General features: G+C 34.2%; 3 protein-coding genes, 1 long non-coding RNA gene and 3 pseudogenes across 5 annotated transcripts; 2 read left to right on the forward strand and 5 right to left on the reverse strand.

Moving 5' to 3' along the window:
* Positions 1–5864: 5864 nt before the first annotated feature.
* Positions 5865–6372, reverse strand: LOC120149936. The gene is made up of 3 exons (XR_005518496.1): positions 6235–6372; positions 6022–6147; positions 5865–5934 (listed from the first exon to the last, which is right to left on the reverse strand). It is a non-coding gene; the product is annotated as an uncharacterized LOC120149936 (long non-coding RNA).
* A 1230-nt stretch (positions 6373–7602) lies between these two features.
* LOC120149903 (temperature-induced lipocalin-1-like) lies at positions 7603–8440 on the forward strand. The gene is made up of 2 exons (XM_039162609.1): positions 7603–8015; positions 8104–8440. Exons 1-2 carry the CDS (start codon positions 7656–7658, stop codon positions 8284–8286), a joined length of 543 nt encoding a protein of 180 aa, XP_039018540.1. The 5' UTR covers positions 7603–7655; the 3' UTR covers positions 8287–8440.
* A 1248-nt stretch (positions 8441–9688) lies between these two features.
* Positions 9689–12278, reverse strand: LOC120149995 (annotated as a pseudogene).
* A 3111-nt stretch (positions 12279–15389) lies between these two features.
* Positions 15390–19965, forward strand: LOC120149996 (glycerophosphodiester phosphodiesterase GDPDL6-like). Its single transcript, XM_039162697.1, has 9 exons — positions 15390–15522; positions 16778–17071; positions 17153–17262; positions 17332–17833; positions 17972–18010; positions 18093–18380; positions 18473–18615; positions 18703–19165; positions 19736–19965. The coding sequence occupies exons 1-9, from the start codon at positions 15390–15392 to the stop codon at positions 19957–19959; spliced, it is 2196 nt and encodes a 731-aa protein (XP_039018628.1). The 3' UTR covers positions 19960–19965.
* Positions 19966–21193: 1228 nt separating this feature from the next.
* Positions 21194–29952, reverse strand: LOC120149909 (FIP1[V]-like protein). 2 transcript variants are annotated; one of them, XM_039162614.1, is made up of 9 exons: positions 28998–29950; positions 27397–27632; positions 27019–27145; positions 26868–26936; positions 26583–26720; positions 26047–26148; positions 25626–25945; positions 23125–24772; positions 21194–22068 (listed from the first exon to the last, which is right to left on the reverse strand). In XM_039162614.1, exons 1-9 carry the CDS (start codon positions 29832–29834, stop codon positions 21520–21522), a joined length of 4026 nt encoding a protein of 1341 aa, XP_039018545.1. In that variant the 5' UTR covers positions 29835–29950; the 3' UTR covers positions 21194–21519. The 2 variants fall into 2 exon arrangements, with proteins under 2 accessions (XP_039018545.1, XP_039018547.1); XM_039162616.1 differs by lacking the exon at positions 21194–22068 and adding an exon at positions 22188–22792 and having other exon boundaries at positions 28998–29952.
* Positions 29953–30872: 920 nt separating this feature from the next.
* On the reverse strand, positions 30873–32008 carry LOC120149997 (annotated as a pseudogene).
* Positions 32009–37143: 5135 nt separating this feature from the next.
* LOC120149998 lies at positions 37144–38262 on the reverse strand (annotated as a pseudogene).
* Between the last annotated feature and the right edge of the window lie 33827 nt (positions 38263–72089).

The following is a 72089-nucleotide window of genomic DNA, read 5'->3' on the forward strand; positions in this document are numbered from 1 at the left end:
TTACTTCACCAAGTGGGTAGAAGCAGCTTCTTATGCAAATGTTACACAGTCTACAATATGCAAATTTTTAAAGAAGGAGATCATTTGTAGATATGGTTTTCCAGAGAGGATTATCTCCGATAATGCATTGAATTTAAACAATAAGATAATGGACTCGGTCTGTAAACAGTTCAAAATAAAGCATCATAATTCCACCACTTATCGCCCAAAGATGAATGGGGCAGTAGAGGCGACTAATAAGAACATCAAAAGGCTCATAGAGAAGATGACTGAGACCTATAAGGATTGTCATGAGAAGTTGTCATTTGCTTTGTTTGCCTATCGAACTTCTGTACGGACGTCAACTGGGGCAACTCCATTTTCTCTGGTATATGGGATGGAAGCTGTTTTACCTATTGAAGTGGAAATTCCCTCACTTCGGATTTTGTCAGAGGTAAAGCTAAATGAGGTAGAATGGGTACATGCTAGGTATAACCAATTGAATCTGATTGAAGAAAAGAGATTGAAAGCTATTTGTCATGGTCAGATGTACCAAAAACGTATGATACAGGCACATGGTAAGAAATTTCACCTTTGAGAATTCCATGAGGGAGATTTGGTCCTTAAAAGAATTTTACCTGTTCAAAAGGATTTCCGAGGAAAGTGGATACCTAGCTGGGAAGGACCGTATGTTGTCAAGAAAGCCTTTTCTGGGGGAGCTCTAGTCTTAACCGAAATGGACGGATCGGAATTACCCTATCCAGTGAATTTCGACACTGTTAAGAGATATTTCGCTTGAAGAAAAATGAAAAATGATGGAATAAATGAAAAGAAAAAATGAAGAAAATGAAAAATGAAAAAAAAGAAAAAATGAAGAAAATAAATGAGAAAATGAAAAGAAAATGAAAAAAATGAAAAAAAATGAAAAAAGAAAAGAAGAAATATAAAAAGAAGAAAGAGAAAAAAATAAAAAAAAAATGAAAAAAAAGGAGAAAAATAAAAGGGGGTTCAAGATGAAAACCCAGAAAAGGCGCCTTGAAACCAAAGGAGGTCTCAAGTTGAAAACTCACAAAGAGCGACTTGAGTTTTGTTTAAATTCAGAATTCGTGCATAGTGGAGGTTCTGAATTGATTTTGAAAGTGGAAAGAGCTCCTGATATGGATAGTAATAATGATAGTTGGTGATCAGGGATGAGACTAAAGATTAATGAGTCTCGATTGAAATAACCAGGAGAGAAATTGAATGCACATGAGATTCAATATTAGTTTAGGGCATCCAATGAAGGAGATTTGAGAGTTTATAAGTAGCTTTCACACTCTTAAGTATCATCACAACTTTGGAGATCCTTTTGACAGAAGCTACACTCAAGACCTTCTAACGGCGTGCCAGTTCAAAAGCATTTGCATTATTGATATTTGAAGACGCATACTCTTTTGTTCTTTTACTGCTTCTAGTTAAAAGTTTGCCATGTAGTTACCTAAAAGTTCTCTGCATTTATATAAATAAAGAGATGTCTTTTCTTGTTCGTTTCCCTTTTGTAAGCATCTTATTTTGAAAAGTTAAAACATATAGTTTAACTTGAAGTACATGAGATCATTTTGTATTATTGTGCAAAAGGTTTTGGAAAATACAGGTATTCTGAAGTTGACAATGGTTTAAACATGTAAGCTTGTGTGGCTACGGGAAACTAAAACCTTGGAGTTCATAGAAAATCTCAGCCATTAAAAGATGACCCAATGAGATTGTCATTTATCAAGAAGTTGCTCATGGGTACTGCGGGTTTCAAGGAAGAAAGGAGTTAAGGTCCTGTTAAGTCGAGAGATATGGAATTGAGATTATTAGCTGAGGTGAACTGGTCAAACGTTCTGTACCCAAGAAAAAACCGAGTTTCATCGAGATCAAAGGAGATGGTGTTCATTCGAAGAAGAAAACGCATTAAATTGCATAATTGTATCCATTTAGACATGAATAGGATCATGGCATTCATAATTGCATGATGACTTAAATATCTACAGGTCCCAGGGATAGTTGAAGATTGAAGATGTGAAAGCATCAATATGAGGATAACTAGTTTTGAAATCTTGAAAAGAATGATGTTTAGACGACAACTGAGCCAAAGTAGATTCACATATCTAATGGCTTCCAGACAAGCTTTCACGATGAAGATGGATTTTCAGAAATTTTCTCAAATTCTAAATTTTTGAGTATAATATTTTTCAAACATACATTAATGTTTGGTAATGTTTGATTTTCAGGTTTGGCCTTCGAAACAAGTCAAACTTAAGCCTTCACGGAAGAGTAGTGAAGCAAGTCAATCTTAAGCCTTCACGGAAGAGTAGTGAAACAAGTCAATCTTAAGCCTTCACGGAAGAGTAGTGAAGCAAACTTATTTTATGAAGATCGAGTCCTATACTCTCTGAAGGAATAGGGAGAGAACACGTTTGTTGAAGATCGAGTTCTATACTCTCTGAAGGAATAGAGAGCAGACACGTTTTATGAAGATTGTTCGAGTTCTATACTCCCTGAACTAATAGGGAGCGAACCCGTTTGTTGAAGATTGTTCGAGTCCTATACTCTCTGAAGGAATAGGGAGCTGACACGTTTGTTGAAGATCGAGTCTTATACTCTCTGAAGGAATAGGGAGCGAACCCGTTTATTGAAGATTATTCGAGTCTTATACTCCCTGAACGAATAGGGAGCAGACACGTTTGTTGAAGATTGTTTGAGTCTTATACTCCCTGAATGAATAGGGAGCAGACACATTTGCCAAAGATTGTTCGAGTCTTATACTCCTTAAAAGAATAGGGAGCAGACCCGTTATTTGAAGATTTTTCAAGTCTCGCTTATCCTGAAGTAGCAGAGAAGCAGATTAATCTTTTGAAGTTCTAATGGTCGGACAAACTTGATCATCTATTCTTCTTTGCTCTATTTTCGTTGCACGACAATGAGCAAAGAGGGGCAGCTGTAGATGCTCGGTTTTGTCCGGGGCTAGGTCGGAGCAGACCCAAAGCAGAGCAGCCCAAATCAATCCAAACAACATGTTATACTAGCATCCAGTCCACGTGAATTCCTGCAAAACAAAAACGATTATCCAGCGGGAAGGAGAGAAGCAGTGTGTGATCGTGGGTGGGATACTAAACTGTAAGTTGGATTTTAATTTGTAATTAACTACTAGATAAGGAGAGGGGTCAGTTTTTTAGGGGATTAACTACTGGAAATTGGGGGATGATTTGGACAGAAGGGATATCAACTACTGGAGAGAACAGAAAAAAGAAAAGGGGGGGGAGAGAACAGAGACCATATTATTTTGTTTTTATGTACACACCAGAACAAAGAGGAAAGAAACAGTATAAATAACATTTCCATATTAAAAGATCAAGCAGTGTAACAGAGACTGGATCCTAGTTTTTCAGGAAAGCAATAGCAAGCGAGGAAAAATTCTTTTGGTATCTTCTATCTTTATTTCAATTTTCAGTAATTTCTATGAAGGTTTTTATTTTCAAACAAGTGAAAATACAGGAAAGTAGTTAGTTACATTACCTTGCTCGATCTTTGCTCTCTATTTGCATTGTAGTTATCATATAGTGTTTAGTTGGGGTGTTAGTGAGAGTTAGGTTTCCTTAAGTAGCCACCATTCGTAAGTTAGAGGTGAGGTCATAAGAAAAATAAGTAAAATAGTGTAAAGGGAAAGTGGTAGTGTTACCTTAGTCGTTGGGGTCGCATCGCCGGAGAAGGGAAACGCCAAAGAGAGTGAGGCCGAGAGGTTGAGACCTGTTTTGAATATGTTTTTAAAATTTTAACGTGATTAAGACCCAAGATTGAAGGCTAGCAAGGCGAGAGATGGGAGTCGAGGGAGAATAGAAATTATAGGGGGATTTGTTTTTTTTTTGTTTGGTCTGATCGATGACCATTATCAAATGAGTGAAGCAGTAGGAGATTTGGGAGGCAACCATTGATATTCATAACTGTTGATATGAGGGGAGAAGGGTTGTGCGGCCAAAGAGTAAATTAAAGTTTAGTCTAGGTTTTTTTTTTAGTTTAGGTTATATATTAAAGAATTTGGGTTAATTACTTTCTGGCCATCAAATTTTCTTGGTAAAATCAGGTTTCCAGTCCCTAAATTTTAAGACTATTTTACACTTTAGTCACCTTTAGGACTGCTTTTAAATTTAATCCTTTGTGTTTGTCTTGATTTAGTTATTTTCTAGTTTTTAGTTTTAGTTATAATTTTGTTAGATTATTTAGGTGTAGATTCCTCATTTATGCGCATGTTTCATTTTAATCCATGCTTTAGTTTTAATTTGTATGTCAAATTTTATATTCATTTAAATTTAGTCATTACATTTATGTATATATACACTTTTTAAAATTTATAGTTTAGCATGTTATGATTTTGTTTTTATATTTGAGTCACATTTTGTACATTAGGTGTTAATATGCGTAATTTATGATTTTAAATTAAAATATACGTACATAATTTTTTGTATGTCACGTTGTATGATATTTTTAATTTAGTTTAATTAATTTTGGCATGACATCCACTTTTTGCATAATTTGCATGATAGCCTCACGTGCATAACTCGACTTATTACATAATCGGACTAAGGGTAATACCCTTTTAATTTAAAATTGTTTTAAGTGGGCAGTCATAACTGATTTGAGGTCCACTTTTAATGATTTTAAAATAAAAGTGTATCCCATTAGCGACGCCTAAAAATTGATCCATCACTCTAAAATTTGGGAACGAAAAAAAAAATGTTCGTTTATTTAAATTTATCGAGAAAAGGTTGTTATAACTTTTAAGATCTGATCTCAATATTTGTAAATAATCGAACATTCTTTATCTTTCTAAAACGATTTGGTAATTTTAATTTAATTATTTTCAGTGCTTTTGAATGTTTTTAAATTTACATCTTTGTTTTATGGGATCAAAAATCAAATTAAGTTCAAATTTGTAAAGTTCAATGCAAGGACGTTAATTAATCGACTAGGTACCGATTTAGGGCGTTGTGGGGTGCTAATCCTTCCCCACACGTAATCGACTCCCGAACTCGGATTTTGGTAACGCAGACCTTAATTTGTTGTTTTAATTAAAATTAATTTTTATTTAAAATAGCAAGCATTTTTGGGTGCCCAATCACACCCTAATCAAAGATTGGTGGCGACTCTTCGAACCGTATTTTTCGATCGTAAAGGAAATTCAAAATTTTTCGAAACGAGAGGTCTTTTAAATCACATCTGTTTTTAAATTAAAAAGAGACAATTAAAAATTAATGTGGTTTTCAAAATCTCACCTTTATAGAAAAAAATCGTTTCGACAATACCCTTCTCTGTGACAAGTGCAATGATCCTGGAAGATATGTTCTTCAGCACGATGTAGAATAATACTACGGAATCTCTTCAACACATTCCAAATTCTCTGCATCGACAAGGGACATCAATACGTTCAAATCTTTTCGAAAATGGTACGTCGGAATGTAGGAGGAGAAAACAACCGAAAAGAACTCGCATCGCCGAGGGGAAACTCTGTATTTCATTTGGCAAACTCTTTGTAATTGAATCCAGATGGAGGGAACATGCTCTCCTTAGAGCAAGTAATCGGCATAACCATCTCTGTACACGATGTTTTGAATATGGTAATCAGGCAGCTAAACTTATACATTATTCCGATCAACATTCACCGAGTAGACGCGGATAGCTTAGTGGACTCGAAGAATTAGATTCAGCAAGCTCTATGGACTATTCTACAATAGGTCCAGTCCCATTCATAGGTAATCGGAATATTTTTGTATCATATATCGAAAAAAAGTATGTATCTGCCAGTCCCAACCATGAAGGCCATGACTATCAACTGCAAATTTCCGAACGAGAATGGTCGTACTATAAGCTCGCAGCCGCAAAACCACGACGAAGCTTCGTTGCCCCTGATGAAAATTCATCGATTATCTCGCACATCTACACGTACAATAAACGTATAATGCCGAATCGAAGAAATGAACAGAGAGATATTTGAACCTGTTAAAACTTATTTACAAGCCTCACCTGCTGTCCACAGGATAAGCAGGCAATGGCTTCATGAAATTCGCTTCGGCCGGATAATTGACCATGGCCGTATAAACAAAAACAGTCCATAGCCAATCCTGGGCAGAAGCCGTTGAACGAAGGCTCCTGAACTTCGAAGAAGGAAATATAATTCGTTATCAGGAAGTAAAAGAAGTGCAATGCAGAACACGATTCTGTTCCTTCATGACTCACTCGCCAGTTCGAAAAGCTTTGCTTAGTTCGGCCGAGGCTTGTTTCTGAGTCAACATCGCCTTGAGTTCTGCCCAGCTCCCCTTGATCACTTCATAGCAGTTCAAGCTCACATCCTAAATGCCAATGTTGGTTTAGTTATAGAAAAAACTTTGAATGAACAGGAAGAAATGCCTAAATGCCTCGAGTTCTCCTCGAGCTATGCGCAACTCCCCTTGATCACTTGATATTGTTAGGAATTTGTAAGCGGAAACGAACAATACGAGATCAACATGTGCTTAAAGCTCCTTATGAGAACTGTGAAATCAGCCATGGCTTGCTGTGAATTCAAGTACCCCAAGGTCTTTGTTGATTGGTACGAATAGGGATGAACATTCGATCAAGTCGAATCGAGTCCGATCAAAAACTGATAGGCAGCCTGGGGGACAAATGCTGGCAATGAACTGGCTGGTTCTGATAGCCAATATTAACATTTTATTTTACAGTAATATTATTTCCTTCCGCATTAAACTTTTTTGGTGTAGGAACAACATAGATTTTCACTCACGGCATCCACTGCAAGTTCACATGCTAATGTTGACCCAAATTTTCTTGTCTAAACTTGGATCCAATTCATGTTTAAAGGGGTATTCCAGTTAGGGAAGAGTAATTGACTCGACCTTAACGAGTTTGGATATGACTCGATTAGATCAATTTTTTTTTTTTGAAACTTAGGTTTCAAGTTTTACAATAATATATCTTTCTACATTTTTTCAATTAAACCCTTATTTACGTAATAAAAATGAATAATATATATATATATATATATATATATATATATATATATATATATATTTGTGTTGAGTCAAATGCAGATTTTCACCTACAAAATTGAATTGAGTTTTGGGTGGAACATTCCTAAATCCGGGTCAAGTGTAAGCGGAAGATTTTACTTTTTCTAATAGAGTTTATATGGGCCAATAACCCAATCTAATCCCACCCAAGACCATCCTAATTCTGATACTAACTTTGGGTTTCTTAGTAAGCTTAATCAGGCCCTAACCATACAAGTAAAGCATTTGTCTCTTTGCTTTGGTGAAGAGAAACCATTTGTCCCTTCGCTTAGTTGAAGTGAAAGCTGAAATTGCCTAATTGGACTGTTGTACTTGTTACCATTTCTGTGTCACTCCATTATTGTCCCCTCTTACTTGTTAAGTTTGTTTACTTGCAATGCAATCTCACCATCTCAAAACTTCACATGACCCCATCACCACAACGGCCCAGAATCCTCCATCTGTATGTGGTAGTTGCAGGCCGTTCATACCCTAAACATGTATGGCCCTCAGCCCTCCACGATTCACTCAACATTTCACATTTCCAGACACTCCCCCCCATATTAAAACACTAGCAAAAAACACTCCTCCCAGAATCTAAAACCAAGAACAATGGAAGTAGTAAAGAATTTAGACATCCCAAAATTCATGGGAAGGTGGTACGAAATAGCTTCCTTCCCAAACTTTTTCCAGCCCAAGAATGGGGAGAACACAAGGGCTACCTACACACTGAACGAAGATGGCACTGTACATGTGCTCAACGAGTCATATAAAGATGGCAAGAAAGTGTCCATTGAAGGCTCTGCTTACAAGGCTGATCCCAAGAGTGATGAAGCCAAGCTGAAAGTGAAGTTCTATGTCCCTCCTTTCTTGCCCATCATCCCTGTCACTGGTGATTACTGGGTTTTGTACATTGATGATGATTATCAGTATGTTCTTGTTGGTGGAGGACCTACCAAGAAGTTCCTTTGGGTGTGTTTTTGAAACCCTTTCAAACCCTGAATCTCTCTTTGTGGTTTGTATAATTGGTTGGTCATTTAAACCCTGATTTTTTTTGCAGATATTATGCAGGAAGACACACATGGATGATGAAACCTACAACTTTCTGGTGCAGAAGGCTAAGGATTTGGGGTATGAAGTGAGCAAACTGCATAAGACCCCACAGACCGATTCACCGCCGGAAACGGAGGATGTCCCTAAAGACAAAGGCGTCTGGTGGATCAAATCCCTGCTTGGAAAGTAGGAATCTGAATGAATGGAATCATGGTGTGTGCATGTCAGATATACAAATAAATATTGCATCAGAATTCAGTCTTGGTAGTCTTAAAGTCTATATATGTGTTTTGTCTGTTTTGTAAAGTTGTTGCATGAATGTAAGCATTTGTGGTGTTCATCCCTGAAACCTGATCTTTTATCTGTTTGATGATGATGATGTAAGGATAAAGAAGCTTGTTCAGTTCAATTAATTTGTTTCCAATGGCGGAGGATGGCAGGTGAAGTGGACCATTGTTTAGTTCATGAATCTTGTTATCCTCTATCTGATGTGACTGCAACCTTATCTACAACACCGGCAATTCAATTTGGACCACAGAGAGCTTCTACTTTCCTTAAAACAATCTTTGGATTTTATGGCAAGTACAAGTTTAAAGTTTTAAAGGAAACGTCTCTAATTAGTAATTATCCCGGAAGTTGATATACTACAAAGTAAAAAATAAAACAAAATTCCACATACCTAATATAACCACATTATTACTACTCTTTTAATAACGACTTCATTAATTTAATTCCTCCGTTAAATGTTGGGATGTAGAAGTACATAGATAAGTTGAGATGAGTATGGATTAGGTTGAGTTTTTGACCCATTTAAATTCGATTAAATATTTTATTATTTTATTTACTATTTGATTTGAGTTTGAGAAAGTTTTATTTTTCTTAAAATATTATTTGATTTTTGAGATAAATTCACACCATTCTTAAATCCATTAAATATGTGGAGAGTAATACAAGTATTTTTCACTATAAATCTAACATCAACCTTTAAAAAATTCAACCCAATTTAAATTTGATTTAAAAAAACCAATTCTATAAAATCAGATTAAAATTCGTCGAGTTTATATATTAAATGCTCATTCATATGTATAACAATTTTATTAAAATGTCAAATATTACTTTAAAATATTCATATTTTAAAATCATCCGTACAAATGAAAAACTTAGTTTAGAGTTAATAATGTAAATGAAAAAATTAATAACATTTTAAACCTTGAATGTTAAATTAATAAAATATAAATCTTAATTTTTTAATATAATCATAGATATTAGTTATTACTGTAAAGATTCATTATAAGAAATTAAGAACAATCCTCCTAATTTAATTCACTTCATTCATAATCTTAAGATTCATATCCTAAACATTATTCAAGGAACTTAGAGCATCATTTCAACTAAATCAACCGATAAATATATTTTATTTGATATTTTTTACTAGTACATGAATTAAATCAATCCATTTAATAATAATTGAATTAATTCGAATCAATCTTGAGGATTAGATTGAACCAATCCCTATACTAAACAGACCAAATCGTTTAACCATACAAATAAATAACAGTTACCATCAACTCCAATTGCTAGAACACTTGAATGCCATCACAGCATAGCTGTGCTTCTCTACAAGTTTTACAGTATACTACAACATTGATTGCTACTCTTAGCCCGACTGTAGAACATCTGTTTCAATAACCAAAAGAAGATTGAAATTAGCAACAACATATGGTTGTTCCAAAACAACAATAAGGTTTGACTCCCAACCCGTGTACTGACTCCGGATATATTTCGATTATTAGTCCACACTTGTACTTTGTAACCATTAATTCTGATCATATACTCTATTTCGATATAATTGTAACTCCATAAGAACAATAATATGCAAAGTGGATAATGCAATATAGGATTATATTGTCTTGCACATTTACCTGAGATGCCGCACTCAGATCTGAACTCTTCTCAACTAAACTGTCCAGCTTCTCACCTCGTGCAAGCACGCTATCAATGGTCTTATGCTGCATCATATATAATCATGGACGGACGTAAGATTTTATGTTAAGAGGACAAATTTATAAAATTCTAATGCACAACGAACTTCTAAAATTTTAGGGAGAACCAAAAAAAATTTTCAATTAAAAATACAAAGAAAATATCTAAAATATATAGGAACGTGAAATATTTAAGGATACGACTGCCCTCACCTGCTCCTTCCTCTGTACATCCCTGGATATCATTTCAATAATTGAGAGAAGAAGAACTAATCAGTCAAATCCAAGCTAACACGAGCATACCGACTATTTATGAACAAATCTTTCTTCTGAAATGATATAATTCATCACAACATTACAAAAAAATAAAAGATCCAAATATGGATAACATATAGATCATTGGAGCTGAGGATAGAATAGTACGATAGCTCAAAGCTAAAAGGAAACACAAAATCATCATTTTCCCACAAAAATAGAAATACTTACAAGGATGATTTTAGTCTCATCCAACTCCCTCTGAATTTTCAATAATTATCAGCCTCTGCAGGGTCCTGAAAACGATAGAAGAGTTATGTAAGGTTTTTGAAATATAACTCTTATAAAGCTCCAATAAATGCTTACAAAAGAAAATGTGAGATTAATTTGAAAGGTATAATTATACATCCCATATTAAAACACAAGAAATTAATGAACGAGAAAGAAAACGGATACCTGAAACTTGGTCAAGGCCTCATCCAAATAGGGCCAGGTTTGAGTGCGGTCAGCTTCTGCAGTTCTCCATGATTCCCCAAAACTTTTCTGATATTCATCCAGCACCTGCCAAACATTACCTTTTGAAATTTTCCAAAGATCCCACAGAAGATCCAACCTCACAAACATATTTCAGAACACCATATACTAAACATGATGAATTTGACCCGCAGACTCTAGACGTCATCTTAAACTCTTAATGTATTATACACAGACACAACCACAGACACATCCACCTCCACCTATCGTCGTAGCCATCTAGTTATTGCTATAAGATGCAAAGAGAAGGGATTGAACCGGAAAATGAGACTTAGCTATAGCTAAGCTTGCAAGTAAGCTGAGAAACATGAATGAGATGAGCTCTGAGACAGGAAATGAAGAAGAGAAACTTAAAGCTAGGAACATGGAAGCTGAAAGCAGAGGGCTGGTGGGCCAAGTACCAACAAGAGGGCTGAAAGCAGTGGTTACCGAATAAGGTGATATTATGCCAATATTTAGGACAACTTTAAATAACTGTTGCTCCGATACATTGTAGCTCATTCTACAAGAACTGGGTCTATAAAGATATATTCGTGTAAACTCGATCGTAATTATCAATGATTATCATCATTTCTCTAATTCCTCTCTTCTCTATTTTGCATTTCCATTCATTTCCTGCTATAATCAGTCTCAGGCTATGAGAACCTGTATAATAGAAGTAAGAATACTCGATACATCCAATGCAGAACACCAATATTGCAGCCAATAAGATTTGATGATATTGAATTGTAAGGCAAATCATGACACAGAGAAGATTAGAGTTACACTTAGTTATATTACCTGGTTGAGAAGCGAAAAAGCACTTCGAACAGGATAGTGACTATCCATAAATCCAATTGCACAAAGTCCATTTCTGTTGTAAGAATGTACCATGTACTCTGCATTAAAATCACCAAACATAAATAAATAAATCATCGTAATTTCTCATAGTCTGGTCATAATCAACCAAGTGATCTTCTCAAACCAAAAATAGAAACGAAATCGACAAATAAAATAAAAATCAGTTATAAATAGAAGGTGAGAAATCTTTATTGATCGTGAAAAAAAGGCGACAGAATCATGATATTGATTTTACTAATAAAATCGGCAATGTAATAAAAGAAACAAAAGAAGATCCAGAGACGGTATCATTGATCTAATTGCCAAAGATATTAATAATCAAGGAAACACATACTATCCTATAATGACAGAAGAATTAAGAAAGGTTCGCAGCGGAGGGACCTTCGTGCTGGACGGACTGGCGCTGATCAGGAGGCGTTCGTTTGCCGACGGTTCGAGAGACGAAGACGATGAACTCCCTGACGCTTGGCCTTTGGAAGAAACCGAAATGGCTCACGTCGGATGCATTGGCTAGTATTATGGGATCGGATCCTTCCGGATGGCACTTCAACACCAATAACGAAGTGATCATCTTTCCACTTCTCTTTCAATTTTCCCTAACACAAAAAAAGGTTAACAGAAGCAATTTCGTATGTTTCTCTGAAAAAAATGCTAAAAGGAAATAAAAAAAAAAACACAATTAATATTAGCAATACTTAATAAAATATAGGGTAAAGTATAGTAATGGTCACTGAACATTTCTGAAGCTTGCATTTAGGTCCCCAAACTTTTAAAACTTGCAATACAGTCCTCAAACATTTAATCCGTTTGTAATATGGTCCCGCGCCTATGAAAATTAGGGTAAATCATATAAATGGTCATTGAACTTTTTAGGCACTTGAATTTAGGTCCCCCAACTTTTAAAACTTACAAAACATTCCTCAATTTCATTATAAATCCCAAATTTCAAAGTAATTCAATTTCATTCTAAACCCTAAATTCCAAAATAATTCAATTACATTCTAAACCCTAAATTCTAAAATACTTCAATTTAAGGAGAAATATAATAGATTATCTTTAAGAACGTGATAGCGTTTTTATTTTTTTACTTTTGTGAAGAAAAAAAATACACTCCCTCCTCGTAAATGTAAATTTAGTGATCTTCAATAATTTAAATATAAAAAATGATTATGGAAGAAATTGAATAAAAAAAAATACAATCTCTCGATGAAAAAAATTAAGAATCAAAATCCCCAATTGACATCCTTATAATTTTTATTTATTTCAATTATAATTTAATTTTTTAATAGTTTGATGTGATTATAAGATAGTATTTATTCAAAAAAATTAATTTATTAACAATATAGATATACCCTACAAACACAATTGTTTGAATTTAAAACTTTTAAAGAAAATAACATTTTTTTACCTATATTAGAAAATTAAAAAATAGATCATGCTAGAACTAAAAGAATACGTGACCATGAAATAGAAAGTTTACGTATGTTACGAAAACATGGCACAAACCCCATCTCTTTTGAGTTGATTGTTATCATCAACTTAGGGTATATTATATTAAATTATTGATTTTTTTTATTTTATTTTTGAAGTAGTCAACTTCAGTGTTTATTTTTTATTGTGTTTTTTTATGATTTTATTAAATAATTTTTCTACAAAAATATTCGATGTAATAAGTAAATAAATATTTAATTATCATGGTAATATTTATATTTTAATTATAATAGAAATAGTATAAAAATAAAAAATATTTATACATCATTACTATAATTAACATAACTTGTATATAAAATTTTGACTCTGTTATTTATGTAGTCTTAATATTTATGTGAAAGATATAAAATATATTAACACGTATGATTAGATATAAAAACATACACAAATAATCAGAAATATATTATTTTTAAATAAATGAATTATTATCATATATTCTTACTATTGAAAAATTTTCATGTCTTTAAATTAATAATAAAAAATTATCATATGTTTTTAAATATAAAAAGTAAATTAATTAATAATTTAGTGACATTGGCATCGTTTATAAAAAGACAGAAATTGAAGTATTTTAGAATTTGGGTTTTAGAATGTAATTGAATTATTTTGGAATTTAGGGTTTAGAATAAAATTGAATTACTTTGGAATTTGTGGTTTAGAATGAAATTGAGAATTGTTTTGTAATTTTTAAAAGTTGGGGGACCTAAATTTAAGTGCCCGAAAAGTTTAGTGACCATTTATATAATTTACCCTAATATTCATAGGTGCAGGGACCATATTGCAAACGGATTAAATGTTTGGGGACTGTATTGCAAGTTTTAAAAGTTGAGGGACCTAAATGCAAGTTTCGGAAATGTTCAGTGACTATTACTATACTTTACCCTAAAATATAAATAAGTTAAATATTAAAAAAATGTAATATTTCTCCACTTTAGTTTTTGTCTATAGGCGCCCATGATTTATATAAAAATTGAATTTTATAGTATTTAATAGTAAAATTTTATAACTAATTTGATGTGATACTTTTTAAAATATATAATTAATTATTAAATTCTAAGATAAATTTTTATAGTTATAATTAAATTAGGATATTGTCGATTTAGAGACATCATATTTTTACTTTTTAAAAAGAATTTAAAAATTAAAATGATTTTTCAAAACATTAAATATAAGGGCAAAATATACAAATGATCCATTGACTATAGAATGTTATTTTATTAAATCCCTCGAGTATTAAAAATTACAACATTGTCCTCCAATTACATGGTGTTATTTTGTTGAGTCCATCTACTATTAAAAGTTATAAAATAGTCATCCGACTATTAATATGATCCAGATTCGTCCTTTTTCGTTAGAAAATTGATGGTTGTCTGAGCTAGGCATTGATCTGCTGACTGACCACAAAATACATCTCAAATAGTTACGAGATCAAATTTTATTATATCCCAGTCAATGGAGTAATGTCCAGCTTAGATAACTCTCAATTTTTAATGAAAAATTATGAGTTTTGAACATATGAATAGTCAGATGATCTTTTGTAACTTTTAATAGTCGGGAGATTCAACAAAACAACACCCTAAAACTACATGATCATTTTGTAACTTTTAATAGTTGAGAGGCTCAACAAAGTAATACCTTATAGTCATGGACCATTTATATAATTTACACTAAATATAAAATATCAGTTTTTTTCCTTTTCTTTTTCTTGGTCAAAGAAGGCAGTGGGAGTTTTAAAAAACGGTAAAGAAACACAACATTAAGCCACTTAAATATTATTGCATTATCTTAACGCAGGTTTTTCCTGGAACTCTACGGGACAGGTAACTCTTCTTTTCACATCATGTTTATGTTGTTTTGAATGTTTAGATTTATGGATTTATTTCTATATATTTTTTTATGATAGTTACGGTTTTTATGAGGATAGACGTATGATTTTAATTTAAGGAATAAATTTTTAAATTTTTAGCAAATGTGAATTTATAAAATTTTAGGATTGAAAATAAATTATCAATTGAAAATATAAAAAATATAAAAAATATATTAATTTAAAATTTTTAAGGGTGACTGTTTCATCTGTCCTTTTCGATCCATGTTGTATATGTTTTTCTTGATTCAAGTTTTATTCAAAACACTTGTTCGGAATCAAATCCTTGGATGCAAAAGTTTGATATCGGCTATTGATGGAGTGATGATGGAAATTGCAGGAGGCAAAATGAGAAGGTTTTTGGTTTTGTTTGCCCAATTGGTCCGTTCATCTTTAGCCGGAGAACAACTTCAACACTATGAGCCTCAGCCTCCGATCAAGCAATGGCTAACCTTAAGTGGTAACATAAACTTCACTTTCTCATTTCTATAGGGTTTTGTTCAATTCTTTCAAGGCTTAATTGATAATTAAGTGTTAGAATTATCTTTATTTATACATCTGTCAGAGTGTTTAATATCTCATTTTATAAACATGTTAAATAAGAGTTGTCATTGGTCGGCTTCGATTAGGTTTTAGATCCACCAGAACTTGATTCAAGTATAATATGCTTTCACTTGTCACCTGATTTGATTCGGATTTAGAGAAGTTCCACCAATCCAAAATCCGACTCAAATTTTAAAATAAAAGCCTATTATCGTCTCAATCTAATATAAATATATATATAATTCTAATTTTTATTAGGTAAAATAAAGACTTAATTAAAATATATATATATATAAAGAGAGATATTATAAAAATTATCTCTGAATGTATTAAAGTTAATTATATTATATTATTTTTGGTTCGAATTAAATATTTTTAGTCTTAAATCCAAACTTAAATTTTCAAGAGAGAGAGAAAAAAAAGCTGATCTTATATAGGTAACTTAAACGAAGATCGAAAAAACTCTGAAGGCGGTAAAGAGTAACTTTTGGTTGTTTCCATTTACTTTTTTGGGTAAAGTAAACAAATGGTCATTTGACTATAGAGTGCTACCTTATTGCGTCACTTAACTATTAAAAATTACAAAATAATTTCTGACTATTCATATGTTTCAAACTCATTATTTTCCATTAAAAAAATTAACCGTCATTTGAGTTGGATGTTAACATGCAGATTGAGATATGTTAAAATCTGATCCCAAAATTTCAAATGACTATACTGTTCATAAAATAAGATTTTATCATATCTCAGTCAGCAGGTTAACATCCAACTTAGTTAATTTCTTAACAAAAAAGGACGAGTTTGAAACATATGAATAGTTGGGTGAACATTTTATAACTTTTAATAGTCTAGGGACTCAACAAAACAATGCCCTATAGTCGGGGGACTATTTTATAACTTTTAATAATCAAGGGACTCAACAAAGCATATTCCTATAGTCTAGGGACCATTTATGTACTTCACCCTTATTTTACATGGAAAATTGAAAGAAAGAAAATGTGAGAAAATGAAACATAATAAAATAAAAGAAAATGGAACGTTATGTGTCCCCTATAAATAAGAATCATGAAATTTTAGCTATTTTGATTTAAAAAATCAAATATTTAATATAAAAAATATAATTCTATGACATTTTTTTTAATTAAATCTTTGTTAATCTGCTTGAGCTCTAGGTGAAGCACCACTAGTAATAGCTGGAGGTGGATTCTCAGGGCTTTTCCCTGAATCTAGCAGATATGCAAACGACGCCGTCACTCAATCAAAAACCAGGGCTGCTTTATCCTGCAATCTTCAGCTGACAAAAGACGGCATCGGCATATGTTCATCTGATATCAGGCTCGACAATTCCACAAACATAATAAAAGTTTTCCCAAACCATTCCAACACGTACAACGTTAATGGAAACCAACTCAGTGGTTGGTTTGCTCTGGATTTCACTTCTGATGTAATATTAAAACATGTATCATGTAAGTCTCCCATTTCGATTCCCTGATTTTCACATCAAGCTTCAGCTTTGTCATGTTTTTTTTCTTCTTTTTATCCGGCAGTGGTGCAGAGTGTATCGACTCGGACGAATGTGTTCGATGGTCGACTTCAGGTTTCTACTGTCGAGGATGCTGTCGGAGTTGAACCTACAGTGTTTTGGTTGAATGTTCAGGTTTCGTATTGGTTTTAGTTTATGTAGACATAATATAAGCTCATCGACTAACATGGTTTCTGTATGCAGTATGATGTGTTCTACGCAGAACATAATCTCAGTGTATTGATGTATCTCGAAAAGGCTAAAGGACTTATGGACATAGATTTCGTTTCGTCTCCCGAGCTCGGTTTCTTGAAGAGAATGAATGGAAAGGTTACAAAAGCCAGAACTAAGCTCATTTTCGAGTTCCTTGATCCCGACGTAGTTGAACCGACAACCGGGCAAAAGTACGGATCAATCTTAAACGATCTTTTGGGCATCAAGCCGTTTGTATCCGGAATTCTCGTCCCAAAAGAGTACATATGGCCTGTTGATGCAAACAAGTACTTGGGACATCCTACAACACTTGTGGCTGATGCTCACAAGCTTGGCCTAGAAGTATATGCTTCTGGTTTTGCCAATGATATGCCAGGAAGTTACAATTATAGCTATGATCCTACAACCGAGTACTTACAGTTCATTGATAATCCTGAGTTTTCCGTCGATGGACTGCTTACGGATTTCTCCCCTACAGCATCGACCGCCATTGGTATGCTTATTAACCCCTGCATTGCTGTGTCATTTTTTGATTATCATCACATTTCCTATAAATATACCATGAATATATGCCTACATTCTCGGTGTATTCGAGGTTTCGAGTAACTGTTCCGAATGGTCTTTTTTGCAGCATGCTTTGCAAGTGATGAAACCACGAAACCGAAGAAAGGTGACTGCTAAGTTTACCATATAGTACACAGACACACACACACGAATATGTAATGTTTACCTGCAATTTTGTGCCTTTACAGGGAAGGCATTGATTATAACTCACAATGGAGCTAGTGGGCTGTATCCTGGTTGCACCGATCTTGCTTACGAGCAAGCGGTGAACGATGGAGCCGACATAATAGATTGCTCGGTCCAAATGTCGAAAGACGGAGTAGCTTTCTGTTTAGATTCAGCTGATCTAACGGGGCATACTAGTGCGAGTGTGATGCCGGCCTTCATGTCTCGGTCTTCCTCGGTTCCTGAAGTTCAAAAGGACATGGGGATTTTTTCATTCGATCTTACATGGGGCGAGATCCGGACCCTGAAGCGTAAACTTCTCGATCTCGAACACATTTGCTACATACAGTCCTACAAATTATGTCTGTACAATCTTTCATGACTATCACTTATCTTTGTTCAGCTCAAATGGAAAGCCCTTTTCAACAAACAGCAGGTCTACAGAGGAACCCTGAAGCTAAAAACAAGGGTAAATTCATGACACTGGTTGAGTTCTTGGATTTTGCCAAGGCAAATGCAGTTTCTGGAATTATGATCAACATACAAGTAAGAGTTCCTGTTTTTATTTTATGTTTCGAACTTTGAACTTCGTATCATTCTGATAAAATCCCAACACTGATGATGTCTCTCCAGAATGCTGCTTACCTAGCATCGAAAAAGGGTCTCGACATGGTACGTTTGATCACCGAGGCCTTGAGTAATGCGACCTTTGACGAACAACGAACACAGAAAGTTTTGATCCAATCGGACGACAGCTCAGTGCTCTCCATGTTTCGAGGTTTCCTGGCTTACGAAAGATTGTTACATATCACGAAACCGATAGGCGATGTTCCGGAATCGACTGTAAATGAAATCAAGAAGTTAGCTGATGGACTTGTTGTCGCGAGAGCTTCTCTGATTTCGATCGAAAATGGCTTTACCGTGGCGCGAACAAAAGTTATCGACGAAGTGCATGCTTCAAAGATCTCAGTTTATGTCTATGTTTTGAGAAACGAATTTGTAGCACTTCCTTTTGATTTCTTTGCAGATCCAACGAGGGAGCTTGCTACTTATGTTGCAGCACTGGAAGTTGATGGGGTCATCACAGAGTTCCCTGGAACAGCCAGCAGATATATATGAGTTAGTGCTTCTACTAGTGAAGTTAAAGCATAATTAATAATTCCTAAAAAAAGGCGTAATTAATTAAAAAGAAAAAAAAGTTAAGGCATAATGACAGAAAATACCCCTAATATTTAATTAGTTATTTTAATCTTTATTTATTTTGGAGTACTTTAGACCATAATATTTCATTTTATAATAAAAAGGTTGTCTAAATAAGGGTCTTTTGTTATAAAATGAAATATAGGGGCTCCAATGCTCTAAAAAAAATATAGGTTAAAGTGACTATTTGTTAAACATCAAAGACATTTTTAGCTTAAAATAAAATATTGAGGGTCAAGATGTTTAAAAAAATAACGAAAAGAGACTAAAATAACTATTCAAATATTATTTTGGACACATGTGACTTATGACGTTAATATTTTAGACTTGTGATATAAGCATTGACCGTTACTTTCATTCAACTTGTCATATAAGATTGAAGTGACTATTTTACTATAAAACTTGGTTTGATGCTGTTCAGGGAGCCCATGCGTGGATCTCAAAGGGGAAATTGCAGTGTTAGCAGCTGAACCAGGTGCACTGCTAAAGCAAGCTGCTTCCAGGGCATCGGCACCAGCGAATCCTCCAAACCCGTCGCTTGAGGTTGCTGATGTTGTTGACCCTCCACTACCGGCAGTCATATCAGCTTCACAGGGTTCCTCGAGTGGCATGGCAATTACTGCCAACTTTTGTCTTTGCCTAGCAGTAATTATGGCTTCCGATTTCTTGTCCTTTTTCATTAAATTATAATTTCAACCACAAAATTCTGGTAGCAAATGGATACAGAATTCAAACAATTTTTTTACATGGCCCCTTTGTTGGACTACATTCTTCCCTGCTGAAGATATCAGGAACGAATAAGGGCTCCATGCATCCCCTTATCGGAGACGACGACCTCTTCCATCCGACCATTTAAAATTACATAGTAAGACGTTGAGTTCATCTAAAAATTCGAGCTATGAAATATCAATCAACTCGATCATAAATCTTACTTGTATTCAATATAATCCTGATCTACCCACAATTCTTGTCCTTGGACAATACAATACGCCATATACCGTCATAATATTGTGGGTGATTAACAAATTCACTTTAAACCTCATCAATACGCATATGTAACACCGATTGAAATATTTAAATTATATATGGATTTTGATATTATATATAAAAAATTTAATCTAATTTTTATAAATTGTTAAAGCCGTTATTGATCTAGTATGATTTTATGTTTATATATTATATATGCAAATAATTATATTTATTTAATAAAAAAATAAATAGATTATTTACTTTTTAAAGTATATATAACTAAATTAAAGTTTTTTTTACCATAATTAAGTCAAAATTAAAATTTCATGGGTACAGTTATACAAAATCAATACTCATATATAAATATTTGGCCGAAATTGGTATATTTATATTGATTCCGGTTAAACTCAATTGAACAAGATCCAAAAATTGTGATGGTTGACAAACATGTCACATCTGTATAGCTGCATACAACCATAACTATATCCAATCAATGATATTTTATCAATTTTCTTATGCTCATTTTGTCCCTCAAACTTTTAATTTTCTAATTTTAATTCTCAAATGCAAAAAATAAAAATTTGATAATAAAAAGAAATGATTTTTTTGAATAATCTGAAATATAATTATAAAGTAATGTCTATTCAAAATCTTTTGTTATTAATAACACGTACACACCTTATAGAAGCAATTGCTTAAATTCAAGACCTCTCATTTTCTATTATTGAGATCACTCAATTGATTCAAACTAAAATAACTAAACTAATAAAATTGAGAAGCGGAACAAGAGGTTTAAACTTTCAACACCTTTTCCATTGGTAACGATAATTAAATCCAATAAATCATAAATTTAAAATTTACCATCTACAATCGCTTTCTCCAAATATCCATGGTGGGCATAGATGCCACCTTTTTTTTCCAGCAAAGGCAAGACCATCTACCTTGATGGTTAGCACAAAGAAGTGAAAGCTGTAAGGCAAGAAAACAAGTTCCTGCTCTGATGCCCTTAACTTCTACACAGGCTCGAAAGGACAGTGTCACCAAATCTGAGCAATACATCTGAGTCAATATGTGCCAACTATTTATGACAGGTTCAATGTTACATTCTCTAAGTATATACACAGTATCGAGAGAAGAAATAAAAAGTACATGGTGGTGGCACTGTTACGATGTCATTTGCGATACCAACGTTATAATGGTACATGTCCATCCTGGGAACCCTTATGGCACGACCTTTGGGGTCTTACAATTTAAGACCTTGTAATGCAGCAAACTGTGGGATTACTTGCTGATCCACCTTCGTTTTCGGGCTGGCCTCTCAGGTTTCACCTCAGACTCTGCAGGAGTTTCCTTCTTGGCTGAAGGCAGTGGCTCGCTCTCCATCTTCTTTATCGCCACGGCATCTTTTTCCTTGGGCATTGGAAGTTTGAACCTCTCGCTTCGCTTCTTCAGCTTCTCAACAGTGTCAAGATGCCGATCATCTGATGGCCTTGCATCAACATCCTTGGTCTCTGGCTCACCAATATTTTTATTGTCAGACAAAGAGTGATGGTTCTCGGAAGGCTCAATTGACGTACCAGGTTCATCTGGAGTTTTGTTAGAATCTGAAGCTTCCACATTATTGATCTTCTCGATCTGCTTGATCTTTGAGGAAGCCGATGACTTGCTGTTGATAATGTAATCCCTCTCCTTATGGCTTGTCCAACGTTCCACTTTGGAGCGCCCCCGTTTTGACTCTTTCTGCTCATCATCCGAATAAGCATCTTCTCTATGTTTTCTGGAAGGGTTATAATGAACTGGATCCTCATTCTTCTCATCACTTTTCAAGCCCTAACCAAGGCAAAAAGGTAACAGTAATAAAGACAAAAAACAATTATACTGGTTATAATATAAGAACAATGTCAATAGATGAGTCAAAGCAGCATGACGATTCCATCATTTAATCAAGGAAGGAAGCCATAGTAACTTAAGAAATAGCAATTTATGATGCATATGAGAAATCTAAAAACCAAAGTACTAATCATAGGTGTTAAGTTCAAATCCAACTTTGCTTCATGTTCAATCTAGATCATGTTACCTGAAATTAAGCTTATCGTTTTCTTTCCAAAATGAAACCTTTACATGTTAAAATAAGAGTAACTTAGTTTACAAAGTTAAAGAAGATTTACCGAGGAATCCCCCTTCCCTCAATCCAAACAAAGTCTTCATGCAAAAAAATACAATATTATATTCATAGCCAAACAGCAGGACCACAGAAGTCAATTTGCAAGCTTCAACATCAAAGATGAGGACAGCAAAATACCATGCTAAAGAAAAGTTGATAATCAATGAGAAGAAAAATTAACGTCCAAGGTGCAACAAGCTTTGTAAATAGCAGCAAATTATACACGTTGCTTGCTGAAACTGCTACCCCGATTGCATGATCAGAGAAATTCGGACGGAATGGGGTGTTCTTGTTGGGGCAATATAGAAAGGAAAAAATTCCACAATTTGAAAAGGGGGAAGGGGGACACTGCTCCATAAATGGTACCTACCTTAACGACAAATCATATTCCTGGTAAAAAGATTCATGAATTGAGTGGTTTAAAATTACTCTCGATCTAAAGGTAAAATGTCAGGGCCACGAAACTTATGCAGGTAAAAAACACAGTTCTCCAAACTGTAAACAGAGATATGTGTGCATGTGTGTATTTATTGAATGATTTTTAAAGACAACGCGGTCAAGTGATTAAAACCAGAATCTCTAGTTTTGAAGGAACTGCATCAACGTCAATAGAAGATTACTTTATATAAGTAAAGCATATGTATGGCTCTCAAGAAAATTGCTGTGTTATTTTTCTCCTTATAACTAAAGAAACATTATGTCCTAGAGTCTACGAAACATACCGTTTCATCGTAGTGACCACTTAAATCTTCTTGATTTCTCTTAGCAGAACCCAAACTGATTGGATCTTCACCTTCAGATTCTCTATTCTTCCTAGTATTTTCTTTATGTTTCTTCTCATGGCCCCTTTGGCTATCCGAAGCATCGACAGCATGCTCACTCCGGGTGCTTGTCCTTTCCTGCCTGGATTTTCTGTCATCATTGCTAAATTGGTGTCCCCGTGCATACGAACCTTCGCGCCCTCTATGGCGTGAGAAACTTTCATCACCATTCTGATCCCTTCTTTTCACCTGTTCACAGTGGCGTATTGTCTCTTTGAGTTGGTATTCCTTTTCAGAAACTTTATGTTCATCCTTTGTCCTAGAGTGGCCAATCCATGCTTTGTCTTCTGAACTACGTCCAATCCTTGCAGTACTTCGTCCTTCTTCTCTCTCCCGTTTTGATAAACTTTCGTCATGGGATTGCTTTGGTCTATGCAATTCATCTCTCTCCCGCTGCTTCTCAACCCTCTCTCTGTGCAACCAAACCTCATCTTTGTCCCGAGCGGATTGATGATCAAAATTGTCTCGAATTCTTTGTTGCTCAGCTCTCTTACGTGGGTCTAAAATTTCATCCCTTTCTCGCTTTCTGCGACTGCTGCTGGATTCTCTGTTGCCATGCAAGATCACCTCTTTGTCTGCATTATCCCTCCTCAGATACTCCTCATCTTTCCTTCTTTTGCTGTCATAATCATCTGCTGTTTCATATCTACTCTTCTCACTATCATCTCTTTCCCTATATCTAGCGCTGTCATCCTTACCAAGATGAGCTTTATAAATGCCATTATCCAACTGTTTTCTAGAAGGTTGATGATAATCTTCTTTGTCACTCCTCTCACTTTCACGAACCTTAGCCCTGTTCCTAGAACCCATTTCATTGTCACGCTCTCTCTTCCTTGAGTCCTCAGTTCTACCTTTTCTTCCATGAAAATCATATTCTCTCTGTTGCCGAGCAACATCAAGAATATCACTCTCCCTTCGCCTATCAAAACCCTCCATTTTGATGTGCAAATCATGTGATGAGCCAGCATCGAAGTCTCTAAGAGGATAAGAACCTTCTCTTGATTTCCCTACAATTTGGCTTCTTTCAATCTCACGTCTTGCATCAGAATCTTTACGCAGTAAATTCTGATCATGTTCATCAAGACGCTTTTTGGCAATTGAAGTTCGAGAAGAACGCACACCTTGAACAACTTCATCATCGGCACCGTCTCGCATCTTCTGATAATCTCTACAGCTGCCAGATCTTGCTTCACTGTTTTCACTAATTCTTGCAGCCATAGAATCCTCACCACATTCACATTCTTGAAGCTCCCGTTGATGTACTTGAGCACTTATTTTTTCATTAAGTGGATTCTCATCATTATGGGTGTCATTTATTAGCACATCTTTTCCTCTATCAGGGCTTCTATCGGCCAACTCAAGCTCATCATCAACATCACCCTTGCGCTCCACACTTATCTCCCTGGCATCTCTAACCAGGAGAGGAGATTTGTGATCCATGCTGTCAACAGATTCTTCCTCACCAGAATAGGTATCACTGAACTTATCCTGTTTACCTCTAATAGGTGTCGTGTGAGGGGATCTCTTGCGTGCCCTTCCCTGTCTATGCCTGCATGAAGAAGAGGGTCAGTGGCACTTAATCATGCATTTGTAGTATTACCACCTAAATAACAAACTAAAACTTCAAGCTAATGAAAACCATAAAAGTAATCAAAGACAATGAAGAAATCCTAGCTCAAAATTACAAGCAGCCTTTTACACTGGGTTTTCTCTCACTTCCAAAGAATGAAATGGATTATGAAAGCATGGAATTCATCTATTTAATCAACTCATCAGCAAACAAAAAAGTGTTAATGATAACAGCAACGTGAATTTATTCCCATGACAGCACAACATTCTAGAAAGTTACAAATCTGCTTAAAGAAAACAAACTGCCACCGCTAAAAATAAGTCAAAAGGTGTAAGTATGTCTATTAATTACCTGAACATACAAGTACCATAGGGCAATTTTTATCGCTCAATGATAATAAGGAACTACAACCAACTCCATTAGTTTTCAATATGGCCATCTTGATCCATATTTTTTTCACTTCAGATAAATAGCTACCACACCATCATTTTTTCCGACTCTCAACATCCATCAAGTTCATTCATAGCTTCTCAGGGCACACAAAAGCAGGTTTAGTAGTATTTAACAATTAACATAGCAATTAATGCATCCATTTCACTATAAAGAATTATCAGTTTATCCCAACTACATCTTGTTATATTTTTCCACATGAAAGATGTAAATAGAGAAGTAAACAAATTAGAAGTTAGAAAAAAACCAGAAGCAATCAAATGTAGGGCTGCCAATGCTTCACCATGCTACATATAGCATCGTAGAATCACAGAACATAGATGGTATGAGATGATACTACTAAGCAAAAAGAAATGAAAGTAGATTAATTGAAGATTAATACCTCTCATCACTAGGGCTGCCAAAGTTCCCATTATGATACATAGGACTGTGACTCCTAGATCCAGAACCATAAGGAAGCGATGCTTCTGCAGAGATGGGCAAAATCCCATCATCTTCAGGCACACTACTCCGAACAGGCTTCCTCTTTCGACTACTATAAGCATTTGGAAAACCATTAACATATTCAGTTTCTTCATGCGCAATATTGGTTTCAGATGCAAGATCTCCCCTAATATCCTCCCTTGGCAGATCATTTTCTGTTCGGTCCTCAACAGCATTGCCTGTGTAGGAATCATCGTCTAGAGTATCCTGACAAACAATCTGTTTACACAAATAAGAGTTAAAACAATTTGCATAGGCAGAAGATAGATACTAAATAAGACTTGGGCTAAGTGCAATTGTAACAAGGTTTCACTGGTAACCTCAATAATTGCATCTGAATCACGCATGCGAGGTGGTCGAGTATCAATGGAGGGGAGACGTTCCCCAGAACCTCCCTCAACCTGTATTGCTCTCCCAGTTGGCTGGTACAATAAGTAAAAAAAAAGTAAGTTATTAAACAGATAATACATGGAATAGTTCATCGCACTCTAAGTAAGATAGTTACAATGCACAACAACGGAAGAGAAGCTACAGGCACATATCATAAGAGCCAAGAGTACAAGCACTGGAAGATTTACATGTTAATTAGGGTGAGCACTAGAATTTGAATTTCCTTCGGTTAGTTATTCATTTTACTGATCGTGCCCACCCTGAGATATTATTGTGCACACCCACATACAAAAATTTTGTGTTATTAATATATGTGTTACCACCCTCAAAAATATTTCTACATCCGCCACCGAGTACGAGATAAGTATTTATAGAGAAAATTGAAGTATGGTTGAAGAATCTACATCTAAAATATGACTTTTATAATTATAATGCATGTACCATAAATCCAGTAACTGAAGCTTACTAGAGGAGGTCGCATGCGAGCAGTTCCTTTTGTCAAATCATTTTGTCCACCATTTGACTTTGCAAAATTAGCGGCATCAGCGGGAATCTCTTGCCCAGTTGCTGCTGCCAATTCTGGAGGCAAATCTGGATCATAGTCCTAGAAGAAACCATAACAATTATTTTATATCCTTAATAGCAATTGCAGAACAGCAGAAAACATGGCATCAATACAAACACTTAACCATTCAAGATTCATTTGAAGGGAAACATTGTTTCAGATATGCATAAGAAAGCACCTAATTACCTGCTCTGTTCGCCCACTTTCATAAACGCGAATTTTGCTTCGCATTGTTGTCTCCAAGCGACGTTGTTCCTACAAGATTTTTCACATTCAACCTTCCAAGATCTTAGTTCACACAAGAATGAAATAAGGAATCAATTAAGTTAATAATTACCAGTTGTTTGCAATAATCTTTCCAGCTCTCCTCATTCAGACCAAAGTTGAAGAAATCCGAAAGATCAACACCGGGATATTTCCACGGCTTTTCCTCAAAACTATCAATGTCTACTTCAAATATCGTCCTGGATTCACATAGGGATAAATTAAAATTAGTCAGGCAAAAAAACAAAGAAATTAAGTGTTTGCACATGATATTTGAAAAATGAAACACAACAAATTATGACAGAAGCCAAAGTCATCTTGCAATAAGCAATTTGTCTCCATATTCAGCTGCTATGAGCGAAAATTAAATGAATTTAGTATACCATGCACAAAAGTCAAACTATCAACTAATGATAAACAATTACATAATTATAGAAAAGTGGGCAATTACTTGTGTGAAGGAAGCGTGAAATCCAATCCACCACCAAAACCTCGCCCCACATTGTTACCCCAACCAGGCATTCCAAAACTAGGATGGAGACCTTTTTGCATGGGAAGACCAGTTTTCAGTCCAGGTGGTCTCCAATCACCTCTACCCCGACCAACCATAGCACCCATGACTGGACGAACCTGCGCTGGAGCACCTGCAGTGGCTCCAGGCATTGGTGCTGCACCAGGTCTTACATACTACATGAAGCAGACAATAGATCATGTCATTTATCAGAAACCAATGTTAAAAAAACAGCATAACCTCGTAAAAAAGGAATGGGATGTTTGTTCAACAATGACGCTTTTTTTTCGTTCAGCTATAAAAATTACAATATACAACATATGATCAGAACCTTGACATAGATGCAATAAACTTTCCATGTGATAACATGATCAAGACTAAGGCCAACAATAGCATCATATAACCAAATGTCAATTTTAATAAAAGAGTGCTAAATCAAAATCGCTTTCTAGCAAGGACAAAGACAATATACAAATCATAAAACAAGGACACATACAAGTGCAACCAAAATGTCCACTATACAATAAGAATCTCAATCCGGAAATAACTCAACCTCTATGACCAATGACAAAAGGTTAAGTAAACCAATTAACTGCTATCTGAAAATGGTTAGGAAAAAGCATGAGCTTTCATCAAAGGTTCACAGTTGATCTTGCTTACGTTTCAAGAAATAGAAAAATCGCACCATTAACTACAGTGTTTCTATAGTTACATCTCTTTTACCAATAGGTTGTTTACACCTTTTCTTCGCACAAAAGTCCAGATTTCCTTTTGAGCAAAAATTACTTGACAAAAAATAACAAATAGTTCTGAACATACTTGTTCATTTTCAACAGATATTACCAATAATTATTGGTGTATGGGACACATAAAATATCAACAGATATATCTTCACATATTATGCCTACAAATGCATTAACTGTAGCTGTAATCTTGTACCACATCTGCAAAGGTTTTCTTATTGAAACCATTACTAATGTGCCCCAGAACATTCAAAAAGCAAAACTTATGACGAAACCATTTTTCTTTTAAGTTGTCGATTCAAGTTTAGGATCGGGGATTGCTGAATCAAATCACTCTTTCTTACAATTAATGTTGCATTAGTCAACAATTCTGAGGAAAGTTTGATTCTTGAAACAAGTGGGATTTGGAGCCAAGCAATATTCAAGCTAATATTGATAAATGTACTTCCGAGCCTACCACAACCCTTAGTCATAGGCTCGCCAAAAGTCTTGAGGGTTTATTTCAAGGATAAACATAGTGATTTCTGACTGCAACTTATGATCTTCAATATTTAAACATAAAGTCAAAGCAGAAAAATCAAAATATAATTTCCACTCGGCCACAATTTTTCTTTTAAAAAAATACTTTTATTTATCATTGCGTTCAGTACAGAGTTTGCAAATCAATTACCAAAGTAAATTCCTAAACATTTATCAAAAGATCGGGGTATAAGACAAACAAAAACCCCCAACTTTTGTCTAAACATTTCCATATTGCTTAGTTCAACAACAACGGAATCAACATGATAACACACTAACCTTAAACTGAGAATGAAATGGATGGAACCCATGGTTGCTGTACCCAATTTTTGTCGCAACCACGCTCCCTCCGCTGCTGCCAGCAGTGCCAACCTGCCCTACTTCTCCCCCTTCTTTCCCTTCTCCATCCGCCGCCTGCCCTCCTCCTTCACCCCAATCCTGTTCCTCTATCCCTTGGTTTGCATCTCCATCGGTCACTATCACAAGCGGATCCCCATCTTCATCATCGTCTTCATCTTCCCCCATCATTCCTCCTCTCTCCATAGCCATAGGTCCGTGGTTGTTGTCATTCAACACTATCTGTAGATCATCTTCACTGTCACTATCCCAATCATCCCCTTCTCCTTCCCCTCCGGCTTCCACTTGACCGCCGCCTTCAATTCCATTATCTTTGCCATCATCATTCCTCCCCGAATCTCCCTGGCGAACCGATTCGGTTAAACCCGGAATTATCGGGTCATCCGAGCCGGAACCATCAATCGCGTTACTACTCCCCTCTTCAATATCAAACACAACATCATTTCCATCAGCAGGTTCTTGTTTAGAATCCAAAACCATCGGTTCGGGAGCTGAATCATCACGGTTAGGGATCGAACACAGAGATGCTGCTGGCGCAGCGGGAGGATGAAACTTAATGGGCACTAGGGTTTGAGAATCGGGGATTGAAACTGGTGCTCCGAGGAAGGTATTGGCTCCATCTTGGGATGGAAGATTGGAATCAATCGGACGGTGGAGATGGGGAGTGGTAGGAGAGTGAGACGGTGGGGGAGCAGCGGATGAAGAGAAAGGCATGAGAACGTCAGTGTAAAGATCTCCGAACTCATCGTCATCTTCCATTGGAATTCCTTGAAAGAAGAAAGAACAAGAAAGAAGAGGAGAAGGGCGAGACGGGAAACGCAAAGGGAACGAAAGGGAGAGATAGTTAGGGGAAAGGGTTTTGATTTTCTGTGATCTATTGTTTACACATTCTTATTAGTTTCAGAGTACGGGTGAAGAAACAAATAGTAATCAGGATTTTTTGTGAGCTTTTTATTTATATTATTGACTTATTATATTTTAATTATTAAATTATCAGCATGAATTAAACAATTTTAATAGTAGATGAATTATTATTTTTTTACATCATGGATTCGAATATTAAGATTTATAAATACTTGTATTTTACATATATATTAACATTTTAAAAGAAAAACACACACATATATATATGTTAATAATTTTGTATATAAGTGTACTTTACATGGAGATTTATGCATTTTATTTAAATATTTATCTTGTCGTATCAAATTTTTGTTATTAAATTCATGAAAATTAACAATTTAATAAATAATGTAATAAATTAATAACGTAAATGATTAAAATATAATTTTTTAAAATCAACGATAAAAGGTGAACAAAATCGCAACATATGTGACCGAATTTTACCCTAAATTTTTAAAGGCATAATACTAAAAAAATATTCTTAATGCTCGACTGAATAATCACTTTAATCAAATGCTTCAACTCCAACTCTTTATTTTGAAAAAAAAATAATAATCTCCTTTTATAAATAGAAAGTGTTAGTTAACAAACAAACTATCAACGTCAATCCCATGTAACGCACCGGCATGAATGGTAAGCAAACAATCTGAATAAGCTTGGTGTCGGGTACCAATTCTCTCCACTTCTAAACATCTTTGCGAGCTAGTCCAACCAGTGGCAGATCTATGCTCAAGTGAGGATGGACACGTACTCATCTTTAAATTTGAATTTCTTCAGGTAATTATCTACTTTATAGATTGTGTCCATATTAAAATTTTATTTGTGTCAACTTCATAAAAAAAAATTATTGTTAATATATGTGACCTCCCTCAAAACACCTTTAGATCCGCCACTGGTCCAACCCATCATGAAGATTGCAAACCTGATATGATGTAGAGTTGGAAAGTAATTGTTGATCTTAGTAAAGAAGTCTGATTATGTAGCAGGAAGATCCTCGCTAGTCTAAATTGCCTTGAAAAGTCACCCAATGCACATTATAACTCAAAACAATGCCAGATGACCTTAACAGTTCACTCAAGTCATGAGCACTAACACCCTTTTCTTTGTTCTTCTGAAAATCAACGCCACTCCGAGACAAAAGCTTCAATGGAATCATTAGCGTAAGCATCATCGTTGGGATCGGAAACCGACTTGCCAAACGATGAATTTATCAGTTCCACAAGTAGGCACAATCCCCTTTGGCATCAGAGAAAGTAAGACCCAACCGAATCAATTTCAGAAGATCAACATCTGCTTTCCACCAAAACTACTCTTAAATTGCCTATTGGACAAAAAACAATGCCCGAGAACTCGGTCTCCATGGCAATGAACCGGTAAGCTTTATGTCTCGAATTAAATCGATTTTAGAAGCCAAATTCTCACCCCAAACTTCCCTTATGTGAACTGATTAACTTCTCAGCTCAATCGACGTATTTCTACACCATACGAGAAAGCAAAAAGGTTTAATTTCTTGGACAACTATGGGAAAAAAACCCAAATCCCCAGAATCTGCAATATCAAGATAAAACACCAATAAGTACCCATTTCTCACAATCAACAAAAAAGAGAAGCCATTTCTTGATTCCTCCATTGAATTTTTGTTATGAATGGGGTAAAAAAAGAAGAAATAATCGAAGGAATGGGGTTTTTAGAAGCTGAAAGACAAGATTACAGAAAACGTTCTCATTCATTCATTTCCTAACCCTCTTTCTGTTTACATTGCCTTTATTTACATACAATCATAATAGATTCTGTTATGCCAGCTGGACTTCTCTCTAACCAATTCTGTTATCATAACAGGAATTGGGCTACTGCTGGGCTTCCTTTGCTCCACCTGTATCTGCTGGACCAGTCTGCTGAATCTGCTGGGTAATTACTTTAATTCCCCCCGTGCTCCTCACGTGCCCTACTCTCAGGTAATTACTTCCCAATTCTATCTCAATCCCTAACCCTTGATTATTCATTTCCCCCAATTCTCCTTCGATACTCATCTCTCGTCCTCATTCTTCTCCTTCTCGTCTTCCCTCTCCCACCGTGACAATACCCACCCCATCAGATGATCCTTGTCCCCAAGGATCAAACGACGGAAACTGCCATCGCAACACTGAATAGTCTTCCCAAGTGTCGTGCATCTCGTCCAGGTTAGTCCACCGAACCAACAACTATGTAATCGGTTTATTGTGTCGATTAACAATTCTTCTGCCTAATATTTTGTTGGGTTCTATCCAAAACTGACCCTCATCATCAATCGTAGGAGGATCTGTGGAAGTTGCTGCATCAGGCCCAACATGCTTCTTCAATAAACTGACATGAAAGACTGGGTGCAACCGCGAAGAATCTGGTAAGTCAAGTTTGTAGGCTACTTCCCCAATTTTTTCAATAATCTTGTAAGAGCCATAAAACCTTGCTGCTAATTTCAAAATTTTCCTCAGGGCGATAGAAGTCTGTCGATACGGCTGCAGTTTCAGGTAAACGAAATCCCCAATCTGAAATACTCTTTCTGATCTATTTTTATCATCTTTCTGTTTCATTCTATTACTTGCTTGCTGTAATTGAATTTTCACCAATTATCGAATGTCTTCCCTGCTTCTCATTAACTCTGCCACTGCATGTACTTGAGTGTTTGTATACCAAACCATGGTAGGGGGCTTGTAGCCATATAGAGCCTGAAAAGGTGTTAGTTTTAAGGAAGTATGGTAGGTAGAATTGTACCATCACTCAGCATGTGGCAACCATTTAGCCCATTGCTTTGGTTGGTAAAAACAAAGCCCTCGGAGGTACTGTTCTAAGCACTGATTTACCCTTTCTGTTTGTCCATCCGTTTTAGGATGATAAACAGTGCTAAAGAGGGTCTTAGTCCCTAAGAGCTTCATTAGTTCTCTCCAAAAGAAGCTGGTGAAGGTCTTGTCTCTGTCTGAAATGGCCATTTTAGGCTGGCCATGAAGCTTATATATGTGGTCCAAATACAATTTAGCCACCTCAGCTGCTGAGTAAGGGTGTGATAGAGCTAAAAAGTGACTATATTTAGTAAACTTGTCAACCACCACAAGAATACAATTCTTCCTTAAAGATGTAGGCAAGCCTTCAACAAAATCCATAGTGATAACTTCCCAAGCTTGTTGAGGAATAGGTAATGGATGTAGCAGTCCTGGTTTAGCAACATATTCCACCTTAGTTTGTTGGCAGACGGCACAAATTTTAACATAATTGACCACCATAGCTTTAAGTCTATGCCAATAGAAGTAAGATTTAATTCTCTGATAAGTTGCTTGACTTCCAGAATGACCCCCATGAGGTGAGTCATGTAATGTCTGAAGAATTTGTAGTCTAAGAGATCCAACCTCCCAATAAAACTCTATCCTTATATAAAGGATTCCCTTTGAATATCTCCACTTATTATCAGCAGTAGAATGAACAACCAATTAGTGATCCACTCAGTAGCCAATCTTCTTTATAACTAGCCTCCACCTCCTGCACCCAACTTGGAATAATTAGAGTTGTGCCCATGGCCAAACACTGTCCCTGATCCTCCCATTGTCTAGATAATGCATCGGCCACCACATTTGATTTCCCTTTTCTGTACTGTATAGTATAATCCAACCCCAAAAGCTTGGTCAATCCTCTCTTTTGAATTGTAGTGGTAAACTTCTGCTCCAAAAGATACTTTAGAGGTTCATGGTCAGTCTTAATGATAAAAGGATTACCCTCTAAGTAATGTCTCCATTTAGATATTGCTAATAGAATAACTAAAATATTCTTTTTCATAAATAGAGAGAGTAGCATTTCTAGGACTAAGGGCCTTACTCAAAAATGCTATAGGTCTGCCATTTTGAGATAAAACATCACCTATACCTCCTGAGCTTGCATCTGTCTCTAAGTAAAAATTCTGAGTAAAATCTGGAAGAGCCAAAACAGGAGCAGTGGACATGGCTCTTTTAAGATTTTCAAAATCAGTCAAAGCTGCAGTAGTCCACTTAAAATTGTATGCTTTAAGCATTTGTGTCAGTGGCCTGCTTATAGCACCATAATCTTTAATAAATCTTCTATAATAGCATGTTAATCCCAAAAATCCCCTCAAAGACTTCAAAGATTTAGGGAGAGGCCAATTATTCATTGCTTCCACCTTACTGGGATCAGTAGCAACCCCTGCTGCTGAAATAATATGTCCCAAGTATTCTACTTGGGTTTGTCCAAAAAAACATTTAGAGAACTTTGCAAACAATTGATTAGCTTGTAACACCTCTAAAACTTGTTGTAAATGAGCAATATGAGCTGCCATAGAACTGCTGTAAACTAAGATGTCATCAAAAAACACCAACACAAATTTTCTAAGGAATGAACTAAATATTTCATTCATTAATGCCTGAAAAGTAGCTGGGGCATTAGTAAGGCCAAAAGGCATCATCTTAAATTCATAGTGGCCTTGATGAGTTCTGAATGCAGTTTTGTGAATATCTGCATCCTTAATTCTGATTTGCCAATACCCTGATCTGAGGTCAATCTTTGAAAAATAAACAGCACCATGTAATTCATCTAATAAGTCCTCCACAACAGGAATAGGAAATTTATCCTTAATAGTCATGCTGTTTAGTTGCCTGTAATCCACACAGAACCTCCAAGAGCCATCTTTCTTCTTAATTAGGAGGCATGGAGAAGCAAATGGACTTTTACTAGGCTGAATAATAGAAGAAGATAACATAGTAGAAATCTGTCTTTCCACCTCAGCCTTCTGGTTGTGTGGAAATCTGTAGGGCCTGAGATTGACAGGAATTGAATCATGTTTAAGGGAAATACCATGGTCATGGTTTCTTACTGGTGGGAGGCCTCTTGGCTCCTCAAAAATATCCTTGTAGCTTTCTAGGAGAGACTGAATAGCTGCAGGAATAGGTTTAGAGGCTTCTGTCATAGAGAATAATACAATATGTCCCAAAATAACAGAATCTGAAACTGTCATTTTCAATAAAGAAGCTCATGAAATTTGCTGCAAAAATAAAGATGGTTGTTGACCCTGTATAATAATTTGTCCATCTTGGTGAACAAAACTGAGTGTCATTTTGTTGAAGTCAATCAAGATTGGACTAAATAATTTCATCCAATCTACTCCCAATACCATATCACTCCCTCCCAACTGTAAAGTCTGAAATCATGAACAAAGAGTGTCCTTGCATTTGCCATTCAACTCTATTACACCTTGCTGTACTATATAGTTGTTGACCATTAGCTACTGTAATAGCCAAAGGATAAGGTGTATTTACCTGTATACCAGCCTCAACCCACTGTGGTGTTAAAAAACTGTGAGTACTACCACTGTCAATTAGAATATTCAATGGTTTGCCTAGGATACTGCCCTGAATTCTTAAGGTATTATGACCAATACACCCAGTGATAGCATTCATAGATATTTCTAGGCTTTCTTCCTCCTGTATAACTTGCTGTTCTGAATCAGTAGGTAGAATATCTGAAGGCAGAATAGTATCCTCTTCAATCATCATGTTCAGTTGTTTTGTTTTACATTGATGGCCTGGAACAAATTTCTCACCACATTTAAAGCACAAATTGTTTTGTCTTCTGTACTCTATTAAATTCTATTTTGATGGCAAAGTGGTTGGATTCTTTTGTGGAATTGGTAACTAAGTTGGCTTAGAAACAGGTAGGGAATTTGGGTAGGGTGGGTTTCTAAAAACTGGCCTCATTCTCTTGCTTTCAAATTCAACAGACAATTCATACAGTTTAGCTTGCCTGTATGCTTCAGATAGTGTCTTAGGGTCTAGTGCCTTGACTCTATGTTTAATATCATCCCTTAGTCCACTAATAAACAAAGGGACAAAGAATTCCTCACCTAGTGTAGGATCCTGTAAAAGCATATGAGGCTGTAGTTCTTCAAATCTGTCCTGATACACCTCCACAGACCCTTTCTGTACCAGCTTAGTAAACTCTTCCACTATATCAGCAAAGGCCTTATCACAGAACCTATGACATAGGTCTGCCTCAAACTCATGCCATGTAACATGATGTTTTTGCATTATGTAGCCATCAAACCAAATTTCTGCTTTACCTGTTAAGTACATTGTAGCTACTTCTACTCTTTGTTCCTCAGCAATACCACATAATAAGAAGTATTTAAGGCATTTATGTATCCAACCTCTGGGATTACTACCTTCAAAAAAAGGTAACTCGATTTTAGGCCTGTGCAACATAATCCCTGAAGTATTACAAGACCCCCATGCGCCTCTTCTATCCATATCTAAACCCACCGTATTGTTCTTAACAACACTATTCTCCCCCACTTGAATATCATTTTTGAAGCTGGTTATGTGAGTAGGCAACTCATTTGGCTTAGATTTTAGAATTCCAGGCTCATCAGGTTTATAAGTAAACCTATTTTTGTCATTAACCACTGTAACCTGTACAACATGCTTCCCACTCATGTTAGATGAATTAGGGGTCTGTACCTGTTCCTCAGGTTGATTTTGATCTCCTTTCGGCCAGTCAAAATCCTCAAAAGCTCTTCTACATACCCTTGATTTGTAGCCATTCTAGACTCCACAATGATACGCTCCTCTTGATTCTCCCACCATTTAGGAATCTTGGTTTCATCCTGAGATTGCTTGACCAAAGCAGTCAAATCTTCCAATTGTTTCTGTAGTGCTGCAAACTCTGATGATTAAGTCATGGTCTGGTTTTTCTTTGTCATTACAACATCAATAGCCAGGAAAAATCAGTCTCTCGATACCAATTTGTTATAAATGGGGTAAAAGAAGAAGAAATAATCGAAGGAATGGGGTTTTTAGAAGCAGAAATACAAGATTACAGAAAACGTTCTCATTCATTCATTTCCTAACCCTCTTTCTATTTACATTGCCTTTATATACATACAATCATAATATATTCTGTTATGCCAGCTGGACCTCTCTCTAACCAATTTTGTTATCATAACAGGAATTGGGCTGCTGCTGAGCTTCCTTTGCTCCACTTGTATCTGCTGGACCAATATGCTGAATCTGCTGGGTAATTACTTTAATTCCCCCCGTGCTCCTCACGTGCCCTGCTCTCAGGTAATTACTTCCCAATTCTATCTCAATCACTAACCCTTGATTATTCATTTCCCCCAATTCTCCTTCGATACTCATCTCTCGTCCTCCTTCTTCTCCCTCTCGTCTTCCCTGTCCCACCGTGACAATTTTCTACAATAGTAAAGAACATTCCAAGGGCACACCAAATATGATCATTAATTAATCTTACATGTTTTTCTTCTTGATCATGTAGGGTTTGGTATTCTGTCCATTCTCCACACCAAGACCATATAACACACCAGCATATTTCTCGGTCGAACCACTAAAGAAATTTTCTTTCAGTTTCATGAATGTACAACAAGTAAGCAAACTATCCGAACCAGCTTGGTGACAAATGCCAATCCTCTCCACTTCTAAAAGCTCTGCAAGCTTGTTCAACCCACCATGAAGGCTATTGCAAAATTTCATGAGATGCTTGATATCATATAGATTCGGGAAGTAAATCTTGACCAGACTAAAGAACCCTGTTTGTGTATCAGGAAGATTCTTGTAAGTAAGCAACTTAAGCAAATACCCGAAGTCGTAACCGCTATGAAAAGTCACCCAATGCACATTATCATTCAAAACAATCCCGGACGACATTAACAGTTCACTGAAGTCATGAGCACTAACACCCTCTTCTTTGTGCTTCTGAAAATCAATGCTACTCTGAGACAAAAGCTCAATGGAGTCGTTAGCATAAACATCCTCGTTGGGATCGAATTCGCGGAAATTGAATTGCCAAACGCAGTATTGATCGGTTCCACAAGTAGGCAAGTTCCCTTTGGCATCGGAGAAAGTAAGACCCAACTGAATGAGTTTCAAAAGATCAACATTTGCTTTCAGGGTTTGGTAATTGAAATCAAAGCTGCTCTTGAAATTTGCCAGTTGGGCGTAGAACAATGCCCGGGAACTCAGTGTCCATAGCAATGTAGGGGTAATCATCGACAATATCACGGATTAACTCGAATTCACAAATCAAATTCTCATCCCATACTTCCCTTATGTGAATTGATTCACTTTTCGGGAAAATCGACATCTTATTTCACCAAAAGAGAAAAGGATCGAAGTTCTAAATTCCAGGAGAACTATAAAAAAAACCCCAAATCCCCAGAATCTGCAATAACAGAATGAAAACACAAATAAGTACCCATTTCTCCAAATCAATGGAAAACAAAAACCCATATCTTGAGAATCCAATCAAATCCTTGAGAAAAAAAGGATAACAAAAGTAAAGAAGAAGAGATCTTAGCCCGGAGAATCGAAAACGTTGCAGCCGAGGGAAAAAGAAAATGATAACCGAATCGAAATTTGTAGGGGTTTAGAGAGCTGAAATGAATGACGGTAGGAGAAGGATTTATGGATTCTTTTATATATATTATATTTTTGTTTTCTTAATAAAATGACAAATTGAAAATTTGGGGGCGTATAAAGTTTTGTAATTGTTTTTAGACAATAGGGTTGATTAAGGGATGAAGAAGATGAAGAAAGCTTTCATCCAAAAGCTTCCATGGGGTTCACATTGTGACAATATAACATTAAAGAGATTCAATCATAAAGTGAGAGAGAGGAGAGCAAGGCCAGGTGGGGATTGTCTCAGGAAATGTGGGTTAATATACGGTTAATATACGGTAGTACCGAATATATTAAAATGTATTTAATAAATTCGGTTTAGCGGTACCTATTATGTTGACAACTAATAATATTTTAGGTAGAAAATATGAAAAATTATTAAAAAATTTGGTAATCGGTAAACTTTGGTTATCGGTAAGTATCTATCCTTTTTATAAAAGTGTCCATACTTTTAACATATCAAGTAAATTTTACCGGTTTTGTCATAATGAATCTGGTTTTGTCATATTTTTACCTGTTATATTGTAAAGTATCTATCCTTTTTATAAAAGTGTCCATACTTATTTCACTGTGAAAATATTTTTATTATCTTTGGTTAATATTGTTAAATTTAAATTCTAAATAATATTTTATAAAATATCAAAACAATCAAATAATTTTTTGTGTAAATGAAATTATTAAATTAATATTGTAGGTGGAAAACATGAAACACTATTAAAAAAAATTGAAACATAAATTACATAACTTTAAAAAAATATATCATTTTTATAAAAGTGTCCATACTTATAAAAGTAGGTCTAAGTCATGAAAAAATATTAAAAAATTGTGCTACCGGTCGTGTCGTCCCAAATTAAAAATGTGTCGATCCAAAACGTATAACAGGTAAAACTATGACAAACCGGTATAGAAATGATAAAACCGGTAAAGCGCTACCGGATACATTTAAAGTGTCGGTACTTTAATATAGGATCGACACTTCGTGAATTAAAAGAGAATCAGTTTTAAATCCTATAAAGTGTCGATACTTTTAAAAAGTATCGATCCAAAATGATACCAGGTAAAAATATGATAAAATTGGTATCAAAACGATAAAACCGGTAAAAGGTTACCGGATATATTAAAAGTGTCGATACTTTATATAAGGATCGACACTTTGTGAATTTAAAAGAGAAACAATTTTAGCGCCTATAATGTGTCGATACTTTTAAAAAAAAATATCGATCCACAACGATATAACAGGTAAAAATATGAAAAAACCGGTATCAAAATGATAAAACCGGTAAAATGATACCGGATATATTGAAAGTGTCGATACTTTCGTAAATACGTGTAATAAATTATCGACACTTTCAAAGAAATAAGTAATTATCCTTTCGAAAGTATCGACACCTGACATAAAAGTATCGACACTTTTGTATTTGTATCGATTAAATATAAATAACATATCCGATGAAAATATAAGCTAAATATCCTCTGAAAATAGATAGAACGGACGAGTTTTTGAAATCGAAGCGTAATTGTTGCTGCATTTCAGAAGGCGTTTCTAAAGCGAAGTTTGTTTGTTTGTTGCTGCAGTCGAATCGAAAAGTATGTTGTCGAAACCCTAATTTTTTATTATTACAGTAATCGCGATAGGGTTTTTATGTGTTGTTTGGGGTTTTGGAGTAAAGAAGCTTTTGGGACCGATTGCAGGTAGAAAGTGATATTCAAGGAAAAATATAAATGTCGATACTTTTATTAAATATTATAGGTAAAAATGATATTATGTGTATAAATGTGCCGACACATTTTGGTGTGGCCATTCAAATTCTTTTGAAGAAAACCGTTTTACCACAAGAGTAGTTATCTATATTTGTATATTGAATAAAGTGTATGTAACAAAAATAATTTCATTTGCGTAAACTGATATATGAAGGAAAAATGGAGTCAATGGGTTGGAAAATTGTTGGTGGAGCAGATGACTTTGAAATTGAGGCCGAGACTCGAAAGCAACCAAAGGGTGGATATATGTACTTCTAGTAAGTATCAATGTCTTTTTGTTATTATTGTTGAAATGGTAATTGGATTAAAGTATCGATAAACTTTAAATTGATTACAAATTTTAAATGTTGACAGTATGGCCGAATGCAAAAGGATGAAGGAAGATGGCACACAGAGCGGTTCAATATGTAAAATGAAATTGACATTGAGTAGTATTTAGTGTTAATGTATTGATTAAGAAACGTTTATGTTTTATATTAGGTGACAAAAGATGAGGTCCAAAGGAATTCAATGAGTGATGCTGAAAAGGAACCTTACATCACACAGTCAATGAATGATAGTAAAGAATACAAAGAACGGAGGAAAGCACATGAAAATAAGGTATTCATTAAACTTGTAAATACGTTGATACAAAATATAAGAACTATAACATTATATATTGTTAAAAAATGTAGGAAGTGTCGACAAGATGCAGCATTAAAAGGGTGAATTATTAATTAAACACCTTAAGGAGAAGGGTCAGTTGAATGTGCTGGGAGAAATAGGTTTTGGATCGTTGGTAGGAGTAAGGGATTGACCTATTCGGAGGGAATTGTGTCGATCCTTGATGGCGCAATTTGATGTCAGGCAATGTATTGCTAAATATGGTGATTTTTCATTTCCTCTCGAGATCCCATGTGCTGCAGCCGTATTGGGGGTAGAAAATGAAGGCAAAAGTGTTGTAGAAGTCTGTAAGAGTAAGGACTGGAAAGCACTTGCCTCCAAATATGGTTTGAAGCATAAGGTGACATATGCTGAAATTGAAGAGGAAATAAAAAGTGGATCTTACGTTGGGGATGAGCTGAAGGCCAGAGTTCTATTATACCTTGTCGGTATCTTTCTTTGTCCAACGGGTAATACATCAACGAACAAAGAACATATGAAGCTCATTTGTGATGAAGGCTTGAAGGGTGAATTCAATTGGGCTGAATATATCCATTCGAGATTGATTGAATCAATAATCACCTTTAAAAAGGGCAGCCAGAGATACCTCAAAGGGTGCATAGCAATCTTAGAGATAAATGAGTTGAAGAACTTTTTTTGTTTTTATATAAAAATATAAATTTTATTATAAATGCAGGTTGCACTGTTCGATTTTTGGTCGGGCTGTGAGGCAGTGCCGGCTTATGAAAGAACCGGAGTGGCACGCATCCGTGTATGGGGGAAGGAAGAGGTGGTTAGAGTGATGGTGAAGTTGAAGTTGGATAGAGCGAAGAAGCAAGAAAGGGTAATAAATGTAATTAAATAATATTAAGAATATAATCAATGTCTTAATATTGTAATTTAATTTTGAAGGTTATTGGCAATGATGTAGAGGAGGCAGAGGAGAAGAAAGGAGGGATGGTTGTATTGGGGGATGACGGTGAGTGGGACGACGGTGAGGGAAAACGTAGTAACTTCGACATTTTGATGTCTGAATTGGCTGATATCAAAAAAATCCAATTTGAAATCATGCAAAGACAATCAAGAGTCGAAGAGAAACTTGAGAGAGTCGAAGATACACTTGAGAGGCATAAGGGGGTAGTGGAAGGAAAAATAGATGGAGTGGTGAAAGAAGTAGAGGTGTTGAGGGTGAAGTGGTGAAAGAAGTTGGGGTGTTAAGGGGTGATATTAAGATGCTGACGGGTGAAAAATTTGAGGGAGTGGTGAAGGAGGTTGTGGAATTGAGGAGTGAACTTACGGGGGTGAAGGGGGTGGTTGATAAATACTTGGATGAAGGAGATCAATTGAAGGGTGAAATAAAAGATGAAGAGCTATGTAGAAAAAAATACGATGAACTAAAAAAATATGAAGAAGAAAGAGGGAGGAGGAAGAAGAAGAGATGGAAGAATGAGGAGGAAGGAAGTCGATGTCATTTATACACCGGAGAGTGTTATAGCAACAGATTTGGATTCGGAATGTCCTGTACCCAGAAGAAGCAGAAGGTAAGTTGAATAAAAGAAAACTTAATTTGATTTTTTATTATGTTGTGTGACAAAAATTTGTATGCAAAATTGTAGGTTGAAAAGCGGATATTCCAAGCGGAATTGATGACATCGAAGCTGCAATTTGTGATTATTTATGGAATAGCGAGTTAGAATCGGAGTAAGTGAAATATATTGCTTTGTGAGTTATATTTAAATATTTCATGACAACATATTAATCCTAATGATTCATACAGATATTCTGTAATATCAATGGGAAATCAATTCGCTAGTGTATACGACGTTGCAACGTTGAAGCCTACGGAATGGGTTGGCGGTGTGGTAAGTAGAAAGTAGAATATGTTAAAACTTATTGAATATGTTCTGATTGTGTAATTAATTTTGTTAGGTTATTGATTTGCTCGCCTGGACAGTATGCTACGATTCTCAGAAGTCAGTCCGGAGGATTGGCTACCTTCCATACCACTTAGCGGTGAGTTAAATTAATAATGGAGATAAGTAGTGTTATAGACGGTAAATTAATAATGTTTGTTGCGTAATTGCAGCAGCAGGCGTTGGATGCCAACAACAAAGAAAGTGTTGAGGGTATTGCTAGCTTCTGGGGTCCCATACTGAATAACTATGTGAAATTCACCGACTGTGAGAAGGTAAGACACCATACCAATTGCAAATGATGTTTTCGGATATAGAATGTTGAATTTTGTCAAATTGGGTGTGAAATTTGTTGCAGATCATGATCACAATAAACTACCATAATTCACATTGGTATCTGTTGGTGTTGGATATGGTAGATCGTGTTGCAACAATATATAATAGTATGTTTACAACTGAAGCAGCTAAACAGAGAGTGAAGGATGCTAAGAGATTGATATGTATGTATGTATGAAAGGACATTATGTAAATTATAATGCATAATTTTTTTGGTGCATAACTTCTTCTATTTTAATGCAGATTAAAATATTAGATTCTTATAATAAGAAACGCATTTGGGTTGAATCCTGTGGATCTCTAGGAAAGTATCCCTTGAAAAATTTCAAATTTGTGGAGCATAAGAAGAAAGCATTGAATGGGTATGAGATGTTATGACAAATAGAAAGCTTAATTTATGCAGTATTCATCATAATTGACATGTGTGGTTTTCAAATTTTGTAACAGACATGATTGCGGCATGTATGTGATGATGTGGATGGAATCGATCGGTTCTACAGGGGCAACTGGTGATTTTGTAAGTGGATAGAAAAATTCGTTTGTGGTAAATTGTTAAAAGTCATAGATTGAATGCTGTAGTTGACGATACTTAACGTTCTGACAATTTGAATATAGGTTGTTGGAGACTGGGATCGATCGCGAATATTAAACGATCTCGTAAGCCACAATCAAAATGAACGAAGACAGGATAACAAAAGCTGCCATATTACATAAGAATAACAAAAGGATGCAATGATGTAAATGCAGGGTTAATTTTGTATAAGATTTATAATTTTGTATACGATTTTTTTGTATGTGAATATAATTAATGAGATGAGAAAAGTTAGCAGTATGTTGCTGTACATGTTTCTTATACACATTAAGGGTCATGTTGATACTTTGAAGTAAAGGCAATTTACAATATGGCCAACAGGGTGCAACCATAAAGTGTCGAAGCATATATAAAAGTGTCGATCCCAAAAACATCGAAACCCAAAAGTAAATGTAATATGTAATTTTTCAATCTAACCGGTACAAGTATACCGGTTTTATGAGAGAATATGTCTAAATAATGTGTCGACACTTTTTTAGTTTGTGTCGATATTTTTGGTCCAGAATGAATGGAAAACAGGGTGCAACCATAAAGTGTCGATCCATATATAAAAAGTGTCGATCCCAAAAATCGAAAACCAAAAGTATAATGTAATATGTAATTTTTCAATCTAACCGGTACAAGTATACTGATTTTATGAGAGAATATGTCTAAATAATGTGTCGACACTTTTTAGTTTGTGTCGATATTTTTTTCCAGAATGAATGGAAAACAGGGTGCAACCATAAAGTGTCGATCCATATAAAAAGTGTCGATCCCAAAAACGAACCCAAAAGTATAATGTAATATGTAATTTTTCAATCTAACCGGTACAAGTATACCGGTTTTATGAGAGAATATGTCTAAATAATATGTCGACACTTTTTTAGTTTGTGTCGATATTTTTGTTCCAGAATGAATGGAAAACAGGGTGCAACCATAAAGTGTCGATCCATATATAAAAAGTGTCGATCCCAAAAACATCGAAAACCAAAAGTATAATGTAATATGTAATTTTTCAATCTAACCGGTACAAGTATACCGGTTTTATGAGAAATATGTCTAAATGTGTCGACACTTTTTAGTTTGTCGATATTTTTGGTCCAGAATGAATGGAAAACAGGGTGCAACCATAAAGTGTCGATCCATATATAAAAAGTGTCGATCCCAAAACATCGAACCCAAAAGTATAATGTAATATGTAATTTTTCAATCTAACCGGTACAAGTATACCGGTTTTATGAGAGAATGTCTAAATAATGTGTCGACACTTTTTAGTTTGTGTCGATACTAATTTAAATATCAAGTGTTTTTCCATCGTTCACTATATATAGTACTCTTAATCGAGAAACCCTAAACATAAAGGCAATCAGGCAGAAGATAACTCTTCCTCTTTCTTCTAGCGTTATCTTAAGTGACGATCAGATATTCAGGTAAATTTATCGATATTTTATGGGTTTGATTGATTTCTATATTGGAGTTTTTTTCCTGAATGTGTTTTTGTTCCATTGTAATAGCATCCAACCAAAATGGCTCCAAAATGTCAGCGTCAGAAGCGAGGTCTTTCTCAAAGCTCTTCTCAACCCAGTTCTTCTCAACCACAACCTCCTTCTGTAACAAACGATTCTTCTGAGGAAATCAGGTCCTTCGAAACTCTGAACTTTAGATCCGATATGGAGAAACAAAGATGGCAGACGAGTTTTAAAGTAAGGAAGATTCGTCCCGAACGTGTCATTGACTTGGGTTTCTTGTTTGATGATAAATATGCATTTAGTTTTAAATCCACATTTACATCTTGGGGTTGGCTTGAATTCCTTGGTGTAGAACCAAGATATTATCCCAACCTAGTTAGAGTCTTCTACAACAATGCTTCCTTACAGCACGAGCCTAATAAGACTAATATAATAGGAATTAATACATATGTCATGGGGAAGGATATATATATATATATATATATCTCCAGAAACTATTGCGGAGGGTTTAGGTGTAGCGAATACAAGGGATTCAGATGAAAATGGTGTAGATTGGTCTACAATTAAACGGGTTGCTAGAAATAGCCCAATTCACCTCGATGTAGAGTCGAGAGTGTTTCACAAAATGCTCACATGGTATATCCGGCCTAGTGGGAGAAAACATTCAACGCTTCGAGACAGCGATTATTGGTGGATAGCAAAGTATAAATCCAAAACGGCTCCAAACATTGCAAAAATCATATTTAATATAATTGTATATATGGTCACAAAGGGAGTAACAATTTCAACTACACTACCATATGGATGTGTCATCACCCATCTGTTGAAGAAGAAGGAAGTTGATTTTTCGCATGACGCCCCTGTTCAATTAACCCGCAAGATTGACATGGTATTTATTAAAAAAGTGGGATATGATTTTGTTGAAAAACTCGGTTGGAAGCGTGTCAAGGAGGTCGGATTAGATCAAGAGAGGGAGGAAATGGACCCCGTTGGCCATGAAGAAGAGCAACCAAGTGGAGACGCAATAATGGAAGAAGCTCCAGTTGTAGAGGATGTCACAATTAAGACCGTGATGGAATACATGGTCAATTTTCGGGAGCATATTGATTCCCTTGTGAGTGGAATGTGATCCGATATTTCATCATTGCAACGTGAAGTCTCCATGTTGCGTAACGAATTACGTCAACGACATCAAACGAGTTAGGTAATTCATTATCTATGTTTCTTAACATTTACACGTTCTGAACTTTATTTTATTTTCTTTTAACAAATGTGGACAACCAAGCGGTCAATGAAGATGAAGCTGACGATGAAGATGACGATGATGATGACGATGAAGCTGACGATGAAGATGATGACGATGATGATGATGATGAAGATGATGATCCAAACAAGTATATCGTGTCTGCAACCCCGCCTTCAAGAAACTTTTAATTTTTGATCTCAATGGTGTCCTTGCCTACATCCCAAGACTGCCTGCAGGTTTTAATTCTATTCTTTTGTATCCATTATTTTAACATATAAGCGTAGAACTTTAATCTCATTTTCTTCATGTTGTAGATGTTGTCCTCAGAAGAGGATTATTTGAATTTATGCAATTTTGTGTCGACAATTTTGTTGTTGCCCTTTGGTCTCCAAAGATGAGGTTAGAACATGTTTGAAGCAATTGAATTACTGTAGTCAAAATCGTTAATATACATTTGAATGTTAACATTCAAACTTGATTACAATCTCAGGCATAACGTCGACCGTGTACTTGAGAAACTACCTGTATTTTCCGAGCATTTTCTATTCGTGTGGGTAAGATGAATGTCATTACAGTTTGCTGACTTTCGTTGTCTATGATTCCTAACTATTTATGTTCGACTGTTTGTGAACAGGATCAAAAAAAATGCAAAACATACGATTCTGTTACCTACTGTAAAGATCTCAATGATGTTTGGAACTCGTGTCCAGATTTTAACGAGCTAAATACACTTTTGGTCGATGATTCAGCGGAAAAAATGATTTATAATCCGGTAGGTTGCATTTATGCAATATGTTTTTCCAGTTGAACAGCTGTTCAGACATTGATTATTTTAACAACTTATGTGTTTATATAGAAATACAATTACATATGTCCACATACCTTTGACACTGCTTCCCATTCGAACGACAATGCTCTAGGTATGACACAAATTTATTCATGCTTATGCGAATTTAGTTTATTGTTAGTAAAATTGCACCTCATTAGTTTGATAATTGAAATTATTTATGTATGTCCTCAGAAAAAGGCAGAAACATACGAGAGTATTTGGAAAATTTGTTGAAGGCCTCTAATATTCTGGACTTCGTTAGAAATAACCCTTTTTCATCGGATTAATTTTGTTTGTCGGTACATTATTTGAACATTCTTGTGTATTTATATTTTGGTGTGATTATATTGTGTGTATATTTTCATTAATTATTCCATATTTGCTTCTATGTGTACATATACATTTGAGGATTGTTGAAATATCAATACTAATGTATTTTACATCTGCTTGCAAATGTATCGAAACACATGACTATAGCATTGTTTTCGATGATATCCACAACAAAGTGTCGATTTAAAAAAGTGTCGACTGAAAAATGTAATAGACAATTTTGTAATATAACCGGTATAAATATACCAGTTTACTTATAAAATAGGTAAATATAAGCGCTACCTATTACATAACTTACATATTATTAAATTAAAAACAATAAACATATATATTACATATTTATTATTACCTTTGGTTAATGTTGTTAAATTTAAATTCTAAATATTATTTTATAAAATATCAAAACAATCAATAATTTTTTGTGTAAATGAAATTATTAATTAATATTGTAGGTGGAAAACATGAAACACTATTAAAAAATTGAAACATAAATTACATAACTTTAAAAGAATTATCGATCCTTTTTATAAAAAGTATAGACACTTTCAATATAATAGGTAAAAATATGATGTAATAGGTAGCGCTTATATATGTAATAGGTATCGTTTATATAATGTAATAGGTAGTGGTTATATTGTAAAGTATCTATCCTTTTTATAAAAGTGTCTATACTTTTTTCACTGTGGAAAACATTAATTTAAGGTTATCTTTTGAGTGAGTTTTAAGATATTAATTTAGTAATTATAGGCGTCTAATGATTTATTTTTACGTTACGATATATATTATTATTAAATTAAAAATTCTAAATATTATTTTATAAAATCAAAACAATCAAATAATTTTTTGTACAAATGAAATTATTAAATTAATATTGTAGTGAAAAACATGAAACATACTTAAAAAATTGAAACATAAATTACATATCTTTAAAAAAGTATCGATCCTTTTTATAAAAAGTATGGACACTTCAACATATTATAATAAATAGGTAAATTTGCAATGCTATCGGTATAAATATACCGGTTTTATGCGCGAATAGGTCTACAACCTATATCGACACTTTTTAATATTGTGTCGGTACTTATGTCCAGATTGGAAGAAAAATGTGTCGATACATTGTCAAAAAGTGTCGACATTTACACATCGGAACCCAATTATAATGTAATAGATAATTTTGTAATATAACCGGTATAAATATACCGGTTTTATGAGCGAATAGGTCTACAACCTATATCGACACTTTCTAATATTGTGTCGGTACTTTATGTCCAGATTGGAAGAAAAATGTGTCGATACCATTTAAAAAAGTGTCGACATTTACATCGGAACCCAGATTATAATGTAATAGATAGTTTTATAATATAACCGGTATAAATACCGGTTTTATGAGCGAATAGGTCTACAACCTATATCGACACTTTCTATATTGTGTCGGTACTTTATGTCCAGATTGGAAGAAAAATGTGTCGATACCATTTAAAAAAGTGTCAGTAATTTTAAGTAACGCGGTTTTTCTTCCTTCATTCAAAATATTTATATGTACATACAATAGGAGTCATGTTGATACTTACGATATATGGAGATCGTTGTCATTCCATTCCGTCTTCGAAAAAATCAGTTGATGTAGGTTGTGTGCTTGTACTCAAACTAAGCTTGACTTGAGGACATGTTAGTTTGTTATGTCCCTCACCGTTGCAGTACCCACATCGCCTAATTTTTTTCTCGACCTTGTTCTTCGGCACTTCTTTTCGCTTGCGTTGTTTTTGTTGAGGGTCACGAACATTGTTTACTACAATGCTCTGGTTGACTGAATGATTCAAACCAAATGAGTTTTCTAATTCTTCTATTAGTTTTTTCATCTCATCTCTTGCGGTTTTGAAAGACTCGTTTGTCTTTGATGCAATGTAGCATAACCTACTTGACGTTGAACGTAGAGCAGCGAACCTTGCCATTTGCATCACTTTTGGAGACACATTCAAATCAACATAGCTGGGTGCAGAAGCCTTCGCATCATTAGTCCACCTACTTTGAATCAAAGTCCCGGGCAAATATGTGTAGTCCAATTGCTTCAAAATGTGAAGTTGATGGCGACACGGAAGTCCAACGGTCTCAAATTTTTTGCAGGAGCAAATTAGAGTTTTCGTACGAGAATCAAACTAATTTCAAATTTCCTATTTTTTCTGCGTACTTTGACAAAATATAATGTTGACATCATCTGATAAGGACTTAATCTCTGCCTCAACCGGTACAATGTCTCCCGTATAAGTTCATCTTGGAACACACGAAAAGATTCGCGGGTAAAAATCGCAGCGGCATGGCTTTCAAGGTCGACCAGTTTTGTGATCTGGAAGGGCTTCGTATGGGAACTTAAGTAATCCGCTTTCAACTCGTTCATACGCATTCTACTAATTCCATCTTCAATTGCACGAACAACATCTAAATATGTCTTCTTGTGTTTCAGTGCAATAGCTAGTGAAGCATTCATAGACTCGCACCTTTGTGTTGAGCAAATATTGGCAAAGAAATGACCGGTTAGATATGCTGTGCCCATAAGTGTCGTGTATTTCCCTTCTCAATCACCCATGGATGCTTTTGGACGTTGAATTCTGAAACACCGAACGCCATTGAATATCAAATTCCTTGGTTGTCCACCAGGAAGCCATGCATTTTGAGAATACTGCTGTAAACTTTGGGTCACCAATGTTAGCTTGTGCATTACGAGAAAGATGCCAAAAACATAATATGTGCTTAGCATATGGGATACCAGATTTGATACCCCTCTGCATTGCCCTATCCCCATCGGTTACAACAGAAATAGGTGATTTATTCATCATGGCTTCTAAAAAATTCTGTAGCACCCACTCGAAAGATTAAGACGTCTCGTCAGCGATTATGGCAGTGGCAAACACAATTGTGTTATGGTGATGATTGACACCAACAATAGGCATAATTGGTCGACCATACAAATATCTTTGTACGTTGTGTCGAACGCAATACATCCGAAGCATGTGTATCGATCTCGATGTAGAATCCGACCAAATAAGATTATACAATGCCCCCGATTCGTCTACCGAGTATGTCATAAAAACCAGGGATCATCATTTTCTTATAATCAAAGTAGGCAATAAGCGCATTCACATCCCATCGACGATTTCCTTGCTTTACCTCTTTGAAGTGCATTGTAGAGTCTTTATGTGTAAATACAACATTATGATAGCCCCCTGCCTGCTGGTTAAATAGTTCATTACTTGTGACGTGCCAACACCGACCTCTTCAATGTGTTGCCTCATCGATATCAGCCTTACTTACAGCTCTATTAGAACGCATAAATGGTGTCATAGCAGGTGTGCACAATGCATGATTATGTTTCTGATCAGACTTACTTATAACCCACTAATCGTTTGTATTTGTTGCTGTAACTACGACTCTAGCCTTACATCCTGTTCTTGTGACTGGCGTATGAGCACGTTGACGATCAACAGTATTGACTTTTGATACGAACCCTTCTTTGGAACAACAAAATTCTTGTGTCTTCACATTCCCTTCCACGTCAAGCCGTGTTGTTCCCTTACGTGCACTAAACCCATGTTCCCGTGCGAATCCCTTGTAAAAGTACCAAGCTTGATCACGTGAACAGAAGAGCTGACCAACCAATCTGTCAGATTCATTAACATTATGTGCTTCATGGCATTCCTCGGTTGGCTTAACATTGTCTACATCAGTATTATCCATGGCAAAAATTTTGTTGTGCAAGTTCAGTGCTCCAGGAGTTGATGGAGATGTAAGCAAAGGTTCATTTTGAACATGTTTCAGTCGTGCTGCTTTCAATAGGATGTGGCATTGGTATGGTAGTTAAAGGGTGGGTCAACATTAAATTCGCAGTACATATTTAGGTATGTACAATAACTACAAGTATATTATCATTAAATTAGGTATGTACAATAACTACATATTTAGGTATGTACATAACTACATATTTAGGTAATACATCTTTTAAGTGAGTTTTAAGATATTAATTTAGTAATTATAGGCATCTAATGATTATTTTTTACATTACGGTATATATATTATTATAAAAAAACAATAAACATATATTACATATTTATTATTATCTTTGGTTAATGTTGTTAAATTTAAATTCTAAATATTATTTTATAAAATATCAAAACAATCAAATAATTTTGTGTAAATGAAATTATTAAATTAATATTGTAGGTGGAAAACATGAAACACTGTTAAAAATTGAAACATAAATACATAACTTTTAAAAAAAGTATCGATCCTTTTATAAAAAGTATGGACACTTTCAATATAATAGGTAAAAATGAGTAGGTAGCGCTTATATAATGTAATAGGTATCGTTTATATAAATGTAATAGTGTGGGTTATATTGTAAAGTATCTATCCTTTTTATAAAAGTGTCTATACTTTTTCACTGTGGAAAACATTAATTTAAGGTTATCTTTTGAGTGAGTTTTAAGATTAATTTAGTAATATAGGCGTCTAATGATTTATTTTTTACGTTACGATATATTATTGTTAAATTAAATTCTAAATAATATTTTATAAATATCAAAACAATCAAATAATTTTTTGTGCAAATGAAATTATTAAATTAATATTGTAGGTGAAAACATGAACACTATTAAAAAAATTGAAACATAAATTACATAACTTAAAAGAAGTATCGATCCTTTTTATAAAAAGTATGGACACTTTCAATATAATAGTAAAAATATGTAATAGGTAGCGCGATATAATGTAATATGTATCGTTTATATAATGTAATAGGTAGTGATATATTGTAAAGTATCTATCCTTTTTATAAAGTGTCTATACTTTTTTCACTGTGGAAAACATTAATTTAAGGTTATCTTTTGAGTGAGTTTTAAGATATTAATTTAGTAATTATAGGCGTCTAATGATTTATTTTGTACGTTACGATTATATATTATTAAATTAAAAATTCTAAATAATATTTTATAAAATATCAAAACAATCAAATAATTTTTTGTGCAAATGAATTAATTAAATTAATATGTAGGTGGAAAACATGAAACCTATTAAAAAAAACTGAAACATAATTACATAACTTTAAAAGAAGTATCGATCCTTTTATAAAAAGTATGGACACTTTCAATATATAGGTAAAAATATGATGTAATAGGTAGGCTTATAAATAATAGGTAGCGTTTAATAATAGGTAGTGCTTATATTGTAAAATATCTATCCTTTTTATAAAAGTGTCTATACTTTTTTCACTGTAGAAAACATTAATTTAAGGTTATTTTTGAGTGAGTTTAAGATATTAATTTAGTAATATAGCGTCTAATGATTTATTTTTTACGTTACGATATATATTATTATTAAATTAAAAAATTCTAAATAATATTTTATAAAATATTAAAACAATCAATAATTTTTTGTGCAATGAAATTATTAAATTAATATTGTAGGTGAAAAACATAAACACTATTAAAAAAATTGAAACATAAATTACATAACTTAAAGAATATCGATCCATTTTATAAAAAGTATGGACACTTTCAATATAATAGGTAAAATATGATGTAATAGGTAGCGCTTATATAATGTAATAGTAGCGTTTATATAATGTAATAGGTAGTGCTTATATTGTAAAGTATCTATCCTTTTTATAAAAGTGTCTATACTTTTTCACTGTGGAAAACATTAATTTAAGGTTATCTTTTGAGTGAGTTTTAAGATATTAATTTAGTAATTATAGGCGTCTAATGATTTATTTTTTACGTTATGATATATATTATTATTAAATTTAAAACAATAAACATACATATTACATATTTATTATTATCTTTGGTTAATATTGTTAAATTTAAATTCTAAATAATATTTTATAAAATATCAAAACAATCAAATAATTTTGTGCAAAATGAAATTATTAAATTAATATTGTAGGTGGAAAACATGAAAACAATATTAAAAAAAATTGAAACATAAATTACATAACTTTAAAAAAGTATCGATCCTTTTTATAAAAAGTATGGACACTTTCAACATATTATAATGTAATAGGTAAATTTGCAATGCTATCGGTATAAATATATTGGTTTACTTATAAAATAGGAAATATAAGCGCTACCTATTACATTATAAGCGCTACCTAGTATGTTATTGTACTTTATAATATTTCCGGTTAAATAATATAACATAACCGGTCTAAATTTTAACCGGTCACTTGTTTAACCGGTCACGCCGTATATTAGCCGTTTTTTAGACGCCGCACCGCAGAACTACCCGGCCAGGTGCTTTATAAGAGGAAGAAGAAAAGCAGAACACGAGAGTATTTATTATTAATGTATAATATCTCAATTGATCCCTCAATTATAATTAAATTTTAATTTTAACATTTTCTAATAAGTAATAATTCTATAAAAAAAATTTAAAAAACGAATATTCGTTATGTATTTTAAAATTATAAAAAAAAATTATAAAATTATAATTCCAAGAAAATATTTTATAAATCATAAAATTTTAATAAAATTCCTCATTATAACTGATAAAGTAATACAATCAATCTTTCGTAGTTGAGCACCAAAATATTGAATCAATCTTGTTGGATTTTGTATGCAACAAGAAAAGTTCATTAGCGTTTTATTTCATCTAAATATAATCACAAATAAAATATATTCGGTAATTATCTAATATACTATAAAATCTAAATTAAAATAAAATTTAAAGAAAATATACACATAATTTATATAAATAAAACTCAGGTCCAACCTCAAATTTTTTTATTATAAATTAAACATGAGTTACTTATTACGAGAGTTTAATTTTCATTAAATTAAAATATTTAATTCATATCTTTTTTGACTTCTTGGACGCAGATTTATGACAGTTTTATAAGAAAAAACTTTAAGTTTCATAAATCAAACTTATAATTTCAACTTTATTTAAAATTAAATCACAATAATAAATTTATGTCTTAATATAAAAAAGTGTCTAAATTATACTTTTTGTTAATATTAATTACCTAAAGAATTTTTTTTTCTCAAAGTAGATGTCTAATATTTTCTCTGTAACACTTCTAGGTGCCTACGTCGTAATGGCTGTTAACTGACACGTAACATTTAGTTTAGGTTTCAATTTAGTTATCCGTCGTTATAAAATTAACATAAATACTAGTGTAGTATTTTTAATTTTTTTCAAGGATGATGTGGGTTACTTAATAATATTACATCAATATCATTGTTAATTTTTAACGATGAGTACCAAAATAAAACATAAACATTACGTATGATTTTAAAATAAACTAGTGTTTGAGTATCAAAACAAAATAAAAGTAATAGATTAAATATCAAATGTTGGTAAAAAATGGATGCTAGCAACCGGCGGCTGCTTAGAATTCGAAGGTGGGTTGCCCAATTTTGTTGAAATTATAATAGGATTAATTGCATTTTAGTCCCTACATACTTTAGAGTATTTATAAGATTAGTCCTTAAGCTTCAACTATAAATACCCTAACTCATTTAGCTTCAAAATCATCCCCAAATCATTCTATCTCTATCAAGTGTTTTTGTAAACACCTGTAAATTTTCTCCCTTCAATAAAAGATCTGCAGCAGTCTAGAGACGTAGGCATAATTAGCTGAACTCCGTTATCAATTTAGGGTATTATTTTTCCGCTTTTATTTCGCATTCTCACTAATCTGGTTATAGGAAAATTACTCGTTTATTTCCCAACAACTGGTATCAGAACTTTTGGTTGTGAATTTTGTCAATTTTTCTGCGAGGTTATTATTCATGTGAATAGTAAATTTCGTGAATAGAGAAATTTGGTCGGCGATACAAATTTGTTGACGGAGGTGTTCTAATACATGGTGGTTCGTAGAAATTGTCAGAAACGATCCAAACGAAGCCATATTCAAGTGAGAGTGATGGCTGCAGACGAATAGAATGTGAAAATTGAGAAGTTGGATGGTGCGCTCAAGACTTTCTTGGAATGACTTAGACCAGGGGCAATGCTCGGGAGAGAGCAAGGTGATGCCCAGAGACTTTCGAAGGCCATAGTTATAGCCGGAAAGCTGACTGATCTTGCAGATGACAAGCCAAGTAGCGATGTGTTGTCCAGGCCCATGCCTAGAGATAGTGGCAATAGTGGGGGAGACCGGGAAAAGGTGCATCAGGAAGATGGTAGAGGAAGCACTTCGAATGGCCAATGTGAGCCATCAACTGTTAATAGCCAAGGAAAGCCATCAGGAAAGAATGACAAGGCTAAGTCCGGTGCGAAGAAGAAAGTGAGCAAAGAAAAGTTAAAGTGTTACTTCTGTGATGGTCCTCATTTGATTAGAGGATGTCCCGAGAAGCGTCACCTTGCAACCATCATGAAGAGGATGAAAGAATGAGAAGTAGCGGGAATTGGCGCGGTTGCAAGTGTTAAAGCTGTCAAGCCAGAGAAAAGACTTGGTTCGATTGAGGGGGTCAATGCGGCCAAACAAGGATCGAGACGAGGCAAGGCTGTTGATGTTGAGGCAGCCGAACCCAGAAGAAAGCCCGATGCGATTGCGAGTGTTCAAGCAATCAAGGCAGAGGCAAGACTTCATGAGGCTACATGTTCCAAAGTAACTGAATCAATGGGAAATGAAGGTGCGACTACAAGTTCATAAGTAGTAAATCAAGGAGCGAGGCGTGGCGAGACTACATGTGTCAAAGAAGTCGAGCACAAGAAAGGACCCGGTACGATAGTGAAAGATAAAGCCATCAAGCCGAGGGTGTAAAGTGAGCAAGTCTACTCATAGTATGCCAGAATGGAGGCCTGGTCCAAGTTGAGGCGTCTCAAGCATAAAGGGACACTTAAGGAGTATGTGAGCAGATTCAGAAGACTCATGCTCAAAGTCCCAAGTTTGACAGAAGAAGATGGGTTCTTCATCTTCATGTTCGGATTGAAGCCATGAGCGAAGGGAAGTCAAGGAGTTGTCTAAAGCCTTGATAACCGCCGAGTCAATCAAAGAATTTGGAGTCAAGAAAAACAAAACTTCCAAAATAAAACTGAAAGCCGAGGGTAGTGGCAAGCGAATCCATGATGAAGGCATGTCAAATGATGAGGAATGTTGTTCCTCGAGTGTCAAAGAAAGTCCACTCAATGATGAACCAGATGGTGAGTCTGGAGAAGAGGTGTACAGTCTTGACATAAGTTCAAGTGTCAAAGATGCTAAGCCGAGGGTAAGAGTCGAGCAAACGAGGGGGTGAAAACTTAAGATGCCAAAAGTGTTGCGAGACTACCCGAGGGGAGCCGAGTCATCCAATGTGATAGATGAGCCCAGGATCGAGTTGTCCAGAAAAGAGGACGAATCCATGATCGAGGAGGCGTTGAGACTTGGCTCAATATGGTTCATTTCTGCCAAGGCAAGTAGAAGCCAAGTGCAGGAGGAGTTAGCCATGTCCAAGGAGTTTGTCGAGCATGTTCGAGTAGAGAACATGGCTTCAGAGACCATCATAAGAGAATGGTCGAAGCAAGGGCTTGACCAGGATGTTCAAGTTAGGAACAATCATTCAAAGACAAGTGGACAAGAGTCGAAGGGAGCCAAGACGTTGAGGGACAAGGCAACCACGGAGAAACTGCCCATTTACAAGGTGCGAAGTGAGCTCCAACCTTCTTTTTAGAATGGAGGAGGCAAGAAGGGGCATCAGACTTTGCCATGAGAAAGTGCTGATGCATGGTGGCGCAACGAACTCTAATGACAAGGGTTCAATGCGAGGAATGTCAGACTTCATGGAGTAAGAATGTAACACCCCAACCTGTACCCGACCCAGATACGAGTCTGAGATGTCACATTGACATTTCAAAACCTTTATTCTTGCAAAATATCCAAAACATTTGAATTCATTTTAAGAAAATACAACAATATTCTATTAAAATATGTTTCAGTATAAAAAATCAAGTCAAAAATGTATTTATAAATAGTAAAATACGATATGAACAGTACCATGAACAATACCCTGCTACAATACATTCGTAAAATACGTATAAATTCTTAAAATGAAAAACATAACATATAATAAAACCATAAAACATTTAATAAAGAAAAACACCTAACATCACATAATTCATATCAAATGCATGAACATTTATTACAATCATATCATATAAAATCATATATCATTTCTGTAACATATACCCACATACATATATATCATTATCAACACATTTAACATTTCATATTCATTATCATTAGTTCTTTTTTATCATATAAGCATATGTTGGACATTTCCATATATATTATGGAACACATATATCATCATATAATTCATGTAACACATTTCGTATCATCAAAACATATACTTCATATATATATATTGTATTTGATATTATCTCTTTATTAGCCCATGGTACACTGGTGAGAACTGAAGGTATGTGAGTACATTGAGGTTGTGCACTAATGTTGTCACTACAGCTCGTATAAGTCCCACTGAGTGTCATATGAAATTTGTCCCGAAGGACCTGTGAATATGTCCCGAAGGACCTATGAGTTGTCCCGAAGGACTTATGAAACCCTCGACTCTTGGCATGCCAACTATACCACTAGCTCTCATATCACATAACATGGGCATTATCATTCATACATTTCATATCACTTGTCCTTTCACATAGCTTTTTATCACATTTCATATGATCACATATTTCTTTCTCTTCTGTCACATACCATATATATTTGTAAACATATATCTCATATCATTTAACATGTATCATAAGTGCATGTAATTACGTATTACATGTAATCATGTAGATCATTTCATATGGTTATATCATTTCTCATTTATTCATGTACGTATGTCATATCTTGTCCACATATGTTCATATATATATGTCAAATATACTTTGAATCATCTTTTTCACATACTCATATAATCCTTTCCTATAGTTCATATTTTATTTTCACATATGGCATATCACATAAATCACATAGCACATATAAGCACATATCATTCATATAATCAAGTATACATACATTTTATTTCATTCACATCCTTATAATCAATACTCTATACACTATAACTATTGGAAATAGACTTATCACAAGTCCAATTCCTTATAATCCTATAAACTAAAATACACTCATAAGAATCATATCAATCGTATAACATTTTAGGAGTCACTTCTTACCATAATAACTCTGTCATTGGCTCATCACAAGCCAATGTTTTTCGATAACACAAGTACAATTAAATTGTACTCACCTTAGCCTTGCTTTGATTCAATCCTATTCCTTTGATTATTCCGAAATTTGTTTAGTCTCAATATCTACATAAATATAACATTTATACATATCAATAATCCAATTGTATAATTTAATCTTTCAACTCTTAAACTAAAGGAAAACCAATTTCATTTCTTGTTTAAAGTAGATATCAGTACATCCCTAACTGAGGTATAGATACCCTGTCTATGGTATAGATACCCTGTTGACATTCTGAAATTTTCATCTTCAGGGGGGTATCGATACCCCCTATAGGGTATCGATACCATACTGACATTCTGTAATTTTTCGTTAAAAGGGAGTATCGATACCCCTTCATAGGGTACCGATACCTTCTGCCCAGAAATTACATTTTGAGCACGAAAATCACCTCATTTCTGCTCAAACACTTCCTATTTCATCCTATTAGATATACTTAACTCAAATATACATACTTAAACTAATTTATATTCATTTATTTCATCTTAAACATCAAAATTTTATTCTCCATATAGAAATAAATAATCATACCAAATTTTCAACATGTTCTAATTTCAATTCTATCACTTCATATCTCCTAATTAAGATGATGACAAGTCGAATTTAACTTCAAATTCAACTTATCAACTCTATTTCAAGATTTCACTTAAAAACTCCAAATCTTTAATCTTCTCTAACTCTATCTTTTGATTTTAAGATAACTTAAGCTTTCCTTAAGCTTAGTTATCATCTAATGATCAAAAATAACTCATAAAATCAACAAATAATCAACTAAATAGAAACTCACCTTTGCTCAGCACGTTGGAGAAGAAGAGAACAAGAATAAGAAGAGTTTTCCAAATACTCTCCCCCAACATGTTTATCTCTTCTTAAAGAGAAAAAAATATCTTTTATGACAAATGACCATTTTACCCTTTAATTCTTTTAATAATTACTAATAACTTTCAGGAAATATCCACAAATAAATCATTGAAATATTCAATATTTCCATTTTAATCAATAAATTCTAAAATTTTACAATTTGGTCACTAACCCGGTGTTGAGGATGTTACAAATCTCCCCTCATTTTAAGAAAATTTGTCCTCGAATTTTCATTGCACACATTGATAAGAACATATCTTCTAATACTCTCATGTTGTTTCCTTTATTCACTCTTTCCTTCCTTTAGTTATTCCACTAACTTTTTTCCTTATTCATTCATATGTTGTCATTCATCATATAAACAAAAACCTCATCCATTTCTGTCTTTTCCCTCTTTCAATTCTGTATTTTCCTTTGATCTTACTAAAATTCATATAATGTTACTTATCACGTACACAATAACATTCTAACATCATAAATCAATCAAATTCCTTATAAATTTTTAATTACCTTGCAACAATCACTAAACTTTTATTCCATCATCGTTTGACCAAAAACATAACCTTTCATCTTTTTCAATTGTGATTAAACATATACTTTATGTAATCAAACAATCTTTCACATTACCTTGCACATTTTTCTTACTTCTCCATCGAACTTATAATCTACACTTCCATATAACCTTTATCACACACAACCCTTTAATTTCCTTTTTATTTAATTTCCTTATTATTTTTTTTCTTCCACAACTAAATCATATCTTTCACCAGTGTTTTCATACTATATTCATCTCACTTATATTCATCTCTAATTACTGATCTTTATCACATCTTTATAGCTTTGATAAGCATCTTCACTTATACAAAACCTCATTCTTTACTATTTGTTGTACTTGTATTTTTTTCTTCCTCAAAGCTCCTTTTTAAAACCTATAAATACTTTTCTCATTGCCTACATCATATCTATATAGTTAAAATACATAACCATATATAGATCTATATTATACTTGATTAATTCACTTTATCTTTTCTTCCAATCTTATTAAACTATCACCTTTACTCTTACAAATAGTCAATAACAACTGTTCAATCTAGGGCACATGCCCTAATAAATTAATCATATACTTTTTTTCCAACTAGAATTATCTCAACAATAGTTTACTTAACTTTTAAAATCCATATTCATTATCGTACACCATGAAATTTCTTTATTTACACTAAACATTTCAACATATTCTATCTTATAAAATATTCACTTGATGTACTATTTCTTTAAGCTCTTCCGAAATAATATTCACTTCAATGAATCTTCTATTATTCCCATTATAACATTGGTTTACCATATTTTAGCTCAACCGCATAGCAACTAAATTACTTCATCTAACTATTCCACTTTAGGATAGTGGGGATCCTCTAACTTTTCCCTTATGCTTTTACATTCATTTCATATCATTTATACTTTTCCTTCTTTATCCTTTTAACTTTCCTATCAATCTTTAGTTTCCGTCAACCATACAAATCCTTTAACTTAATATACTCACTATCACACTACTTTATTATTCAACTTATTTCTTTCAATCAAAACATAAACCTTTATCAAACTATCCATATATATATTCTTTCTAGTCAAAATAATTCATCCTCTATTTCTTTTACTTATCAATCTTTCATTTTCACTCGTTCATAATACAATTCCTTTGGTTCGAATTCAACCATTTCATATACCTTTGTCTTATAACTGATCACTGATATACATATTCTTAAACCCTTCCTTGGTCTTTTAATATTTTCCAATTAACATCCATCTCTTCCACTTTATCTTGTCCATGCTGTAAAGAAACTATTCTATTTCAGAATGATAAAGTTCTTTTAATACTATAATTTCCAATCCATCTGAACAGATTGGTTTTATTCTCTGGCAGAGAATACAACTAATTCATATCTAGTTTAAATTTGAAAACCATAATCTCTACCTTTCTTTGATGGTGTTTACCTTTATGAAGTACTAATTCTCTTAATCATCTGAGATTTTTGTTCTCCAATCCTTTTATTTCAAGCTCTCTCTCTAGAGCTTTAGCGCGATTAGCCATTTCTTAAAATGAGAACAAATTCAAAATAATCAACATTTTTTTTAATTTTGGGAGCAAGCCCTCCACAAACCAATTTTCATGAATCCTTCTCTGTCGGAAGTAACTCAATCGCAAAACGACTTAACTTTTATTGAACTTACACTCATATTCATACACATGCATGTGTAATTTCCTTGCTTCAAGCTCATATATTCGAGCTTCATTTGTCTTATAAATTGGTCATCCATGTACTTATTCTTGAACTCTTATACAACCGATAATCACGTCACTTGATCTTTTAATATTCATATGGTGACATTTGTCCACCATACCCTAGCTTGTCCACGTAGTAACGAAACTACTCAATTTAACTTCTCCACTTTGAAGAAATAAAAAAAAACTTCTAACATTATCTTCATATCATTTTTCAAAGGTTTGTAACAACATAACCTTTCCCAAATTCACTCTTGAGCTCGGATGCTCTTAACTCTTTTACCTATTTCGATACATTTATTCTATGAATCAAAGAAGTAGAAAATTGAAAACATACTAAAATATCATTTCACATCATAAAATATTCTCTAATCTTATACAGACACTCCCTGAGGTTTTCGCTATTCTCCCTACCTGGCCAGGGCAGGTGAATGTTATTACCTGCAGTCTATTGCCTTGTATTTCACTTTGGAAGCTCTTATGATCATACATCTACTATAACATAACACCTTAACTCTATTATTAAGACAGTACACTCCTTACACTATCAGATCAGAAAATTTTTCACTTTATGTTGGCATGTATACTTTTGAAACACTTTTGACTTCGTTTTTAGCCTAGAATCGGCTAAACTGTAGCTATGATACCATTAAATGTAACACCCCAAACCGTACCCGACCCAGATACGAGTCCGAGATGTCATATTGACATTTCAAAACCTTTATTCTTGCAAAATATCCAAAACATTTAAATTCATTTTAAGAAAATACAACAATATTCTATTAAAATATGTTTCAGTATAAAAATTCAAGTCAAAAATGTATTTATGAATAGTAAATATACGGTATGAACAGTACCGTGAACATTACCCTGCTACAGTACTTTCGTAAAATACATATAAATTCTTAAAATGAAAAACGTTTATCGTTATACATTTACCATTTACATATATACGTTTAAAACATTCCAAAACTCGATCAGAGCGTATCCAATGCAAATCTTTTATTTATTACATGCCAACTAAATTCTTCCTAACAAAATACATGTAATTCAATTTATATTTCTGATCTGATTTTCGGTAAGGAGAACTGACATGTCTTGTTTCTCTTTACTTCTCTTTTCGCTTTCCAAACCTACATGTGAAACAATCACACGCTAAGTCGACGACTTAGTGATGCATATAAAACATATAATAAAACCATAAAATATTTCATAAAGAAATACACCTAACATCACATAATTCATATCAAATGCATGAATATTTATTACAATCATATCATATAAAATCATATATCATTTCTGTAACATATACCCATATACACATATATCATTATCAACACATTTAACATTTCATATTCATTATCATTAATTCCTTTTTATCATATAAGCATATGTTGGACATTTCCATATACATTATGGAACACATATATCGTCATATAATTCATGTAACGCATTTCGTATCATCAAAACATATACTTCATATATATATTGTATTTGATATTATCTCTTTATTAGCCCATGGTACACTGGTGAGAACTGAAGGTATGTGAGTACATTGAGGTTGTGCACTAATACTGTCACCACAACTCGTATTAGTCCCACTGAGTGGCATATGAAATTTGTCCCGAAGGACCTGTGAATATGTCCCGAAGGACCTATGAAACCCTTGACTCTTGGCATGCCAACTATACCATTAGCACTCATATCACATAACATGGGCATTATCATTCATACATTTCATATCACTTGTTCTTTCACATAGTTTTTTATCACATTTCATATGATCACATATTTCTTTCTCTTCTGTCACATACCATGTGTATGTGTAAACATATATCTCATATCATTTAATATGTATAACAAGAGCATGTAATTACGTATTACATGTAATCATGTAGATCATTTCATATGGTTATATCATTTCTCATTTATTCATGTATGTATGTCATATCTTGTCCACATATGTTCATATATATATGTCACATATACTTTCAATCATCTTTTTCACATACTCATATAATCCTTTCCTATAGTTCATATTTTATTTTCACATATGGCATATCACATAAATCACATAGCACATATAAGCACATATCATTCATATAATCAAGTATACATACATTTCATTTCATTCACATCCTTATAATCAATACTCCATACACTATAACTATTGGAAATAGACTTATCACAAGTCCAATTCCTTATAATCCTATAAAATAAAATGCACTCATAAGAATCATATCAATCATATAACATTTTAGGAGTCACTTCTTACCATAGTAACTCCGTCAATGCTTATCGCAAGCCAATGTTTTTCGATAACACAAGCACAATTAAATTGCACTCACCTTAGCCTTGCTTTGATTCAATCCTATTCCTTTGATTATTCCGAAACTTGTTTAGGCTCAATATCTACATAAATATAACATTTATACATATCAATAATCCAATTGTATACTTTAATCTTTCAACTCTTAAACTAAAGGAAAACCAATTTCATTTCTTGTTTAAAGTAGATATCGGTACATCCCTAACTGAGGTATAGATACCCTGTCTATGGTATAGATACCCTGTCTATGGTATAGATACCGGGTATCGATACCATACTGACATTCTGTAATTTTTCGTTAAAAAGGAGTATCGATACCCTTTCATAGTATACCAACACCTTCTGCCCAGAAATTACCTTTTGAGCATGAAAATTACCTCATTTCTACTCAAACACTTCATATTTTATCCTATTAGATATACTTAACTCAAATATACATACTTAAACTAATTTATATTCATTTATTTCATCTTAAACATCAAAATTCTATTCTCCATATAGAAATCAATAATCATACCAAATTTTCAACATGTTCTAATTTTAATTCTATCACTTCATATATCTTAATTAAGATGATGACAAGTCGAATTTAACTTCAAATTCAACTTATCAACTCTATTTCAAGACTTCACTCAAAAACTCCAAATCTTTAATCTTCTCTAACTCCTTTATCTTTTGATTTTAAGATAACTTAAACTTTCCTTAAGCTTAGTTATCATCTAATGATCAAAACTAACTCATAAAATCAAAAAATAATCAACTAAATAGAAACTCACCTTTGCTCAGCACGTTGGAGAACAAGAAGAGTGTTTCAGATACTCTCCCTTAACGTGTTTATCTCTTCTTAAAGATATACAAAAATATCTTTTATGACAAATGACCATTTTACCCTTTAATTCTTTTAATAATTACTAATAAATTTCAGGAAATATTCACAAATAAATCATTGAAATATTCAATATTTCCACTTTAATCAACAAATTCTAAAATTTTACAATTTGGTCACTAACCCGGTGTTAAGGATGTTACAAAGAAGGGCTGGCGTAATTTTGAGTAAATGCCAACGAAATCAGAGGGGAAGATACATCTCAACATTATTCTAGTGTTCTTTTGAGTTTGATTTGCTGTTTTAAGTGAGTATAGGTCAACAAGACCTAACTTTTAACGCGGAGGAAACAAAGTTTGGAGGGGATCCAAGACTTTACTGCAGGACTGGGAGGGTCCAAACTGAGGAAAATCAAGACTTGTAGGAAAGAGTTCCTACGGTAGAGATGCACTTGTGGGCGTGTTAGCCCATTTCATCACTTGGCTGCAAGAGCTGAAGCAAGCACAATCGTTATGGGAGGCCGAGTCCTTATGGGGGACATGAGTAAGTGGTGGCATCGAAAGGCAACTAAGTTGATGCAAAGTATGGTGCGAAAGATCGTGAAGTTACATGCGGAAAAAGCCAAGACAAGCAGTTCATATGGGAGGACCGAGTGCTATGATGAAGCAATACAGGTTAAGAATTCAGTCAAGTGGGAGTTTCCATGAAAAGATGAGATGGACTCGCTTATGTCAAATCAGACATGGGAATTAGTTGTATTACCACCAGACAAGAAAGCGCTTCATAACAAGTAGGTTTGCAGGACGGTGATCACAGACAAACTGAAGTTGTGTTCAGCTTCATTTGGCATGCTAGAGTAACAAGACCAGAAATGCTGCTGCATTGATCGAGGTGTGAAGACATTAAAATCAATATTCAAGTGGGAGATTGTTGGTCAAAAATGGATTCTAGCAGCCGACAGCTGCTTAGAATTCAAAGGTGGGCTGCCCAATTTTGTTGAAATTATAATATGGTTAATTATATTTTAGTCCCTATATACTTTAGGGTATTTATAAGATTAATCCTTAAACTTCAACTATAAATACCCTAACCCATTTAGCTTCAAAATCATCCCCAAATCATTCTAGCTCTCTCTCAAGTGTTTTTGTAAACACCTGTAAATTTTCTCCCTTTAGTAAAATATCTGCAGCAGTCCGGAGACGTAGGCATAATTGGCTGAACTCCGTTATCAATTTCAGGGTATTATTTTTCTGCTTTTATTTCGTATTCTCACTAATCTGGTTATAGGAAAATTACTCGTTTATTTCCCAACACTAAACTCTTAAATTATCCTAATATGTAATGGCATCACTTGTATATTGAACCAAATTATTATTTTTTAGTTATCTATCAACACTCGCAAGTATCAAATATAGGTGACAGTTAAATTATGATAGTACCAATTTGTCAACAAACTATTATTATATATATTTTTATATTAATTATGATAATATTTATCATTCATCGTCAACAACTATGTTAGTTTGAATCTATTATATGTTTGAGTTATTTGATTGAATTTTTAATTCTTTTTATATGATTTTTCCCAAATAATTAGTTTATACATAATTTTAGAGAAACTATGCAACATATGTGATTATTTTATTATACTTTATGAACGCTTCTTATAATTTTGAACCATTTCCTCTTTATTTAATAAAATTAAGCATTACTAGTCGTTCAAAAATATTATGTTAATTGAAAATTTTGCAATGGTTTCTTAAAAAGAATCTCATATAATTTAGAGAAAATAACTTCAGTGACCGAAAATATCTTATAATATACGATTTTAACAAACTTTTTTTGGATTTACGAAAATGACCAACAAATTCGCAACGCGAACTCCAATTTCGCAACACAGTTTCCAAATTCGCAACTCAGTTTCTGCAATCGCAACGCGATTTTCCAAATTCGCAACACGGAATTTCAAATTCGCAACTCGATTTCTGAATTCGCAACGTGAATTCCTTTTTCGCAACACAAGTTTCCTTTTTGCAATAAGATTTTCTAAATCGCAACACGAATTTTGTTTTCGTAACTCGATTTTAAAATTCGCAACACGAATTTTAATTTCGCAACAGCTTTTATTTTTGCAACACAAATGTTTTGGGTATATAAACTACGCAGCAGCATCAACTCATAACCTAAATCCCTAAATCGCAACTCATTCCATCTCCATCTCTCACTCTCTCCAACGACATCCATTCCTATATCCAATGATATCTTTCCCCATCTCTATTTTTTTTACATAATTTTATTTCTATATAATTTTTCAATGATTTATCTCCCAAATTATCAACTAACAACTTAATAAAGGTATGTTTTTCTCTAAGTTAGTGATGATATCTAGTTTATAGCTCGTTTGTTTAGTAAATTAATTTATAATTTGTAGAATGAAATCATCTAATGTTGATCATGTTTGGATAGATTTGTGTTTTGGAGGGTCATGGGAGAATATTCATGGTGTTTTACAATATATGCCTTACCCATGAATCTTCAACTAAAACTGTCATTAAAAAAGTTAACTTATGAAACTCTAATGTTACGTGTTGCAAAGAAATTGAATTTAGACCCTCTAAGTGGATTTAGGTTATCTTATCAGAAAAAATGTAAAGTTTATTTGTTAACCGACAATGAAGATGTTGAACGATTCATTACTTACATTTGTGTTTCGCAAGATGATGTTACATTGAATGTTGTTGAACCTAGAAGTAGTGAAGTTGGGTCAGTAGCGGGTAGTAATCAACTAAGTTCTTCAACCCCAGTTTATGGTGCTCACAATGTACAATGTTGTTATCAACCTCAAAATTTAATGGTTCCACCACAATTTCATCACCAAGAAAATTTTGTTTCACCACATTTCCAATACCAAACACAATCTCAAAACTCACAACCTTTCCCTAATCCAAATCCCAATCAACTTTCAGCACCAAATTCCGGTTTTCATATTGACTAATTAGACGATGTTGAGCCAACAAAAAAAATTGTGAGTACTAGTCAGTATTCAAAATTTGATATTGGTCAATACCTGGACTTTGATCTTGGTAAATACTCGGATTTTGATTTTGTTTCAGAAGAAGAAACAGACCCTGCATGTAATGATTTTGATATTGGTCAATACCCGAATTTTGATGATGAAACAGCCGCTACCGAGGAAGATGTTGTTGATGATAATTAGGAGGAAGTTAAGACTGTGAATGAACATGTTTAACATCCATTCTGTAATTCATATAACCCCGAAGAAGAAAAAGAAGAAGAAGAAGTCCCCGAAGAAAAGAAAAAGAAGAAAATGCCACGGGAGTGTAACTAGAATATGCCAGAATTACTTCAGATACCGGAAGAAGAGTTGGTAAAGATAGCAGTTGATTGTTACACAAAAGTTATTCGTATTAAGAAAAATGATTGTGTTGATACAAAGGAAGACTTGAAGATAGCTTTGTATACGAAATGTGTAGAAGTCGTCTATCAACTAAAAGTTAACAAATCAAGCAAAGATCGTTTCGAAACAAAGTGTATGATTGATAAAAATTGTACGTGGCGTATGATTGCAAAGAGGATAAAAGATTGCGAAATGTTTCAAGTTAGGACTTTTATTGATAAACATACATGTTCAAGAACCCAAGTTTTTCCTCACCATAGACAGACAAACAAAAAGGTGTTGGGTGGTTTTCTGGCCGAGTTAATGTTTTTGAATGGCAGGGTATATCGGGGACATAAAATTATGACTGACATGAATGCTTGGTTCAAGATTAGTATCTCATATTCTCAAGCTTGGAGAGCCAAATGTTATGCCTTGGAATTGTTGAGGGGGTAGCCAAAAGCATCGTTTGCCCAACTATCGGCTTATTGTCACAATTTAAAGCCGAAAAATCATGGGTCGGTAACTCATATCAAAATAGATAGAGATGGACGCTTTGAGTTGTTGTTTATCGCCATTAGTGTTGCGATTAGTAAATCAATATAATTTTGTTGACTCATTTTTGTTAGTTACATGCATTTCACATTTAAATGATTATATTTCTCGTGTATATTATTTTGTAGATTCGTTCGTTTATTACTTGCATGCGCCCAATTATTATAGTTGACGGAGCATATTTGAAAGGTCGATACCTTAGAGTAAACTTATTAGCAGTAGTCATGGATGCTAACAATGGGATACTGCCAATAACTTATGGGGTTGACAAATCTAAAACCTCTGATTCATGGATATGGTTTAAGGGGCATCTTAGGGATTGCATAGGTCCTATTAGCAATCTAACAATCATATCCGATAGGAAAACTCAATTGACAATGCTGTTAGAAGGTGTTTCCCAGATGCTTTTCATGGACTTTATGGTGTTCATTTGTACAAAAATCTAAAATTAAGGTCTACTGGTATAAAAAATCACAAATGGACATACTGGAAGGCTGTAAAAGCTTATCGGGAAGTGGATTTTAATAAGCATATAAATTGTTTAAGACGTGTTTTGCCTCAATGTGCTCAAATACTAGAAGATGTCGGGTTTGAAAGATGGTCAAGAGTACATCAACTTGGAGCAAGATATGTGTAACACCCTCAACTCATACCCGACCCGGATACGAGTCCAGGATGTCACATTGACTAAACAAAACCATACTCTAAAAAAACGATAAAACATTCGAACTTATTTTTATTAAAATACAATAATATACATATGCTAATACAAGTTTATCAAAATAATCAGAGCATACACCACTTGACACTTTGATTACATACCAACATTCATTTACATAACAAAAGGACCTACTGCTCAAGTTGCCTCTGATATGATAGTTGTAGGAGTAATGTTGTCCAGCTGATTAACCTATCTCGTCTACTTTCTTGGATCCTACGTGTGAAACACTCACATGCTAAGTCATCGACTTAGTGAGACAATATAATAATAATGATAACAAAGAAATGTAATGTAAATGCCATAATTAAATGGAATGAGACGAAATCAAATGCTTAACCACGCAGTTTATATCACCATGTTCTTTACCTGTAAGCATAATATATAAACATTCATGAATTCATATTAATAAGATTATTGGCCCATGATACCATACTGAGAACCTAAGGTATGTGAGTACTGTGAGGTTGTGCACTATGCTGTCACCACAGCTCGTATAAATGCACCGAAGTGCCACGTAGAATTGCATCGAAGTGCCGCGTAGAATTGCACCGTGTGCCATATAGGGCTGTAAATGAGACGAGACAAATCGCGAGCTATTCGAGATCGACTCGATCAAGGCTCGATAAATACTCGGATCGAATGGACTCGACTCGAGCTCGAGCTCGACTCGAGTTCTTAACAAGCTGAAATGAGCTACTCGATATTCGACTCGAAAAGCTCGTGACCAGCTCGAAAATATAATATATTAAGATTTTATTTAAAAAAATAAATTAATGATAATAATAATATTTATGTATTGATTTTTTTAAAATATAATAATATTTCATGTATTTAAGGTTCATGTTCGAGTTTGAGGCTTCAATCGAGTTAAGTTTAAGATTTTTTTTTCATTTTGAGCCTTTTTGAGCTGCTCACGAGCTTCAGTTCAGGATTTCGAGTTCGAGCGAGTTTTCGAGTCGAGTCGAGCTCCATTTTAGAGTTTTCGAGTCGAGTCGAGTCGAGCTCAGCAATACTCGAGCTCGACTCGACTCGTTTACACCCCTAGTGCCATATAAGATTGTCCCTAAGGACCCCGTAGAAAATTTCCTTAAGAATCATATACATATGCCAAGGATCAAGTATGCGTCTTAAAAGACCTCACACATATTCCAAAGAATACATATATGTCCCGAAGGACCGCGTAGACCCTCTACTATTGGCATGCCAACCTATTATTCTTATCTACATAACATGGGCTTTCACCATTCCCAAAATTTATATTGTATAGACATATAATTTCCATACCTTTATCACATAAACATATCATGTTCCATCACTTTATCACATAGCTTATATAACCTTTCCTGCATATTCATGTCACTTAATGCATATAATATGAATTCATGTCATGTATCATAATATGAAATGCGATCATGTATCAAAATATTGAATCTAGACTTATCACAAGTCTAGAACTAAATAGAATACTATATTCATGCTATGCATATGCACTTACCTATATTTCCTTGCTTTTTCCTCGATCGATCTTACGAGGCAATTGTTCTGGAACTTGTTTAGGCTCGGTATCTACAGAGTAATTCATTGATGCTAATCAGTATACTAATTAATATATTCTAAACGATCATTTCTTGGGCTAAAAAAAGCCGTTTTCATCTTTTAATGAAGATATACATCGATGCACCACACCATGCATCGATGCATAAATCCTATTCGATGTTTATATTTAAGGGGGTGCATTGATGCACTACTGGTGCATCGATACACTAATGACATTCGATGTTTTTTTTTAAATTAGTGCATCGATGCACTTCATGTGTATCGATACACCTTGAACAATTTCTGGGATTTATCCTTGATGCATCGGTGCACATTGAATGTGCATCGATGCACATAGCCCAAAATTGTCATTTTAGCACGAAAATCTCTTCATAATCCTCTCAACACTTTATAATTCACCTCCTTTTAAATCCCTAACTTGCATACACTTCCTTAAACTAATTATTATCCATTCGATACCTTTAAAACTTAGAAATCCAATTCTCCATATAAAATTTAAAAATTTCACTCAAATTCCAACATGTTCTAAATCGAATTCTGACACTTCATATCCTTTAATTAGCTTGATGACAAGTCAAATCCAACTTCTAATTCTTATTATGAATTCTATACCAAGATTTCATTCAATGGCTTTTAACCTTTAATCTCTCTTAACTTACAATTCTTTGAGTTTCTAAGTCCTTATTTCTCTCCAATATCTTTCCTAAATATTCCTTAACCAAAACCATGCTTAACTCATAAGAATTAATCCAAAAGAAGACAACTCACCTTTGATTGCAAGCTTCACGGTTGAAGAAGAAGAAGAAGAAAGAAATATCTAGA

This window comes from Hibiscus syriacus, unplaced genomic scaffold (genome assembly GCF_006381635.1).
Source record: "Hibiscus syriacus cultivar Baekdansim isolate YM2019G1 unplaced genomic scaffold, ASM638163v2 tig00111013_pilon, whole genome shotgun sequence".
Lineage (NCBI taxonomy): Eukaryota > Viridiplantae > Streptophyta > Magnoliopsida > Malvales > Malvaceae > Hibiscus > Hibiscus syriacus.

What these genes read in the sequence shown, in the direction of transcription:
- LOC120149996 (XM_039162697.1), top strand. Translation starts at nt 15,390, where the DNA reads ATGGAAATTGCAGGAGGCAAAATGAGAAGGTTTTTGGTTTTGTTTGCC. An exon ending in GCAATGGCTAACCTTAAGTG is followed by an intron (nt 15,523 to 16,777) that starts GTAACATAAACT and finishes CTTGAGCTCTAG; the next exon opens with GTGAAGCACCACTAGTAATA. An exon ending in TGTTTTGGTTGAATGTTCAG is followed by an intron (nt 17,263 to 17,331) that starts GTTTCGTATTGG and finishes TTCTGTATGCAG; the next exon opens with TATGATGTGTTCTACGCAGA.
- LOC120149909 (XM_039162614.1), bottom strand. Translation starts at nt 29,834, where the DNA reads ATGGAAGATGACGATGAGTTCGGAGATCTTTACACTGACGTTCTCATG. An exon ending in TTCACGCTTCCTTCACACAA is followed by an intron (nt 27,146 to 27,396) that starts GTAATTGCCCAC and finishes ATGTGAATCCAG; the next exon opens with GACGATATTTGAAGTAGACA. An exon ending in AAGATTATTGCAAACAACTG is followed by an intron (nt 26,937 to 27,018) that starts GTAATTATTAAC and finishes AAAATCTTGTAG; the next exon opens with GAACAACGTCGCTTGGAGAC.
- LOC120149903 (XM_039162609.1), top strand. Translation starts at nt 7,656, where the DNA reads ATGGAAGTAGTAAAGAATTTAGACATCCCAAAATTCATGGGAAGGTGG. An exon ending in CTACCAAGAAGTTCCTTTGG is followed by an intron (nt 8,016 to 8,103) that starts GTGTGTTTTTGA and finishes TTTTTTTTGCAG; the next exon opens with ATATTATGCAGGAAGACACA.